Genomic DNA, 72,089 nt, shown 5'->3' with positions numbered 1-72,089 from the left:
AAAAGAGCATCCTCATTTGATATGTCCATGAGAATGAGCTTTCTCCCTAGGACATGCTTAGGAGAATGACCATTCTTTAACCACTAAAAGACGTTGTCCAAATGATGTAGGCACGTGAATAGCATGGACTAATAGCTTTTTAAATTTAATATTAGTTAATCATCCTAAAAAGACCAAATTGCCTTTAATTGTTTTGGAATTAACAAAATACATGTATGAAAAGACCAGAAAGCCCCTGGGCTAATGGCTTGTTTTTTCTTGATTCTTCCAATGGTAAATATGTGTTTTTATTGTATTAAAAAAAACAAAAACATTCTCAGTTAACAACTTTAAATTTTTTTGATTTTTTTGATTGTAGAGATAATTTAGTCATTTTACTATTTTGAGAATTTTTAAAAGATACATATATATTTGAACAATTCTTTAATGATCAATGGACCATGGAAAAAGATTGAATCACCCTCTACTCCAAGGCATCTTATTTTTTCTTTCAAAGGCAAATTTTTTTTTTTCTTTCAAGGGCAAAAAAATATATTCATTACAGAAATTAATAGTATTTTTTGTTTATAGATGTATAGTGTTTTTGCTACTCATTTCAGACAATCAAACGAAAAAGCAATTCGAGTTGCAAATTTTGTTTGTAGTGCTAATTAGTCAAGTTAAAGTAGAAGTATTCATGGATTTCATAAGCTGTTAGGGTGTGTTCGAGTAAAGAAAATGCATCTAGATTTGTATGATCCTTATTTGATAAGATGAGCATGTGGAAATATTACATGGACAATAATACGAAAAGACCACAAAGGGGGAGGAAAATTTCAAATTGAGGCGATCACAACCTCAAATTTAAGTCAACTTTGATCACATCTGATGTTTTTATTTTGTCTACATGAAAGCTTCCTAGCCAAATCGAATCCATTGCTTCTTCAACCATAAAAAGTGTCCAAGCCATTCCAAAACCACTACTTACATCACTAAATCTTGCTACCATACTAGACGCAGCTTCCATATTGGGCTTATACACATGGGAATGAGGTTGGACGCCAAGTGATCGAGCCGAAAGAGAATTGAAGGAGAATCCTATTGTTGTCATCATCATTATGTGAGATTGTAATCTCTTAGCAGCTCCTCTTTCTCTTTTATGCGTATTCTAGTGACCCCCTAAGGCTTGTGAGCTATAAAACTTTCTCATGCAAAAATTACATGAAAATACCTTATTGCTAGCATCAGGTTTTGCTTTAAAATCACTATCTCCAGTTGTGGCAGCAGGCTCATTTCTTTCGAGGCTTAGACTCAACCACTCCTTTAAATTATCATCTTGAGTATCTTTTGATCCACTATTTTGATCATTGAGCAAATTCTCAATTGCTACATCACTTTGGAAAATCATGGCAGGGTGTGGCATTCTGAGGTTAGATGGGAAGCTTACAATGGTGGAGGCTGAAAAATAATGTTGTGGCTTGTAGGAACCTGCTTTTTAAGACAGAGACCGAAGGAGGAATTTAATGGACAAGAGGAAAGGTCATGAAAAGAGAAGAAAGTGGCAAATGATATTATTAAATTTGTCCAAGTATTATCCGGTGATCCCACATGGATGATGCTTATGTCAACTAAATAGTGATGGCTTTGTCAAGCTTAGGATTCCCCAACTAATCATTTTCAACTTTTTACACAACTCTTATAGCATCAACAACATGATTCTCTTCAGGTTGATTTGAAACAAAAGCCTAATTATCGATAATGTCATCAGTTGTCAAATCATGATCTATAATTCATGTCTCTTAATTTGTTCTCTTGTTCTTTGAGCGTGTGCAACATTTTTTTATCCCTCCTAATTTACCGTTAATTGCATAATTGTTGATGAGAAGAAATAACAGCTCCTCCAGGCCAACTGTCAAAACCCATGAAGGACAAATTTTCATGTTTATAGGTTAAACCGTAAATTAATTCAAATAGCAACATCACTTAATTGGAACATGTTCCCCAGCACCATGGACTCTCTGTCATTTGCCCCATCCTGAGGCTTTCCACCTCCGATGCAGGATCCTGCAAACTATGGGCCGCTACTTTGGATGTCATACTGCTTGAAATGTTATTGATATAGAAAAATATTAGGTTTATTTAATAAAGAATCATGAGAGAGAAAGGACAAGGAAAGAAGCCTGTAGAAGGCAGACGTGTAGCTTCTTAGTCCATCAAAGACAAGATTAAGTACAGATTGAACCACAAGCGGACAACTTTGACAGACAAATAAACATGCATAAGATTCACTGCTTCTCTTCAACACCCTTTACTCTTATCCTCTATAGTTTCCAATATATTATTACATGCTGATAGTAAAGGTTTTCTCAGGTTTGGAATAGATGACAGAAGGAAAATAGCTATAGCAACCACCAAAGCGAGAGCATTTACTTCAAGAAAAGGACAATCAACCATTAAGTTAGTGAAAGTAAGGCTACCTTGGAGACACTAGACTGGGGATGCTGTCATTTTAAGGGGTTTGAAAGGGACTGGGTAACTTTCAACAATGCGACAAACAAAAAGTAGGCAGAGAGAGGTGGGGATGTCTATTTCCAATTGGATTGGAACCTAAAATCAAAGAGGATTTATGTAGGTGTCTTCAGGCAATGGGCAATGTATATGTACAGTAGAAATGAAATGAGAACCACTTGTGCTTATTCTTAGAATCTTTGTTGTACTAATAATATATTAATGAAATTACTATAACCCCAGCTTCCCCATAGCCCACACGATGTGTAATGAAAGCAACTTTAATGCTGAAGGTTCTTTGAGATAAAATAATTGTGGTATTGGAATGTTGAGTCAGATCCTGGAAACATTAGAGTTGTCTTATTAAATGGTTTCAAAATATAAGCCATATTAGCAGGAATTGCAAGTAAAAGACGATAGTGTTATTTTAAAAAAATTAGTGAGCAAAAGAAAGAATCTAGTGATAATAAAAGTTTGTTTAGTTTTATCCTGGGAAATGTTTATTGCCTTTCAAAATCTACAAACCAAAGGAATAAGAGAATTCAAAATATTGATATAAAAGATCGAAATTTAAGCTCTATATTAGAGAGAAAAAAATAGAATTAAAAGCAAAACAAGCTTGAAAACTGTAAAGAAGAAGGCTAGATAACTATTGCAAAGTGTGTAGAACATCTCCCTTTTAACTTTTATTTTACTATATAAAAAAAAACTAAAATTGATATAAAATTAGTTCTAATAATTACTAAAACTAATTCTTGCTTAAATAACCTATATGAATACAAAATTACCCTGACAGTTCTTTGGCTTTTACAGAAGAGGTGGGTGAATTAGGTACTTTACTAAAGGTTGAATATCTTAAAATTTGTTATCCATTAACACTTTAAATTGCTAAAACACAAATTCAATATGAAAGTGCACAAAATACATGAGATAAGGATTAAAAGAGACACATCAAATTTATAATGGTTAAAACAACCATCTACTCTGCTCCTTAAACAACTATTCAAGTATTCACTAACAAAATATGATCTTCTTCATAGGTAAGACCTTACCGATACACTAATTTTTTTTATAGGTTTAAGATTAGAAAACCTTTCACTCTAAGTCTTTTTCAAATATCAAGATCTTAATCTTTCAATAACTCATAACTAAGATTTTCTCTAGTGGTTCAAGTGCCACTTACACTTTAATAATAGATTATCTCTCACAATAATTAATCATACCTCACAATTAAAAAGAAGATTACAATGAATTGAACTAAAATCTTTATAACAAGTAATCTAGTTCAAGAATGTGAAAGAGAAGATGGATGCAAATAAAGTTCAACAATGTGAAAGAGGATTATAAAAGTAATAAAAGCTTTTAGATTAAAGAGTTTGCAAATATGAAGTATATTTTCACATGAAGTGAACAAGTAGTATTTTTAGGCAAAATCAAGCACTTAATCGTTACTCTCAACATATAATTTAGGAGTTCAATATTTTGAATTTTTTAGGTGGCCCATATATTAGAAACGGATAGAAAACATCTATAAAAGAAAAGGAGTTGTTTATGACAAGAGTTTTGAATGTAAAACAAGTTAAATATTGAGTTTAAGATAAGTTAACTCTTGAGTCTAAAACAAGTCATGTACAACTCATCCAAAATACTACTTAACCATTTAGTTAGAAATAGATAGAAAGCTTTTAATGTGAACAAAATACAAAAAAATCATTTGATAAAGTTTATGCTTTCCATTTAAAAAGAATTTCAATAATAATGTCAAAATATATGATAGAAGATTTCCTCATGAAGTATTTTTCAATATATATGAATTAGCAATAAAAACAAATTGTAACGGTCCTAATTTTTCTATGACAAAACACATTCATAATTATGGAGATACTTGATTTTTTTTTCCTACATGAATATTAGCATATTTCAATTAATACATGCTCTACCATAATTTCAACCGAAATTCCGGCAGAGTTTCTCCTATAACATGATGTCCCAAGTTATCGACATAAACCTGTTTCACTTCTATACACATCCTCAATTCCTTGATCCAATCATCATGGAACATAACTTACATCAATCATTTACCTATAATTTCAATTGATCCCTATATCATTAATTACAAGGCTTAAGAGTTTATATAAAATCTAGCATACATAAATAAAAGTTGACATTTAATTTCATGTATCTACAAACAAAAGTTAAGTATTAAAGTTTACATGTTTAAAACAAAATATATTACAATCCAAAATGAACGTGATATACCTAGTTTACTCCTCACGTGAGTGTGATGTCTTGAATACAACATATAAAACATCAACTAATGGAATAATTAATAAACAATTATTACATCAGAGAATATAAATAGATTCCCTTATTATTCCATCATCTTTATTATTCCAGTTATCTACATTAACATCATAATAACAATATCAATGTCGACATCAATATGTTGATACCGATATCAGATTGATATCATTAACCATTACTTCGAGTATGGTTTTATCAGGCGTATGTCGATATCAATCCACCAGATATCATTAGCTTCCATTCCATTGGATAGCTAATCAAGTTTTCAGTTACATGTTGATGTCAATATGTTCATCTTGACATCATTAGCCTTCTTATTTTTGAACAACTAATCAAGTTCATTTCCATAAATTCCCTTTATGTTCATGCTGATACTAATATTAGTCTCCCGTATCGTAAATGATTAATCAAGTCAAAGTAAATGGTGAAATCAATGCTTCTTATTGCTATCATTAGCTTTTTGAGCTCGTAATAGCTAATCAAGTTCATTTCCTTAGATTCCCTTCATGTCCATACCAATACCAATGAACCTCATTGGTATCATTAGTCTCTCATACTATGAACGATTAATCAAGTCTAAGTAAATATTGATACCAACGATCCTCGTTGATATCATTAGTCTCTCATATCAGGAACGACTAATCAAGTTCTTAACCAATATATTTTCATCCAAGTAAATATCGATATCAATGTATCATATTGATATCATTAGCTTCCAAATTATCTTGGACAACTAATCAAGTTCACATTTCTTTCTTTTATTTCCTCCTCCTTTTCTTTCATTTAATATTCATGAATTGCACATTCAAAGAACTTGTAATTACAACAATTCAAGTGATACAAATGAATTTATTAAGGTTTAAGACTCTTACTTACTGCATAAGATGCTCTTATTCCGGACTATTGTCTGGCTGAGGTAGTATACCATGTCAACACAATATAAATCATCACCATCACTTTATTATAACTTTTGGATCCATACCTAGATCCCCATAACAATGCCTTTCTATTATTTTAGTATATATACATATTTCACCCTCATAAGTTTATATATACATATTCAAGTTTAATTTAATCATTTAATTCATTAACAATGGACTTAAAATTGTTTGTATTATAGGTTCTTATAATAATTTAGGTTAAAAAAAGATCTACTTTAATTATAGAATAACAGTTCCCTAAATACAATAGTATTTGAGTTGTTATAGTATAGTAAGTTAGTGAGTTGCTATAGTGACAAAAATGTCAAACAAGAATAACTCACAAAATAATCACAAACAGGAAAATCCTAATGATGAAAATGTAGATAAGCATGTTGTCCAGCACATATCCACATTTCAGTTCAATTCAACGATTAGATCTCTTTGGTTTAGAATAAAACTAAACTTGCCTGAACATTTGGTGAGCTACTGTTCAACATGAACAAATTCATGCCAGAGTGTTTATTTTCTATCTCCATTGTTTAGAATGTTAAGAACAACCAACCTCACCACATACCCAAAAAGAAGCTTGATCTAATGGCGAAAGAGAACCAAAACGATCGACAACCTAGATTGCCTTGTAGGGTTTTTTTTCCAAAATATTTTTTATAAAAATTTCTCTCAAGTGGAAAATGATCTTGCAAGTCACTCCATTCTGATTGTAAAGGGTGAGGAGAAGAACAATATATTATAAACAAAGATCGATCTAAATATGGATTTCAAAGATACGGCTGTTAGAATGTACTGCTTCCTATAAGTTTTATATCTAGTTTCTTTGTATTTTTTCTCCAAGATTTTGGCCAGCTTTCCATGGCTCCAAGAGAAGTCAGCTATCAGCTTCTTATTCACTCATAATTGTTTTTATCATATTAATTTTCAATGTTAAAGAACATTTATTGAAGAATAATTAGTAATGTTTTAACTTTAAAAGTGAGTGAACCACACTTTTTATTACTCTCCACCTCTATAAGTTTTTATTACCTTTATTAATTGATTTTTAACTTCGTTATTATAATTTTTAAACATTTTAAAACCATTATATTTGCTTTTAAGGATATAAGTATAACAATTCATTAAGCAATCATATATAAAAGTAATGTAATATTGTTTTTCTACTTCTAGTTTGTATAAATAATAAATTACCAATATCTAAGAGAATTAAATATAAAGGTTTATTACTTCTTTCCGTTGTTTTAAAAAAAGGTTTTGCAATTTTTTCAAAAATCATACTTGATAGTAATTCAAGATTAATTAAGATTTGTTTAAAATTTTAAATCACATATCCTAACTTGTCATACCACATATCATAATACTCATGCAAATAAGGAAAAAAAGGCATTCTTATTATTATTCATCTTATTATTGGTTATAATGGTCATTACATTCAATTGAAAAGACCATTACTACGATAACCTTTTTATTATAAATATTATATTTTTAAATAGTATAAATGTACCCCTCTCAAATATCATTTTAAAATTATTTTTGCTCAATAATAAGCCAAACACCAAGTTTTTTTCTAATATCAACAACATCAAATTCATTATTGAGGGTGGAAAGCTTTTTTGGAATTCATCTTTGGTAAAACCTTTCCAATGATTAATACCTTAAACGTTGATGAATTTTTCAAGTTACAAGTATTGGCCATCTGTTTCTTTATGAGTAGAAAATACATTCTTCTCTGCATATATATGTCTTCTTATACTGGTATCAACCCACCATTGTTTATGATTGTTGATCTGGTTGATTTTAGAAAGAAAAATGAACAAATTTATTTTTAAAATTTTATTTATAAGGTGATCAACCTTGATGATATTGGCTCGAGCATTTCATTTCTTTTTAAGGTTCTCTTGATGAATTTTATTTATGAAATCCTTTGCCAGATGTCCAATCTTATTATAGATTAAGCATTTTCGATTGAATTTCTTAAAAACTCCTTTTGCCTTCACAACAGGCTTGTTCTTTTGTTTTCATTGTGGGACGTCACCACTTATTTAACAATGTTTAACTCCCATTTTCTTGCAGTTATACTAAAGGTAATTCTTGAAGTCTTTCTATGATTGTGTCAATTTTTTAGCCACTTGAAAAGATCCACTAAGAACTATACCTTCAACATGCATGCAAGATGAGTTGAAACTCTTGAACTTGACTTATTATAGTCCTTGAATCAACTGTCTTGAAATTCATAAATTTATCGACTATAAATGTAACAACCTAATATTTTAACAACCTATTAAGGCTCAAACCCATAAAAAACATGGTAAATTACAGATATATAAGAAAAGTAAAAATAACTTTTCAAAAGTTTTATAAATATACATAATTTATTACAACTCTTATTAAGAATTACATCCATATCAACTATTTATAAGGATTTCTTTTATGAAAAATACACATATTCTTTCTATATAATAATAGTAGCTTAGTGACCTTATAAAATGGATGTCCTCAAAAAATTCACCTGTGACACACATAAATTATAAAATAAATCATATTAAACATTTGCATCATCTTCCTAACGTGTAATAATTATATGATTAGAACCAATTTCATAATTGTTTTTAAGAACGTTGATCTCATATCAATTTTTGACATCTTATATTTTTCATTATTCCCTAATAAATTTTATTCCCATCATTTTATCCATTACATTATGATCCTTGAATCATGATAATTGTTTCATTTGTAATCTAGTTTAAATCGTCATTATAAGACTTATTTCTTACAACTTTAAAATTGATTGGTCTCTTTCTAATACTTTCATATATTGTCCTTTTTCACATCGAGGTTACTTCATAACTATTTACTCTTCATGAATATATTTAATTTATATTAATATTATTATTTCACAACTCATGGAATCCACTCCATAATTTGTTTCCTTAACATATGTAAATCATATGATATTTTCCTCTCTCAACCATATTTAATACATATTGTAACTCATTGTGTAAGCATGCCTAATTCACATTATTATTTAATTCACAACATATTTAATTCATGTCGTCTTTTTACTTTTCTAGAATTAATTTCATTTATGATACATCGTACTTCAGTCCATATAACACTCTTATTATATTGTGAAATTTCCTTAATTCATTATTCATTCCACTTCTTTTATATCCATTTCTATTATTTATAATTTATCACATAACCTTCCATTACTTTTATACTTGCAAGACGTGCTAAAATCATCTTCTTTTTTTTCTATTAAACTTTGTTGGTATGGCTAATTAAATCCTCAATCATTAACTTGTTAACACAGCTAAACTCATATATACACCTTGTTCCATTACATGTTATCATTAATATCAAATACATGATTTACTACCCGGTACGATGTTGCGAGATACCTGAAAATTTATTTAATATCAAACACAATCACCGTTATACATAATGATTATTTGCTACTATCTCTTATATATATATACCACAACAATTACAAAATAGTTAATTTTTTATTTTACCCCTAACCTTACAAATTAGTACAATTAGCACAAATTAAGGACCTACCATTGTCCCCTCTATCACAAACCAGGCATTTGTTCTATTACTAAATTAACCGGTCTCTCTAATTGCCAACTTATCAAGGCACTAGTCTCATTAACCAGAGTAACTAGTTTCTTTGATTGCTCATTAACCAGTACACTAGTCTCATTAATCAAGGTAACTAATTTCTTCAATAACCCATTAATTAGGGCACTAGTCCCATTAATAAGGGTAACTAGTTCCACCACCCATTAACGAGCACTAGTCTTATTATCAGGTAACTAATTCTACACATATTAATATGAAAATAAGAACATACCACTTTTAATGTATTTTTCATTTCTTGGCATAATAAATTTGTTGAATAAGATATCAAGGTGTTAAACAGTTCTTTCACAACAATATTCGTTCACCTGCTAGTTATCTTCACACATCATTTATTTTAGAATTCTTATCTCTCTCTCTCTCTCTCTCTCACACACACACACACACACACACACACAAACATTAATTTCCATTATGATGATCTAATACAAATTACACGCCATTCCTACCATTCCAATTAGTAATAGATCATACATCAAATCCTGCCAATACGGTTGATAATGATTCTTGCATAACAATTTCTCCATTGCAGTAAGAAATAATACATACAAGGTTTTTTCACCGTTGCGGTAAATCACATCTCATAATATACTACATATTATCGTCTATGCGATTAACTATAATTTACATACCAATTTCTACCCTGAAGGCATACACATTCCTTTAACAACAACAAAAACAACAACACACTATACAATTTAATTACCATAACGATTATAAAAACATGTATAAATAATTAAAAAGGAAATGGAGGGTCAATCACTTACCTTTATTCCTGCTATCCAAGCTCTTAAGAAGCAGAGTCTCACTCTAAATGCTTCTCATACAACTCCCCATCATTAATTATTATTACTCATACCATAATTTAGAAATTCATCCATAAACTTTTCCATATAACACATCTCAAAATTCAAATAGTTTTTCCTTGTAAATTTCCATATACATTCTCCCTTCTACACCACAAACCAACCTTTATATCATCAAATAAGTTCTCATTCAAGACTTTTACACCATAAAAAAATTCAATTGAATGCCCAACACATCACAACAATAATTTATATTCAACATGAAAGTCTTCCACTATTTTCATGCAAATTAGCATTATTTATAAGAATCTAACCATTCATAGATTTTGTATTCTCACTGTCAAATAAAATGATTGATTGGTTCAAATTGGTCAAACAAATCGGTCAACCTGTTCATGCAGAATTAACCATTTAGTTTTCATTCTATATAACTCAAATATAATTCACTAGATCACCATAATCATTGCTTAAAAAATTCTAACTCTCATCAACCTAAAAATTCTGAATTAAGCAAAACTAAGTTTAGTTATAAATTAACATCCTTAGCTACAACTTTCTTATAGGAACATGTTTCAAATCCCTTTATTCTATAATTCCTCTAATTCTAATTTCATCTAAATGTTAGATGATAAAACTACCAAAATTTCAGTTTATATACTTGGTAAACAACAAAATATTTTTATATATTTCTCCATCATTCTTAGCAATCAAAACATTTAACATCATTACACATAAGTCTCATAACAATCAACCTATTCACATCCATCCTTTTATTGGGATGACCCAATTCAAGGATAAAATGCAACTTCTTCAATTCCTACACATTCTCTATTCATTTCATCATTGCAAACTTAATTCAAACAAGCATTTAACAAAACTAAAGCTTTTCTAAATTTTACTCTTGGTCGAATCCCTATATCCAAAGGAGATGACATTTTTTTTTTATATGAAGTCTCTTATTATCAAATCTTCTAATAAACCACACATCATCATTTAGTATAATCCACACAACAATTTCATCAAATAATTCCATTTTCACTTTTTTCTCATTGGCTGAAACCCTTGTAAAGGAGAGAATAAGTTTTATTTTTAATTGCTTCAAATTGAATCATTACTCATTCATATTTCATGATCATAAACATCATTCAAACTTAATATCAACCATATAAACAAGCATTCATTCATACTTAAATTTCATAATGCATTTTCTAATCAAAATATATCATTACACAAAAATAAACTCAAACCAACTTGAATAAAAACTTCCCTCTTAAACACAAGAAATTTGAAAGAAAAAGATGTTGAAAACAAGTTTTTCTTCTCCCTCCAATCTTTCCTTCAAAACCATCCACTCCAAGAGCACAAATCCCTTAGTTTTTCTTTATTTTCTTAGCTTAGATCTTCATCCAACCCTTTTAATCCCTCAATCTATGTGTTTAAATGAGATTTTTGCAAAGATTTTGAAGAAAATTTGAAGAACTCTCACCCTCTCTTATTCGGGCATGTCTACTAGAAACAACCCTTTATAAATTCATTTTATGGTTATTTACAATTTTGTCCTTCATTTAATGTCCCTTATATTTTTTGTGTAAGCTACCCAAGTGCTACCCTAAATCGCGAGTCTATTATGAACTCTGATTTACCTAAAATTTTAACCCATGATATAAGAACATGTCACGAGGCTACTCGTAAAATTTTAATCTGGTCCAATAGAAAAATTAAGAGTCATGCCCGATAGCGTAAAACTGAATAGTTTGTGATTTTTCGTCGAAAATCCAAATTTTCTTATTCAATCCTTGCATAAATTGTAACAATTATTTTAATAAATACTTAGGACCATTTTCTTATCCCAAGTATATTTATTTTTCTTTTTTCATAATTATTTGATTTACAAACTTATTACTGGTTCGTAGTAACATTACCGATTTTTATTCAGGTTTACATCAATAATTTTATATGTAATTCTTTCTTAAATTTCATACTTCATGTCCAATATAATTTCTAAGAATTATTTCTCATTCTTATAACTCATTCATTTTAAACTCTCTAAATTCTTTTATCCGTCAAAACACGTTACCGATTTTGTCGACGTTATGAATCTTATACAAAAGTTCAAAACCCCTATTTTTAACCTTAACAACGCTTCTATATTTGTTTATAGAGGTCATCCCTTCCATTATACATCATATTTATTATTATTGTTATCACCATTTATCCATTCTTTTTCATCCCGGGTTTTCATTACTCGTCGAGATTTTATTACTTTTAGTCCTATATTTATGCGGGGGTTTACAATGGATTTTTTTCTTATCAACATCTTTATCCTTTTACTTTTGGTCCAAATCTTTTCATAATACCTTTATACTCTTGATTGAACTCTACATTTCATAGAATGTGTTGTCTAGTACATTCAAGACATAGTTCTTGCATATAAAATCGTTGTAATTACATGCATCTATAATTGCTAAAATGGTGGGATCAGATTCTTTATCTGAAAGCTTTGGAATTTCTTCCTTCAAGAACTTTTCTAAGTTCAAATTATTTAGATAAAATTATATTTTTTTTATCTCCTCTTAAAGTTCAATCAATTAAACTTTTTAGGTTTCTCACCATGCACCAATGAAGATGATGGTAAAATCATCCATACTAAAATATTATTTGCTAAAGAAATATTAGTTGGGACAACCACATATTATATTAATGTCATGAATATTTTCTACATAAGTAATATCCCAAAGATTTATAAATAATTCGTTTTGTTTCTCAAATGCAAGTATCTAACAAATAATGTAAATTTGTATAACTACTAAAATCAAAACGAATTAACAAACAGAAGTTCTGTAACTATACAAGTTTATATTAATCACTTTTAATTATTTTAGTTCAATATGATATCGTTTTAACATGCATCATATCAAAATAATTTTATTTAAAAATTAAACAATTTGCATAAACATACCATACTAGATTAAAAGTTAAACTTTAATTTAAAATAAAAGGTGTTAATAATCTCCTAAAAAATTAAACAAGTTTATTGAAAGCTAGATGTACAAACTAAAAAAAAAGATTAGATGAAATGTAGCTTTAAAATTGTTATTTAAAAAATTTCTAGTGAGCAAAAGATAAAATTTAGTAGCAATACAAATTAAAAGTTTGTTTAATTTAACATCAAGAAATATGCATGTAGATACTATAGAAATAAGATTAAACTAAGACCATAACTAGCATGCTTAAACAAAATTAAATAAACAAAAAGTAAACAAAGATTGTTAAAAAAAAACACTTCCTTGTTGAAGCTTGGAATCTAATTGAAATAAAAATTTATGTTATCAAGGACCAATTCATTATTCTTAGAGAAACCAAGTAAATAAGGGAACCCAAAATCTCTTTATGAAGGACTAGAACTTAAGCTCTATATAAAAAAGGAAAATGCAAAAAACAAAAAAACTTAAAAATTATAAAGAAGAAGGCTAAAGAGTTAATACAAAGTATGCAAAACATCTCTCATTTGAACCCTATTTATACTCTTTTTCCATAGCAAAACTTGATGAAGAATTATTTTTGATAATTGCCAAAATTAATTCTCATTATTTTGTCTTAATTACCCACCAGAAAAACAACTTAAACTAGTAGTTTTTTGGCTTTAAAATCCGATGTTTTATGTATAAATAAAATTATTCAAGTTAAGGAATAAAATTGTCCATTCTCTTTATTCATGAATTGTATATATAAATAGGCTAACAGGTAATTATTATTTATAACAAACCCAAATCCAAGTCCAAACTAAGTTGAAAAAAATAAACTCAAACACAAGCCCTGATCCCCAAGCCTGGTGCCCAAGCTCGAGCCTGAATCAAGCGAGCACACGCAAGTGGCTTAAGCTCAAAGCCACTTAACATCGACTCATTTATAACTCTTCAACTTTCCATTATATAAACTACAAGACAATCTTGTATTGTTTTCAATGGTGGATAAATAATTTTGATATTCACAAAAACATGTCAACTAAGGATTTTTTGAGTTTAATTTCTCATTCACATATATTTTATTTTAAGCATGTTAATATTTTATGTTAAAGAACTTTCGTTAAAAAATAATTTCCAATAAAATTTTATCTCTAAAAGTAAATAGACTCAATTTTTAATTTAATTCGGTTATAATTATACTCGTTAACCACGGTTTTAAAATAAATTTTCCAACATATAAGCCCCATGATCAATAAACTATTGGTACAATAAAAACATAATAATGGTTAAATTCGGTTCGGTGAAAGCACGAAAACAGTTGTAAGGACTCAATAGATGCCTTGTTTTGGCTTGGTAAAGCTTGATATCATGAGTTCTATATGCTGGTGTGCAGTATAGATAAACAAAAACAATAATTTTCAACATCATCTGCGTTATCTTTAAATTAAAAAAAAATAATTGTGTTTCTATTATTAAAAAAATTGGAAATTAAAAGATTGGTTTTCCTTTCCCACTTTGCAGTAAAGAAGAAAAGTTCCTGCGGGAATACAAGAAAATGAACGACACACGTAATGTAATAGTTATTTTTTTAGTTTAACGTGGGTGTCCGAGCCAGCTTGCACGTACATCGACTAATCCCACGGGTCCTGAAGTTAACGACCATGTAAGCCTCCAGTGGCCATCATATGAGCAACCACAGGGTTCGAACCTGAGACCACAGAGGGAGCAAACCTCTTGGTCCCAAACTTTTACTACTGGGCCACCACCTAGATGGTTGTAATCTAATAGCTTTTAATCAAAGAGAATGTTGTAGTATGAAACTTGATCGGCTAAAATTAGCCTACAAACTCATCATCTTATCCAAAGAAGATTGAATACAGATGCCATCCTGCTGTCGATTCCAGCCATAGGAAGGAATCCTTTAACCATCTAAGAGGCAAAAGGAACATGAAACGCTTGTCAACTTGTCACCTCGTATAGCAAACCCATCACAAACTAAAAGCTACTACAGCATCCTTCTTTAAAAGCTTGGTCTCAAAGTTGTTTCCTTTGAGTAACATGGTTATTTTAATAAAAAAAATTATTATTATTTTTCTAACATTGATTATAATATTTTTATTTATTATTAATAGAGTTATTTAGCTTGTATTTAAATTTTTTATGGGATAAACTTTGATTTCAATAATTATTATTATGTGAAAGATTTTGCTTATATTTTTTAGTTCTTCATTAAACAACTCTGACTTATTGAGAAATAAATCAAGTCTCGTGACATCTTCTATACTTTTCATTTGCATCTCTTTATAAGTGTTAGGTGAGGTTTGGTTATTTATGGTTTTGGTACATCAGTATAGGTTATTGTTGTATCAAACTCAATTCCAAATATTATCTTAGCTTTCTTGGAAAGAATTAATTTGATTATAAATTTTTAAATTTTTATATTGATTTTTCAACTGTACTTCAATGGCCATGAAATTAGAGGATCCAGTATATCCCTTGAACAATGGCTAATTTTGGAAATTCAAGGGACATTCATTTTATTCTTTTTTGTGTTTCAACAGTAACGAAATTGGAGATTATATCTTTGACTATGGCTAATTCTACAAATTTTAGTAGTGTTGCTACATTTATTTGCTTCAACTCCTTCCCATTCTTGAGATATAAGAATTGATTTGACCAGATTACCCTAATTTTCTCTTGATCTTTTCAGCAAGTGTGATTAGGTATGCTTTCTTATGTTATACTATAAATTATAATATAATTTAATATAAGAAAATAAAAAGAAATAAAAATGTTAACCAGGACGGACTCTTCACGATGAGGCACCCTAATCGATGGATATTGTCCCTAGAATTCCCTGTGGTTGAATCTAGGCAACGGATGTGCAAAATGAAGGTTACATACTTGTATTGAATAACGAGTTCTCTTCTTAGAATCATTTTATTCCAAGTTAAAATCAAGCATCAGAACGTAGACATCATCAATAAAAGAAATCTCACAGCCATTTTGTACTGTCCTTAAGGCATTAATTACATGTACCATCAAAGAGAAGTTCTTCAAGGACCAAGTTGAGTCTATATTTTAAGGGTCCCACCCAACCCCAAAGAGAAGCCAAATCCGAATTAATGAAGAAAATAAAAGAATATTTTTTTTAGAAAAAAGAAAGCGAAAATCCTTTTTGTTTTTTTATGGAAGCAGGGTAAAAGCATGCCAATCAATATAATGATACAAAATCCAAGACAGTGAAAGTTCTAAAAATACAAAAATCTACTCGAAGTTACTTCCTATTCTTACCGGTGTTTAAGGTAAGTTTTCCTTTATCTCTATTTATTGTTCTACTGTTCTTAAAAAAAAGAGGAATGAATGATTCAATACAGTTAATCTCCTTTCTCTCTATTCTTATGCTTTCTTTCTCCTCATCTACAATTTGTTTCTTCTAGGAAAAGGCTGACAATTTCTCTCTTGCTCTACCGTTACAGCTTAAAAGCTAATTAAATAAGTAACTAATAATTTTTTTCCAAGTTTTTCTACAACTCTTGCTTATAAATCTTTCCCATAACAATACATTTTTATTAGAAAGACATGCCTTTGCTTCATCTAGGTGCCTCCTGCATTTCTCTGACCCATGAGCCTAGGCTTCAAGTCTTTAAATGCCCCTAGCACTTTTAACAGCACCATTCACAAAACTCGTGCTCTAGAGCACTTCCTGTTTAAGTACCTCGACAGGGCAATCAGCAGTTCAAAGGCACCATCTGGTGCATCTTCTAAGCACGCCTCCTTGCTTATGGAAAACGAAGCAGCGGCAGATACTCATTTGAAAAGCATTAAGGTGAAAGAAAAATCCCAGCCTTTAGCAGTTTGTGAATATTGTAGTGATACAATATAACATGGAAATGTGACGCATCGCATTCTGGACAGAGTTATTCGTGACTCACATCCCTGAGAAACAGCTTGAAATTTTCTTTTCTTCCAAACATTATTTGCAAAATTAATGGTTACTTAATATATAAAAAAAAAGGTCGTGGGCAACTCTTTGAAGGAGTTTTTAAATCTGGCTAAATGGGTTGATGTTCAAACTTCCTGTGCTCCGCTATGGGTCCGAGCAAATTGTTTTTACAAAACACCAAAAAATAATGTGCTTGCATTGGTACTGCTTGCTGCAACATTTTTAAAAGCTGGGATTGTGTAATGAAAAAATAAATATTTGCTTTTACTAAAATAAACCAAGAAAAACCAATAAGCACATGCATTAAGAAAAGTTAGTTTTTTAAGAGATTTTATTCATAGATGCAACATCATCCAATTTCAGGATGATATTTTTTTTTTATATGAAGAAAGTTACAAATTGAACCATCATTGTGCAACCTGGATTAATCACAACATTCACGACTCGGATCATGGACAGGGTCACAATACGCTACCCAATAAGGCAACTGTCTCTTTCGTTTTCATTTTCATTCTTCCCTCCTAATGTCGGGCCTTCATTAGACTCGGGTTGAATGAAATCTTGGACTGAATTGAAGAGTTATTAGATAAATATGAGCTAAATTAAAAGGATAGGGCTTGGCTTCGGGTGGAATTAAAATCAGAACTCAATTGAGAAGTTCTAATAGATTCAGAGACCAAAACAAAGATAAAGAGATGGCACATGAACAACACACGCCAATATGTTGGATGTGTCGCGGACTTTGAGTAGCACATAAGGCATCATACAACCTCCAATGTTTGTCTTGTTTTAGTATCATTAGAATCTTCTCATTGTTCTTGTTTGGCGCATGTGTTAAGTGGAGGTCTTGTACAGCTCCAATGAACCTTTTTTTTCCTTTTTTTTTCTCTTTCCTTCCTTCGTTTCCTGCGCATTAAATTTCTTTTCCTCTTGTTTAATGGATGAAAAAGGCCTTATTGTTTTGCTTAGATTCAATTATAGTCCCTTTAGTTCTAATCATTTGGAAAGTGAAAAATCAAAATAATTTTTTGCAAAATCGAGTGTCAATCCAAAATCGAGTTTTTTTTTCGCAGCAAAAAACCCACACTAAGTTAAGTGAATCAAACTACCAATCTCATATCTCAAACTAACCAAATATGAAAGGACCTAATAGGAAAAAAAAAGATGAAAAAAAAAGGCAAACAGTGAGTCCACAATAGAATGAACAGTAAAAGACCGATCCAAATTAGTTTTTAGTTAATTATTAGATGACATTGAATTCATTTTCCTAATGAAATTATACTAGTAACCAAAACATTTTTATTTTTCTGTAGCAATTTTATTTTTCAATTAGACACAAATTCATTTTGGATTGCAATGTTTCTTTATCGTGCAATCTACATTGTTTCTTAGGCATAAAAATTTAATGTGATCTTTGAAGTTCTTGATTTTTATAGATTTAATCCTTGTGTTTTTAGATATTTATGTATTTGTCATAGAACTTTATTTTCTTCACTTTTCAATTTCTAATGTTGAGAAAGGAGATAAAAACATTTTAGTTAATTATAAAAAGGATCGATTTTGGTGCCCACATGTTTGCTTGGAGAGAGGAGTTTAATGAAAGTGCCTTTTCTCTTTAATCATGTTAGAAAAAATAGATCAGTTCCCATAAAGTTTTCTCTATTTGATTTGATTTTTTATTTTTAGACTACTTAAAGTTTGTTTTTTAGTTGAAAACGAGGTTATTGAAGTTCATAATATGTTTTATTAGTATTTTTAGATGAAAATAAATTGAAATTCGGATTTTAATGATCCAAAACTCGAATCAAGATTTTTCATTCATTGAAGGTGATTGAAATATGTTGACAACACATCATCTTTCCAGGAGAGTATTGTGTTGTCCATTATATATATAGATATAAAAATGACATGTATTTTGCTCTTTTGAAAAAAAAAAAAAACCATGTCTTGTCTTTTTTTAGGCCAAATGTGTGGGCTCGTCTATTAAGTCCTAGGAGTGTTGGGTCTATTTTTTATTTTTCTTTAACTGTTTTATAGAAAAACAATTCTTAATTTTTGAAAAAAATTCTTCTTAGATAATTTTTTTAAAAAAATTTATACCATAATTTTCTCAGAGTTTTTTATACAAATATTAACAATTATTTTATGAATAATTATATCTGAATCTAATATGAATAATTTTTAAAAACAAATTTGCTCATGAATATTCAATCAAAATAAAATATCTATTTTTAATATTTTATTATAAAAAGTTTTTATAATTTTTTTAAATTAATTATATTTTATTTTTTCATATAGTCGCTTAAAAATTATTGAAGTCATGATTTTTTTGGTTTTTTTATTGAAACTTTATTTTTGATTGTTGGATCGAGCTCAAATTTTTACATGAGTTTTCAAAAGCTGTTGTTCCAAAAATATCCCATCACCGCTACGCGAACCGTCAGATCTCGAGATATTAGAAATCTTGTTCAGGGGTCTTGATTTGAGCTCATTTTGTTATTTGTCTTGATTGTTTTGGATTTCATTATTATTTCATTTGTATTTGTATTTTTTATTTTTTTCCTAGTTGAGGTAAGGTTTCTGGTGTAATTAAAATTTTGTAAACCTCTTAAAAAGACAAACTTTATCAGTATTATTTTTAGAGAGAATAAAGTTGTAAATTTAGGGTTCACATCTGCAATCCCTTTTGCTCATCAAATTTGTGTGTTCTGTGTTTGTTTGTTGTCCTTAGCTTTTGTTTGCATCACATTATCCTTGTGTGATCGTTCTTTTATGGCTACACACTCACCCTTTCTACGTTTGTGAAAGATATTTTGCACAACTTCTAGTTATGTGCCAATTACTGCTTTTAAAACATTTTGTGGTTTGTTAAAAGAAGTACTCATGGTGAGACTTTTTCAAGTATATTATAAATTGGGTAAATGCTTGAAGGTATATTATAAATTGGGTAAATGCAAGGGATGTCATGTTTCTACTCCTTCATGGTTATATTTGGGGTCTCGTACATGTAAAGGAATGGAGTTTTGTTGTTGGGGGAGGTACCCACGGTGAGAATTTTTCAAGTATATTATAAATTAGGTAGATGCTCAAGGTAGGTAAGGGAAGGAAATCATGTTTCTACTCCTTCGTAGTTATGTCTAGGGTTCCTATACATGAGGTGTTGGTTAGGAAGACATACCATATAAGAGAATGGAAGGAGAGTGCTTCATAGTTTAGTTTAATGGTAGAGTCCTCCTAGGTGGTTATTTCTAGTAGGCATCTATTAGGTCTTATAACGATGTACCCTAATTAAACCCATTGAAAAGGTATTCACTAATCAGCTTATAAAGATGATTATAAGTTATAGGATCAACTTCGAAACTTAGAGGTGCAACTTGAAAGATATTCTAGTTGGTAGTGTGATTGTCATTATGACTTATTTAATTTAGATTTTGTTTTGTATTGATCTCTAAAGCATTTTCATTGTCATGTAGATATGCCTCTCTTTATGTCTCTTGTTATTCTTTGGGTTGACCCTTCTAAACCCGTAAAACCCTAGGTAATATTATTGATATGAAAAAAAGTCAAGATTACAAAAAATGAGGGAAAATGATAAATTAAATTATAAGAATGATGATATATTCGAGAACCTAAATTGAAATGTTTTGTTCGGGTGTTAAAATATATAAAAAATAAAGATAAATAAATAAATAAACATGAAAATATGAATAAAATTTTTATGAAAATGAATTTCATGAAACTGAAAGTACCAACGAGTAACTTAGTGAAATTCAAATTAACCCGGGTAAGATTTGGTATAAACAGGCGTCAGGATTAAGGAAATTTTACCCAAAAATCATAAAATTTACTATTGAGGGAAAAGGTATTTTAAAAAACTTAAGTAATTATATGTGTGTGTGTGCGCGCGCACGCACGTTTGTATATATGAGTGCAAGTGAATGTGTGCTGTAAGGAAACAAAAAAAAAAGAACAAACTTGTTTTTTCAAATAGAAGGAAGCATTCGGCCAGGAGAGGAAAAACAAATTCAAGCAAGGAAAATTTCTCAATTTAAAAGTGTTAAAGCTTTGGTTATTGTTTGGTAAGGTGGCCTTACACTTTTAAATAAGATTCTTGGAGAATTTATGCTTTAAATTGATTGAAATTTGTGAAATGAGGAATTAGGGTTCATGATAAATTTTAGGGAAAATTATAATTGATTGTGAAATTGTATTAAGATTATTGAAGTGAGTATAGAAAGTAAGAAATTATGGTAATTGAAGCAAAATTTTAGGTGTTCTTAAAGAAGGGATTTTTGGAAATAATAATAATAAGAAAAATAAAAAATTAAGAATTTTGATAAGATGATGAGATTGTGTAGGAAAGAGATGATATTAATGTTAAAGAGTGAATAGATCATGAAATTTTTTTATGTTTTCCGTTGATTTAAATTTCGGTAAAAAATAAATAAATTTAAAGAATATATATATATAAATATATGATTTGAATGATGAAATGAATTGTGTTACAATGTAGAAATTGGAAGAATAAGAAGGAAATTTACAAAAAGAAGTAAGGGAATTTTCATGTTTCTCTCTAAATTTTATTTTGGCAAATGAAAGGATAATTGGAAAGATTTTATTTATTGAGTGTGTCAATATGAAAAGTAGAATAATGATGTGATATACTTATCAATTCAGGAGAGGTTGTCGGGCCGACACCATAGTAGGGAACTTCAGCTCGAGCTCAGTCGTCAGGTAATTACATGGTGCCTGAATTTATTATTGCTCAATATGTATTTTTATCTGATTAATTGTGGTTGATAAACTAGTAATTATTATATTGTTTATTTGAGAAAATAAGATATGCGATTTGATGAATTAATTCTTGAATTAATGGGATTAATGCCCTGGTGAATGGGCGTGATAAGGAATTAAATCCCTGGTTAATGGGATTAGTATCCTTGTGAATGGGTAAATCGTTGAACAAATTCCTGATTTAATGGAATTAGTGCCCTGGCAAATGGGCGAGATGAAGAATTAATTTCCTGGTTAATGGGATTCGTATCCTAATGAATGGTTGAAATGTTAAACTAATTTTTGGATTGATGACAATAATGCTTGTTGAATGGACCGATGGAAAATTAATCATCCATTAGTGAAAGTAATGCCGGGTCAATTGGGCCATAGGAATAATTATATTTTTGGTTAACGTTAAAAAAGAAGAAAAAAAAAACTCATAGATTATTCTGAAATTTAATTGATATATATAATACTAGATGAGCAAGTTAATTTAATGATCTTTTGACTAAATTTTCAAAAACAAAAAAAAAAGGGAAGAAAGAAAGAAAGTAGAAAGAATTTTATGGATATCTTTTTAATCGAATTATTGTATTAAATCAATTTTCAGGTACATCCCCCTATCGGACTGAACAATAGATTAGTTTCCTTATATTTTGTTGGGTATCTTTTTGTAATGAATGAATTTATCATTTTGTTATGTAATATAATGCGTCAACAGTTTATCGAAAACCCTTTTGTGTAGTGTAATCTTAATTATGAATTTCTTCTTTAATTATGTACTTATTTCGATTATAATTTCGTTAATGGTCCTTATTTGTAAATCTTTGAATTGTGTAATGTACTTCAGTTATAATTTGTAGAATAATTCTATGGATTGCATCCATGTAAATGTGGGATATTGAATTGCTGAGATATGTGTGATTTTGATTATTGAGAAGTTGTGGTGTAATTACAGGAGGAAGTCCTGGATGATAAGACGAGTAAGAAATTTGATAATTGAGGATTGTGGATGAAGAGTCAATAACTTGGTACCTAAAAATATAGAGGAAAACTCTGTCGAATTTTTTATTGATTACAAAAAAAAATTCTCTAATCTTAATTGAATTATCATGTCCTTATTCTTTGTTTTGAATACAAATATTGGGGTTGTTACAAAACCTAAAAGGGTTAATACGTTTTTGTTTTATTATGAATCAGGGTACTAATAAGTGCTTCTATTACAACTCTTCTAACTTCAAGTCCATAACTTGCGAAGATGGGAGGCAAAGATAAGGGAAGCTTTTTAGGTGGAAAAGGCTTATTAGAAGAGCTAGATGACTTTGGATCCACTCGGGGATGATATGAAATCCCTCACCACCATATGAGATGATATAATATCAATATTAAAGAGCTCAAAACCTTCTTTTAAAGGCCTTAATAAAGAAATATAATTCCTTTATAGTTGTCCAAGCAAATACTCGTTCTTAAAAATTTATTGAATGGGATATGACAGAGAGAGCCTCGGAGTTAAAGGCATCACTAGTAGCAGGTTAAAGATAAAAATGGTGTTATTGAGGAAGTGGTTAGCCTAAAGGCTAGAAGGAACTTCCAATAAGAGTTGTTCGACATGTTTGGGGGGACTCCTAAGTTATGAGATATAGTGGATGACTACCTTGTGGAGCTAATAGGAGAGTTATATTTTTCCAACAAGTCTAAAGAATTGTTGTTGATCACACCCAAGTTTTTATCACTAAGAAAGCTCATGACTATAAAGAGATATACCTCTAGTGTATTAAGGTAGCTATCTGAGGAGAGTATCTTTTTTATGTTAAGAAGAAAGACTTAAAGGTTGAAGAGGTGGAAAAGAGCCCTCGAGAGAGTGTTAGAAGGTTATGAAAAAACATCATGTCCCTTAAAAAGAAACATGGGTTTTAGAGGACAATGAACCTAAAAGGGAGATATGCAAGAAGAACTCATCCAATGAATTTGATATTGTTGACTGAATTATATATTTTTATTTTGTATGTTGGTCTCAGTTTTTGTGGGGTTTTTTAGGATGTGCATGAATACTTACCTCATTTTGAATTGTCTTGTATATTTGAACTTCAAATGTATTTTTTTTATTTGTAAGTATTGTGGTTGTCACTATTATTGTATGCATTGTATTCACGATCCATTGTATTCACGGTCTAACAAACCCTTTTTTTCATAACTTTAGAATATAAAGTCCTAACACTTACGAAATTTTAAAGGTTAACATGTTGTTAAGAACCATATAGAAAATGTGATCTAAAATCTCAATATTTAGAAAAATCTTAGGGCTAACATGTTGTTAAGACTCAAATAGGAAATGGAGATCTAAGGTCTAGGGGTGATCATTTTCGGTTTGGTTCGGTTCAAATCGACATGTTTCGGTTCAGTTCAGTTTTTTAGGACAAAATCCGGTTCAAACCGGTTTGGCTCGGTTTTTTCGGTTTGGCTCGGTGTCTTTCCGATTTTGCTCGATTTTCAATTATTTTTTTCCAGTTTTCTCGGTTTTCAATTTTTTTGCTCACCCCTACCAAGGTCCAATTCTTAGAAAATTTCTCAAGACTAACATGAATCTAGGCTTTGATATAAAAAAGTGTTTCTAGAGATAACCTTCCTTTAAATTTACCTAGATAGGTATAATGCTTTGGAAGGTTTTAGCCCTATAATTTCAAGACTTAGAAAATTTTTCAAAGTGCCCATGATGACGATGCTTGTTGAGGTTGTTCGAGTAATGGGTTAAGGGTGTTTTTATACTATGAGTGTTTAAAAAAAATCGACAAATCAAAATAATTAAAAAACATTAACTGAAAAAACCAAACTAAGTGAAAAACCTAAAGAAAGAAACTGAATTAAAAATTAAAAAAAATCAATAGTCTGATTCGATCTTGATTTTAAAAAGCTAAAACTGATTGAATGAGACAAAATTAAACTAGTTCAATCAAACTTGAACCTCTCCACCCCATCTCCTCTCTCCCTCTCCTCTCCTCTCCTCTCCTCTCCTCTCCCTTGTTTATTGCTAAGTCCAACCAACCAACGTCTATAGAGGCAGTTAGCAATGTAAGATGGGGTTAGCTTCTATTTTTTGTGTAGTGAATTTTCTTGTGAGTGCAAACTCTGTGCATGTCAGCGAGGTATTTTCAGGTTTGCAAGGATTGCTTGACTGGGCCTCATTCCTGTTGGGTGGTGTCTCATCACCTGATGCTAATTGTTGTAACTTGCAAATCTCTAGCATGGTTAAGTCAACATGCTACCAAAAACGAAGACAAAGGGGAACCCTGTAAATTTTTAAAGGAAGAAGATTTGAAGCACAAGGGAGTTATTCTCGATAGAACCAATGCACTCCCTCGCCTGTGCAAAGTCCAGTCATTCTCGAAGATATCAAATTAATGATCTTGTTTGTCATGATTTGATCCGACCAGATGTTGCTTGGATGAACAATATGAAAGATTTTGTTTTCTAGAAAAAACCAACCCGGCCCAAATTGATTTGGTTTGAAATGATTTCTGATTCGGTGATCATGTTATAAAGAAATACTAATTCCCGGTTCAGTTGGATTTGGAACACCCCTACTTTATACCTAGATAAGGTAGCCCTTTGGATTTGAGAGGAATAAGGCCTCCATTCTTGGGCACGGTGGTTTTGGGGCATTTTCCTTTATATTTGGGCAGGATGGCCTTTATTTTCCTGGTATAATATTGTCTTATGCTTGGACAAGAAGGTTTCCGATGCTTGAGGCCTATTATCAGGGCAAATTATAAGTTGTAAATTGCATAAAAACAGTTAATATAATGAAAAAAAAAAAAAAGGAGATCTATGAAAAATAAATTACATAATTGTTTGTTACTGATTAGAGCACAAACCTAGCTAACTATTGGGTGGTGATTCACTTATAACTTGCAGCAATATCAGAATTACTAATTAGTAACACCTATAATTACCAAGAAAAAACCCTAGCAAATCAAACAACTTTTCACATCCCTGTAAAAGAAAAAATTCTCTTCCATGGGAATCTAAAGACCAACTAAATAGAATGCTACACCAAGCTCCAAGAAATCCTTGCTGATCCTAACACCTTACCTTTCAAGTCTTTACATTCTGAAGTCTAAAACACAAACTGTATTGTTGGCAAAACAGGCTGCAATTTTATCACCTTCCTTGTTCCAACAAACTTCAAATATTCCACCATTGCCAGTATATGTTTTCACAATCTTTCCTTCCTTCAATGACCAGATGTTGATGCATCTGTCAAGAGATCCACTTGCCAAATACTCTCCATTAGGACTAAATGCAACTGAATACACAGGCTCTCTGGAAATTCATTTAAAAGACATTTGTCAATAAAAGCTACAAATAACGCGGCAACAATTTGATTAATCATAAAATCAATTATCTCTTCAGTGACAGGATAAAAGAACATCCATTCTTCTTTAACTACAACAGCCCTGAAATTCAAAGGGATAATAATAAGATACAATTTCTGATCCATCTAGCATTAATTGGCCAAACACAATAAGGTAATGGTTTATTACTTATTGGTAATGAAGGAAAAAGGTCAAGAAAAATAATTGGGGCAGCATTCGAGAAATTATGAAAGAAAATATAAAAAAGTGATCACAGGAGGTCAAATTTTACAGAAATGAATTCAGGTAACTTTGAATTACTGGTTCATCTAATCATTAAGCAGTCAACTTATCCACAAGTTGATAATGAAACTCATCAACTTTTTCTACTGTTCCTTTGACATGAAAAACGAGAAAAAGCTATGTTCATACCTGTGTCCATTCAAACTGCTGAGAAGTTTCCCAAATTCCACATCCCATAACTTCACTGTTGAGTCAAATGATGCACTATATAGAAAGCAGAACCGCATGATATCAGAAATAAACATTGAACAATTCATCAAAGTTGACTTGAACAAGGTGCTAAAGTTATTGATGTTTCATGACCCCATGCAAAATTGGGATTAAAGATTAACAGGATTTCTTGAAACTAAGCAGGACAGAAGTATTAGTCAAAAGAAGAGAATGACAGTGTTGGAGGGTGATTCCAGAACTACTTAATTTGCAACACACGTGTTTGTGCATGAAAGTTGAAATGCACAAACAACATTTAATTCGAAGCAGCAATTTTACCTCGCCAGCACCAATTGCTGGTTGGGATTGTTTGTTCCAGGTCCAGTGGGGCTCCATCTGATAGTATAAATCTCCTGCAACAAGATTATTGAACATTCATAGTAGCAATCCACCAGGCTCTATCAAGCAAGTCCATAAACATAAACAAATCTTGATCTGTAAATTAAAAGCCATGCAGTACCTTAGAATGTTCCCTCAAATCATGAACATACTTGTCCTGCTTCATGCTCCATATCTGCAAAATGTGATTCATCAGTTGCCAACCATGAAAATAACAAGCTAACAAGTAATGAAATAGGACTTAAAAACAGCTCATAGGCAATGACAAAACAAGGATTCTGTTTAAAATAATAGCTCATATAGTATAAGGCATTCATGAGTTGCAATTTCATAAATGAACAAATATGATAGCAGACCAAAATGTAACTTCATAGATGACAAAAGAAGGTAGCACAAATAATAACCTTAGCACTGATATCATCAGAGCAAGACGCCAACAATGAACCTGTAGGATCCCACTTGACACAATTAACCTCACCCTGAAATTGCAAAAAGTACAAATAGCATCATCAAGTTTTCTATGTAACACTAAGAACCACAAAGATGCAACATGATGGTTCATCAGATTAGGAATCCAAGACAACTAGATAATAATGCCAATCAATCATCGATTTGAAGTAAAAAAATATTCTATATTTATATATTTTATAATATAGGTGGCTTCCTACTAAATTAATCTGAATGTGGTCTCACATTGCACCATTGATAATATTGTTGTAAACCCCTGGATAAAATCCACAAAATTAATAATGGAAAATATTATATTAAGTGATTAAATCGAGTATTGGAATTAAAAAGGTGACTTTGAATTTTAGAAATTTGAAATAAAATGTTCATGTGTTAACTTGAAAATAGAAGCACAAAAATTATGGGAAAACAAAAATCAAAGAAATGCAGACAAAAACCAAATGGAAGAGATAAAAAGGGAAAGCGATGTTCTAGGATATAATTTAATGAAATTCAATGCAATTTGTTTAAGCTCAACATTAAAAAGGTATCTGAATCTGGGAAATATGACCCAACAAACATAAAAGATACAATATAAATACAATGTGGACTTGTAGGCCAAAACTTGATAAATTAGTGATAAAAATGGAGAATTTTTATAAATTCAGAGTGAAAATATTTAGAAAAATATTTTAGAATTTTCAAATGAATCAATATATGGTTGACTTTGATCACTGGTGTAAGCCTGCTACAATCACACAATTTTTAACCCAGAAGGCAACGAAATTTAAGGAAAATTTATATTCTGAATAGGGATGGACGTATCTGGACGATTTAAGTAGAATAAACAATATAAAAATTCTTTTGGCGTAAAATTACTTGCTGGCCAGTTTTACACTATCGGACATAACTTTCAATCCAACCGTTGAATCGGGTTGAAGTTTTACAAGTAGTCTCCAAACATGTTTTTCTACTTAGGGTTAAAATTTTATATCGATCAGAGACTAGGAAGATCTCACGATAGTGCTGGAGTTTAGGTAAAATAACTTATGGACAATAAAGGGAAAATTGGGAATAACCAAAAATTTTCTTCCTCCTCCTATTTAAACTGATGTTCGGCTTAAAGAAAAAGGGGAGAGACCGAGTATTACCATCCTCTCTTCTTATTTTTCTTTTGTTCTTAAACTTCATGAGGAAGGGGGTTAGGAGAGATTGAAGTGAAGGATTAAAAAGGGGGAAACTTATGTATAGAGGTTAAGAAACTTGTTTGGGGAAGGGAGAGAGAGAGGGACGGCTGGAGATAGAGAAAAAGGTGGCAGGTTTGAAGAAAGAAGAGAAACAATGGGGAAAAAATTCAACTGGGAGCTATTTAGAACTTGCAAAATCATTGGATAAATGGTTTCAACCTCCTTTATTCAAGTATAAGTGATGATGTATAGAATTGTGGTGAAATTATTGGAATTTCAGCTAGTGTTCATAAATGAATTTTAGAGAAATTGAAAAATTATGTGGATATGATGTAATTGAGGTGTAGTAGAGTATGAATAGCCTAGTTTATGAATGTATGAAGGAGAAATTCAGGTGCGGGGGAGTTTAGGCCATGGGAAAAAAAGAATAAGGAGGAATAGAACTACCTTAAATTCTTTTTTATTATTTGTAATTCACATGTGTTGAAGTGTTGGAAGTGACGGATATTGAATAAGATACATTTTTAAAAAATAAATAAATGAAATGGAGTATATGATTAAATTGATAAGATAAAAAGAATAGGAGGATTGCTTAATTGTCTTGTTCTTAGACAAGTATATGAAAGATAAATGCTAAAAATGTAGATTTTGGATGAATTAAAAGAAGGTTATGAAAAAAAGGGTTAGTGTTTTGAAGTTGGTAAGAACCAGCCATAAGAAGAAAGAGGTGAAAACTTATGAAATTATATAATTGTTGTCTAATTGTAGGTGATTAATAAGACTTACATTATGTTGATGAAATGATGTATTAATTGTAATAAATTTCTTGATATGTTGTGATTTTGACATAAATAAGAGGTTTAGGTTAGGTGAAATTTATGCTTGGAAGTGTATATAATTGACACATTTTGATATGATTGTGTAATTAAAATGAAAATAAGTGTTGTGAATAAGTAGGATGAGATGAGGGATGAAAATAACATTATGATCAATATAGAATGTTAGTATGGAAAAGTTGGTTATTGAGTAGTAACACTAATAAGAAGTGGTTATTGATAAATTGTTAAGTGGTTGGTATGAAAATTTTAATGATTCGTTGTTGATTAACATTGCGAAGGAAATTGTAAATTATTTATAAAATCATAAAGTAGAGATAAAGTACTTTAAGAATCATGAAACAAAGCACTTGTTATTGAAGAGAGAAACTTAATAAATTTGTGGCCATAAGTTTCGGCCAAGTAGAGAAGAGATGGAAGAATGTACTTTTATGTTAAGATAACTACGAAATACTTTATGCATGTAAGTTATTTAGATTGTTTGGGTGAAGAAATTTAAAAGGAAAACCTATAGAATGGGGTATGCAATATTCGGCTAAAGAAAAGAATTTGAGGGAGGGTTCTTCAAGAATAAATATGTGCATGTAAATTGAAAATTGATGTTCCTCAACATGGTTACAATGATTTGAATAAAATATACTTAAAAGTTATTCTGAAATTGATTTGATTCAGATATATTTGAATACATTGTTATGAATTTGTGAGGAACAAATGGTACAATGGAGTGTTGGTTGAAAACATGTTAAGTTAAGAATGAAATGGTTACCTTGGCTTGGATTGATACGGTATTTATGTTATTTTAGAAATTGTTGTTAATTGAGTCTTAACATTTGAAACTAGAAGAATGAGTTGTGTGATTTCTTATTAGAAAAAATATATTGAGGAAATTGTTGCAGTTTATATGTGGGTGGAGAAAAAGAGAAATTTGAAATGCATAGTATGGATATGCAAGTGATTCAATTTAATTTATGGTATGAGTAATAATAGTTATTTGGTTGAGAATTGTAGAAGAAACATTCAAAAAGACACCTGAGTTCTCAAGAGCGAGCTTGGATAGCAAGACTTAAAGTAAGGGATTGACCTCCCTTTCTTTTTTAATTATTTATATATTCTTTTATAATTGCTAGAATTACAATGGTAATCAAATTGTATAGTGTATTATTTTTAATGGAAGGCGTATACCTTTGACGTAGAAATTGGTATGGAATTTATAGTTAATCGTATGGGTGATAAAGTGTAGTACATTAGGAGATGTGATTTGCCGGTGGAAAAAACCTTGTATGTATTACTTTTAATTACAACAGAATTGCTATACAAGAATTATTATCAACCGTATTGGCAGGAAATGGATGATTTGTTACCGATTGAAACAATGGAAATCCCGTGTAATTTGTGTTAGACCTCTACACAGAAATTAATGTCGGAAAAATATGTGTGGGAGCACACGCGCGCGCACGTGTATATGTGATAAGAACTCTAAGATAATTGATGTGTGAGATAGCCGGCAGGTGAACAGATAGTGTGGAACTAGTTCCCTGGTTAATAGGATTGGTGCCCTACTTAATAGGCAATTGGAAAAACTAGTTACCCTGATTAATGGACACTTAGAGAAACCAGTTAATTTGATAATAAAACAAATGTCCAGTTTGGACTAAAGGGGACATTGGTATGTCCTTAAATTGTGTTAATTGTATAAATTTGTAAGGTTAAAGGTAAAATAAAAAATTAATTGTTTAGTAATTGATGTGGTAAATATATTGAAGAGATAATAGTACATAATCATTGTGTATAAAGCTGATTGTATTTAGTATTAAAGAAATTTTAAGGTACCTCGCATTGTGCCAAGTAGTAAATCATGAATGTAGTATTAGATTGAGATATTCATGAAGATGTCGATAACTAGGTGTAGTCCAAGTATAAGGAAAAATCCGTTGAAATTTTGGTAGAGTATATTAAATTATTTTAAAATGCAGTTACGTGAAATTATATCCAAATGGTTGGGGTTGTCATATTGATGCAAGTTCGGGTATTCCAAGTGACAGCACTCTAGTCCAAAGCAAGCAGAAGGCCATAACAATTGACAGGGATCAAGCTAATTCAAGTAAAGGGATACATTCTATGGAGGCTACAATTCCAGTGGTACACGTTGGCAAGAAAAGGGAAGTTACAATCAATAATTGAAGATCATCTCATACTTCCAAGTGGCAAAAGAAGTTATTATAACTGTCATTGTTCTTATCTTAGTAGGTAGTTATCTAGTATTAACTGTAATATGTATTTCTATTTAATGAAGAATGTTTGTCTGGGTGGGCAGATTGTAATACAGTTCTTGTCTTTGGTGTGATTCCAAAATGAGAGTGATTCTCTTGAGTGGTGTGAGGCTACTTGTTTTATCTTTCTTGTAATCTTTATTTTTTGCAATAAAATATCAGATTTCTTTCCTTTGTTAATTCTTTTTTCTGTTATCTGTTCTGTTGGAACCAACATTCATGAACTTGGTTCTTCTTGATATCGTTTGGCATTACATATAAAGTGATTAATAAGTTATTTGGCTAACCAATTAATAGCAACAATAACATGTAATGGAGCGAGTTGTATATGAGTTTGACTGTGTTGACAAGTTAATTATTAGATATTAAGTTAGTCCCACCGACAAAGTTTAATGGAAAAGAAAAATGATTTGAGCACGTCTTAAAAGTATAAAAGTAATGGAAGGTCATGTGATAAATTATAAATAATAGAAATGGACATAAAATAAGTGGAATGAATAATGAATCGAGAAAATTTCTCAATATAACAAGGGTGTTATATGAACTGAAGTATGAGGTATCATAGATGTAATAAATGTTATGGAAGTAAAAAGATGACATGAATTATGTTGTGAATTAGACATAATTATACAATGAGTTACGACATGTATTAAAGGTGGTTGAGAGAGGAAAAGATCATATAATTTATGTGTTGAAGAAATAAATTGTGGGGTAAGTTCCATGAGTTGTGAAATAATAATAATAATATTAATATAAATTAAATATATTCATGGAGTGAAAATAGTTATGAAATAACCTCGATATGAAAAGAAATACAATATGAAAGTATTTGAATAAGACCATTCAATTTTCAAGTTGTAAGGAATAAATCGTATAATGACGAGTTAAACAAGATAACAAACAGTTATCATAATGCAACGATGATAATGTAATGAATAAAATAATGTGAAGAAAAATATTGGAAATTGATATAAGATCAACATTCTTAAAACAAAATTTTATGAAATTAGGTTTGATCATATAATTATTAAACGTTAGTAACTGGAATGATGCAAATGTTTAATATGATTTATTTTGTAATTTTGTGTATAACACAAATAAATTCCTATGAAGACATCCATTTATATAAAAAGAATATTTGTATTTAGGGTCACTGAGATACCCAATATTATATAAAAAGAATATTTGTATTTTCAGGGAAAAAAAAAAACTTGCAAATAGTTAATAAGGATGTAATTTTAACTAGAATTGTAATAAATTGTATATATTTATAAAACTATTGAAAGGTTGTTGGGACTTTATCTTTTTATATAAAGAAAGTCTTTGAAATTAAGTAAAAACACACGTGAAAGTGCGGGGTGTTACAATTGTACACACACCAAGTTCAGTTGCGGATTCTTAGCCCCACTAGAATATGACCCAAAAAAAACAGCCATCTGCCAGCTTACTGAGATATAAAAAGGCACGCTAACTAAATAACCTCAGACAAGTTTGAACAGAACAACAAGAGCAATAAACAGTTGTTGGATCGTAGAACAAACCTGATGTCCAGCAAAAGATTTAATAGGGCGTGTTTCTCCAACTTTGCATACATATATCATATTGTCAGTGGAGCTTGTTGCAAATGAAACATTATTGCGCCAGTCAACATCAAGTGTAGGACCTAAAACAAAAACCAACATGAAAATTCAAATGCAACAAGGGTGATTTCTATTTTCTGAAGAAAGACCGTTTATTCTACGAGATGAGTGCAATCTCAAACCTGAATGAAACTCAAACTGCTGTTTCCATTCCTCAGCCCTCACATCCCACACAATTGCTGTTTTATCACAGCTTCCAGTTAGAAGATAATCCCCCTTCTTGTTCCACTTCAGAGTAAATATGGGTCCTTTATGCTTGCTCAATGTTGTCTTTAGTTCACCTAGACCAGGGAAAAGATCCAGAGCATAAGCCAGAGTTCCAAATTGCACTGAAAAACTGAAGTAAAAGCACAATGGCAATTAATAACTTATGGGCATACGTGTTTGTGCACATATATTAAAACAATGTTGTATCAGTTTGTCTATGCAACAAGTTGATAATGGTTCTCATGTAAAACAAGAGAGCAAAACCACCAAAACAAGAGAATTGATTTAGGATAGAACAAAATCACCAACAAGAGAGATGCTCAATCTTGAAGGAACCAAACCAAGAGAGACACTCAATCTTGTAGAAACTCAAGTTTTAATTTCAATTAATAATTCAATTATCAAAATAATGCTTATTCTTTTTTCTGCACCGAACAAAACAACAACAACAACAACAACAACAACAATAATAATAATAAATCTTAATTCAATATGGAAACTAAAATACTAATTTAACTACTAAATAATAAAATCTAGAATAATCATACAATATTAAAATTTCTAAATGAATATAAACCGATTTCCATTGTTTTCCTTCATTCTCCATCATTCTCCTAGGTTGGAAAAAAAACTCGACCACGAGTTTGAAAGTGTCAAATAGCAAAAACTCAACAAACTTGCATGCACACCATAGCCCTAAGAAAAACTTTTGCACATGATACCTTTCATAAAACTTTTGCACTTGATACCTTTCATCCTTCTTCAATGATGAGAAGAATGTTGGCAAAAAGATAATCTTCTCAGATGCAATATTGAATTCAAAGGAACAAAGTCAATGTGATCAATCTCTTCTTTAATCTCTTCAATGCTTGCATCAACTTTGATAGGAACTTCTTGATTCTCCAATTTGTAGGTTGTCACTAGACTCTAAAGGTTTGGATTGTTCATAGATATCGACGACAACTTTATTACAGTGGTCAAGAGGAAAGCCTAATTGGTGCACTGGTTTATACATGTAGGGAAGGAGGAAGCTCTAAAATGCAATTGATAGGAACACTATCAACTAGCTTAAGTGTACTAAATGAGACAGCTTGATTATCCAACCTCTCATTATCCAAAAGAAGAAAGACTAATTCCAATGGAATTTCATAAATTTCCTTTAAAATCTCAATCATCATATAATCCATGTTCAAGAACATATCTTTGGAAAAGTAGTTTGTGTAACTTTGCAAAAACATTTTAGCATTATCCTCAACCAAAGAATCACATTTGAGATCGAGCATCAAAAGATAAAGTTTGACCTGAGAAATAATTTCAAAGATCCAAGTGTGCTTATAAACCAACCAAAACAAAGTGTCAAAGGTATCTTCTAATACTGCTACAATAAGCTGAAAAATATCTCTAGTCTGGTCATCACAATAAGGAGCATCAAGTGCATTTATTCTAAAAATTTCAATCAAGCAAACAACAACAAAAAGTTTAACATCCATACTTAGAAAAGTTAAAAGTTCCTTAGATACTAATGCCTTCATAGCTGGACTTAGTGCTCTTCTCATGGAACTAGATGGATTGTTCCACTCATACCAACCCATTCTCAAGTTAAAAGATGGAGACCAAAGAGGTACATTGCCAGTCACATAATCCCCCCCCCAATATCCTTGAAAGCCATTTCTGTTTAAGCCACACACTAAATTGCAATTGTTTTTGTTTTCAATTGGATGTATGACCTTAAATCCAAAGCAGAGAAATCCAATCCATTGCAATTAAATTTGACTAATTTGATGTCCCCCACTAGCAAAAGGCAAGAAGAGTGGCATGAATTGGACTTTAATGCAAGACCCAACTCAATTGGGAAACCAAATCTATTATATGTCACATTTTGGCAACCAAATATTCTGTGGTAAAAAACAAGATCACATTATTAGCTTGAAAATTGGCAGCCAATTGCTTGAACAAATCTGATACTCTAATGCAAGTATAATAATGTAGCTTTGTGGTAAAAAATTTCACCCCTTTTGCCACCAACTCTTGGTACTTCAAGTTGTTCTCTCATGTTTAACTTCTTCTCTTTGTGGAATTCTTTTTTTTTTTAGAGAACAAGAACCCTAGATGAATTTCACGGTGGGCACCAAATTGATGTAGGACAAGAAAGCAAAATCACCAAAACAAGGAATTTGATGTAAGATAAAGTAACAAATCACCAACAAGAAAGACACTCAATCTTGCAGAAACTCGGTTTCAATTTCAATTAATAATTTAATGATCAAAGTATTGAATGTCTAGGGATTTATTTATATGCACCAACCAAATAAAAAAAACCTAATAAGTCTTAAATCAATAAAGAAACTAACATCCTAATTTAACTACTAAATAATAAGTACTCATATTCCTAAATGATAAAATCTAGAACAATCATACAATATTCAAATTTCTAAACAAATAAGCTGATTTCCGTTGTTGTCCTTCATTCTCCATCAGGTTTACATGTGTGAACCCAACACTTAAAAGTGAGAAAAGCCCACCACAAAAACAGAAAAGAAAAGGAATAGATGTCAGAGCTACCCAAATTTATTGTTTATATTAACAAATTTGAGACGCTGCTCTGTTTCAAGCTTAAATAGAAGGCTACAAAACAGATCTTGCTATAATAGCTTACCATCTGTGCTCCAAATTCTTGCCTGCCCATCATAAGAGCCAGTAGCAAGTAATGTTCCCTCGCCCTGTACAAAAAAGGCAAAATAATTATCAACACATGTGAGGAAAAGGATTAATTTGACATGTAAATTAATTTTCTTGATTCACCAAGAAAAAGGATTATCATCAGACCCTTGCCTATCAGCTTCAGTTTGAGCCTATTCAAATTTGAAGTAAATTACATGCCATGTTCAGCTACCTTTCTCTATTTAAAAATTACGTAATGCGATCCACGTGTCAGAAATCCATAAAATATGATATCTAAGGAATCTTTAATGGCAAAGAGAGTTCCATTCCACCACATCGGAATCAACTGGATAGCTTGATTCTTATGATTTGGGTTCAAAAAGGAGAAAAAAAAAAAACAAAGTGAATACCTACCAATGACATGTAAAACTTTAAATGAATTCATAAGAATAAAATATGAAGAGACATTAAATTATTATTATCAATAATTAAAGCCTGTAAGAGAACTCACATTCCAATCAAGTGTGGTAACATCTTTGCTTTTCTCATTTGTCCTTCCCTTTACATGCTTCAATACCAGCACATTTAGAGGATCATTCTGCACGCCAGACCTAGAGGTCCCCTCTGTTATTGTCCAAATTCTTGCTGTGGAATCTCCAGAACTGGGAATAACAATAAAGTGAGTGACATGCAAGACTTAAGATATGAACAGAAGGACCAAAATTTTCTTTTGCTATTACAGATGATATATTACAAGTTATCTACATTTTAAGAAAAGTTACATTACAGATGCTTGCAAAATATCCAGAAAAGACAGCTACCACTGAAGGCCATTACCCTGTGTTGGCATCATCAAATTAGAGAAATGGAATGGGCAATCTATATAGAGTCCTAACCTTGCATATTGAAATGCAACTTAATAGATAACAGAACTCATAAAGACACTAGATCAAAGCAGCACAAATACTCATAGCAAACTTGCATGCAAGGCAAACCTCTACAGTAGATACGATGCACGTTTCTTTTAAGATGACATGAAACTTCAATGCTTTGGTATTTGAATATCAAATTGTCCAGCATGTGTATCATTCATTTAAATTGTATCAAAGACTTTCAATTTACTTCATCTCCTTGGAGGAATGAGTTTACCTAATATATAATATCAATACTCCATTCAGCACACTTGATACTTACAAAAGAAGAAAGACTATGCATAACCTGTCATGTTTAACAAACGTTCTGCTACTTCCTAATGCTAATAAAGTTAAAGTAATGACATACCTAATGAGTCAATATTTTTACCAAATAATAAAAAACTAAGAATCAATATACAATAAGTTTTGGCATATAAATCAGAGATGCAAGCACAGAAGCATCAACAACAGTGATGCCTCTATCCAAAATCACTGACCCCGATGCAAGAAGTTGTCCTATTGGACTCCATGCACAGGCACAAACCTAAAGGAAAAAATGAAACAAAGCACATGGTAGTAAATATATCTAGCTGAAAAGGGCAGTAAGGAGAAAACAAAAAACGAAATATTAATATAAAAAAGCAAAAAGATCAGCAAATGCTCATACCTCAGAAGTATGTCCTTCCAAAATCATCACATCAGAACTAGGAATTTCACATGTCTGAGATGTTGATGTTATAGAAATATCCATTGGCTCTGGTCCTACTAAACAATAGATTTTCACATTTTCAGAAATACATGACATAGAAGTGGAAAAAAGTGAGGCAAAGAGAGGCAGAAAGAATGTCATATCTTTCACTACTTATTCAAGAATACCACAGACAAGTGAAAGATGATAGCCTCTTATTCACCGCGTATGTCTATATAACTAACATTTCACCATATTCCAAAGGGAAGAAAAACTGGCTTTAAACTATAAAACATGCCACACCTTCCCAACACTTTGAAAGCACAGAACTCCAAACTAATGCAAAGTAGTGATGAAGTAATATTGTATATGAAAATAATAATATATTGGGGCTTAAGCTTTAATAGAACTGGGGACAGAATAAAAAACAGTAGTAAAAAATAAAGGAACAGTCTGACAATTTAACCATGGCTTGTGGTCACAAGGCACCAAAGTGCTTTACTGAGGCGAGGTGGGGCAAGGTACCTTGAAAACCCCATATAAAGTGTTAAGAATAAATTCAAGAAACTAAAACTGCCACAGAAAAAAAAAAACATACATAGAAGTCAGATTACCTTCAAAAAATTCATTTTCTTCATGCTTATCTTCTGCATCAGTGACCATTCTTCTATCAGTGTTATCCTCAAGCTGCTTGTCTCTCTCTTTTTCACTTTCTAACCTCTCTCTATCCTTTTCTTTCTCCTTTTCCCTTTCATGCCTTTCCTTCTCTCTCACTCGGGCACATTCTCTTTCATGTTCCCTTTCGAACTCTTTATCTTTATCTTTGTCTTTGTCTCTGTCCTTGTCTTTTTCCTTTTCTTTTTCTTTCTCTCTATCCTTGTGCAGATTTTTTTTCTTCTCTTTTATGATCTGCTGCAATTCATTCACATCTTTTGTGATAAGATCCAAAGGTTGCAAAAAAGAGAAATCTTCATCAACATCTGCATCACTCTGGCAAGCTTGAAAAAAACCTTGATCAACATAAATCCCAAGGCATGTAAAACAGAAATGCTTAACAAGCAATAATTTAAACATGCTAACATTACTCAAATTCGCCTCCATTTCCAAGTACTGAAGTCCCTTTTGTACAAATGTAATGAGAGCACCAGGTGGAATCATATTGCCATCTATGGTGCACTTGTTAATTCCACCTTCATATCCTAAGGCAAAAGCTGAATGTGTAAAACCTGCAGGAATACAATAACAAACACCATTACAAAAACTAGAAATTCCTCCCATGTATTTAAATTGGCAACCAATTATCAGAACACCTTGTCTTCTACCAATAACCAATCTTCGCTCCCACAAACAATAGCTACCAGAAGGCATTTACAAAAAAAAAAAAAATCTTTAGCCATGGATGGCATCAATAAAATTTAAAAATTTTCTAGCATAGTTATGGCCTATTGGGTGTGTTCAATAACAGTTTGAATCAAATCCATTAAAAAAATGAACTATATTTTCAACCAAATTCAAATGTTTTGCAGCCCCGTGCTTCATTCGAATTCCATATTGAAAAGTCAGGCAACCGATATACATTCTTATCCACTATAAGTAAATAAAATTTAACAAGTAATGAAGAACCCAGTTCACAGATCTACAAGCTCTTATAGTAGAAAAAACAGAAACAAAACCCAAAATTAACAAAACTAATTGATAACATTTAGAACAAAACTCTAAAAGCAAAATCCTAACCTAACCTTAATTACTTTATTTATAAACCATTAGAATAAGGATAACCCTAACTTGCAAGAAATTGAAAAAAAAAAGTAATTGAAAATGCAGCCGAACCTGACTCTTGAAGGTAGCGGAAAACAAGGTAATTCAATTCCACTGAGGTGATGGAAGTCATTGTAACGAAAGTTCCCGGTACTAATGACTGTGATTATGTAGGTCTTAAAATCATACGGGCTAGAGCGACTAAAGGTTGAGGGGCAGCGCCGATGAATGTGAACTGAAGCCTGAAGGAGACGGAAGAGCTCTGTAACTAAAAACCAAGTGAGGTTTTTTCTTAATTGCTGTCTTGTAGTTTTTATATATTTTATATTTCGATTCAGACGGGTAACAGCAGTTCACTTCTGAAATGTGGGCTTCAAAGAGATGGATGGACTGTTATACCCAAAACAAATGAATGACCCACGAACATGGAGTCCAGCCCACAAGAACTATGACCCGATAATCAATAGGCACATTGATTTGCGGAGCCCATTAACATTATGATGTTTCATAAGAATAGATAGATAGATAGATAGAATAAAAAGATAGATGGATAGATTATTGATTAAATTGATAATCTAGTTGACTCATGCTCATGAATCGGGTTAATTTCTTATAATACATTTTTTTATTATATAGAAAAAATTAACTATAAGTAAAAAAATCTTGAATTGTTCATTTAATAAAAAAAAATAAGAATTATATATATAAATAAATGTTAAAAAGAATTGTTGATATTAATCAAAAAGAAAGTTGGGAAGTTGAAAAATAGATGTAAATTAAGATATTTAATCTCAAGTTATGAGAACCATTTAAAAAATTATATTTAATTATATGATAATAAATTTATTTTTTTATAAGAAGAGTACTAATTTAAATTCTATTAAAAAATAATTTTCTAGTATAATTCATCTTTTCCTAGATTTTTCTACAACGACATATGACTTTTTTTACTCTATTTTACTTATTTAATAAAAATAAAAAAACCAATTAGAGCAAATACAAGAAAAAAAATTTAATAATTTGAAATAAGGGTAAGAAAGATATCTCTCAAATTAAAACCTTCTTATTTAACTAACACACTCTACTTTTTACTTAGCATTTTTGTGCTAGAATAATTAGAAGTTAGATAGATTATGATAACACAAATATAATTAAAAAAAATAGAATAATACATTGTCAACACGTTATTGTGGGAAACTTTTTTCTAGTGTCTCCACACTTGGCTCCGGTTTCAAATTGAACCTAGTAAGAGTTAACCTAATGTGTTCCAATTGACTTGGGGTCTAAATATGAATTGGTTAAAACACGACTTAATTTAAAAAAAATATTCAAGATATCATTGTTTTAACAATTTCTTTTTATATATTTAGACAACGATAGATTCAGATCAATTAGGTTAAATAGAGAAACTCGCAACCCCGACCATGTACCTAGTTGGGTTTGATTTTTTTTTTTTTAGATCTATTTTTATTTAATTATATGAAAATAAAAATTGATTGACATGCGCAAGAAAGCCACCAAGTAAAATTTAAGAAAATCATCACAAAGAATTGTACAAAAAGGAACATTTGGTCATGTTATAAAAGAATGTTGTATGCTTATTCTAAAACAAACCAAATTTCAAATGGTATTTAATCAAGTAACATACCAAAAAAAAACACTCTAATTCATTTATCATCAGGAATTGTAAAAACAAAAAAATGTCCAAAGATTAGGCCTCGGTAGGCTAGTGCACCTGCCCATTAAAAAATGGTTAGGCATATGCACTTGGTCTTTATCTTTTTATTTTCCCTGAAATAAGGTGGATAGCGTGTTATCCACTTATTTTTTTTAAAAAAATAAAAACAATAGAGCAAGTGACGCATCACTTATAACAACAGATGATGTGTTGCCTATTAGTTTAACTCTAGCCACCTCAAATGGTAGGAAAATCGAGCTCCACCCTCTTGGTCTGAAAAACTCATTTTCAACCTTTTTTTCCACGTGCAAATACCTAAGAAACACCATATAAAACCTTAATAGACTCATATTTAATCTCAAAACAATACATAATTAGTTAAAAAAACAAAAATCAACTCAAAATAAAAACCTTTCTCAAGCCTCAATCTACGTTTTCCAGTAATATAAGGGATTAAAAATATATAAATTGAACTTCTCTCATCAAATGGAACCTGTTGACACCTAGATCGACCTTCTGTATTCTTAGAATATAGACAAACGATAACTTTCTCTCTCCTCCATTGTTTTTCAATGACTCTCTCTCCTTTCTTAAACTCAAGGATTGGATATGAACAAAACAAAAAAGTGTCAAATTAAAGGGACCAAAAATGGAATTTTCAAACACTAGAGCAAAAATTGTTAAAAATACGCCCAATAAACAATGTAACAAAAAAAACTTCCATTCTTGTCTCACTATGAATTTTGGTCCCCTTGTTTATTTATTTTTTTCAAGCACTAAAACAAATTTTTTTCTTGTAAAATTAAGCATCAACTCAATATTTGGATTTTTTTTTACATCATTATAACCCAAAATAAATAATCAAACCCATTTCCCAGTCAAGGCAATGTGACAAAGAATATTATGTCTAACAAGGCTATAATGTGACAAAGAATTCACTTTAAAGCGACTATTTTTCTAGATACAAACATCTCGAAAAAAAACATATTTTTGTTATTCTATAAATATTTTTACTTGCTCCATCATTTTGTTTGACAAGGCTATAAAATGAAAGCCTAAAAGAGGAGGAGAAAAAGAAGGCCCAAACCGAACAACATGCTAAGAGAGAGGTCAATCGAACAAATATTATAACACCTTACCTTCCATGACATATTAAGTCCATTAATCATAATAATATGACTCTTTTAGGAAATTTTGCATTTTATTTTATAAAAGATTCACCTTGACACGTTATCATATTTGCATTTCCATGTGGAAGGAGTCTACCAAAATTTCAGCAGAGTTTCCTTTGTATTTAGAACATACCAAGTTATCGACTAATTCATAATTACCCAAACCACCATCATTACATAGTCCAACCATCCTGGATTTACTTCTATCATTATTACTCAACACATCACACAATTAATCCATCCATCATATATACCTTATGAACAAGAACAATATAAGAGTAGTACATATATCATCAATTGAAATCTAGAAGAAAGAAAATGGTACTCATATGTAATATGAGAATTTAAAATACCACACAAGAATTACTAAAAGTTACAAAAGGATTATTTACAAGATAACTAAGGAATTCTAATTAATACACCTAGGAATATACCAATATAAAGGATTAAAAGAAAATGGTACTCATACCAATAAATTATCCTAATAACCAATTAGCTCTGTCCTGCTGCATGTGATGGTCCAACACCTATATACAACAAAACAAAATAACAAATAGGCTATATTGAGTTTGTTTAATTTTATTTTTTTCTGAATATGAATATAGAAAGAATTCATAATCATCCGGTTAGGATCGATCTAAACCAGCTCATTATGCATACGATTCAACATGTCAACTATTAACAACTTATTAGAAACACAAGACAACCAATCGGAAATGTCACCAAATCCCCCGTTCTCGGGGGATGCCCTCAGCGCCGAGGGACATGTAGTATTCTATACTAGATATGGTTGAGTTTGTTTATTATTTTTCTTTCATGTAATTTTTATTCTCATTTTATTCTTTTTTTTATTTTCCAATATTTTTCAAGTTTCCATTTTTTTAAAATTGGTACATAATCTTTTCTGTCCAAATTTCTCGACCCAATATCATTCCTCTAAGGTAAAGATAAATTTGACATGCTCAGTGTAATATTTAATTCACTATCCTTATAGGTGTACATTTATATCATAATATTTACACCAGTGTGCACATAAAAATAAATTTCTCGAATAACATCAAAAATCCAATACAACCCCCGTTAAGGTAAATATTCAATTTACTGTATCAGACAAATATTTATTTCCCATTCCGTATAGATTTATTCAGGGGTTTCACAACTATAGCCCAATCAAATAGCAATCTCAACCAAACAACACAAGTCCAACCAAAAAGAACAAGTCTAATCAAGAATGAAACTATACAAGATGAAAGAAGAAAGGAAACAAAGGCCCAGATTGAGAAGGTGAAAAAAAGGCCCAACTAATCCTAATAAAAGATGAGAAGAAAAGGGTAATCAAAACCTAGAGTTCCAGAATACTCATCAATCCTCTTTGCCTTCTTTCAAATCCACAACTCTCCTTTTTTGATAGACATGGCAACAAAAATAACGATTAAGAATCATCACAACTACCTATCGAATTCTCCTTACAAGTTATTAGTGTTAGTGCATATGTCTTATAGCCAATCAGTTGGTTACATATGACACTGACTTTGTTCATAAAAAATATATTTATAATTAATAAAGGCTTTTCTTTCTCTTTAATATTCATTTATCTTTGATTAATAAAGCTAATATTTGTTTAATAAATCTAAAGTAAAGATAAAGTCATTGGGATAAAAATACTTTATAAAAAAAATGGTAAAGTGGTTATAATTATGAGATCCATATAATATTAAAGCATTGTTTCCTAAATGTTTCTAGTCAATGCTTTATTAAGATTGGACATTAATTTGAGCTGTTAAGACTAATACATATCATAATATTTCTTCTATATAAAGAAGCAATTGTTTTCATAACCTAAGGTATAAAGGATACCTAAAACTAATATGCAGGTGCTTGTTAGAAGACATGTGCACTAAACTGACCTGCACGAGAATTTCATATGGAGAGATCACTTGTGTCTATGAAAAGGCCTATATGACAGTTGTGTAAATGATCCTTAGACTTGAGATCACTAAGGATACATGGAATGTTATGTTTTGTCAAAGAACCATCTCAACCCAATAGCTTAAGCTGTTAGGTGAGGTCCCAGGATATGATTTATATTATTCTCTAACACATCCCCTCAAGTGAAAGCCCTTTCGGCTTGAAACTTGCACAGATCCACACTACCTTGTGCTTAATTTTTTTTTATCAAATAAATAAGGATGGTGAGATTCGAACTCATTACCGCTTGGTCATCAAGGCTCTGATACCATGTCAAAGAATCATCTCAACCCAATAGCTTAAGCTGTTAGGTGAGGTCTCATGATATGATTTATATTATTCTCTAACATGCTTTGATCCTAATTGTATGTTGTCTTAATCAATGAGTAGAAAATTGGATATAACATGAGCTATATGAAGGTATTTGAGTGATTAAGAGATGATTCATCACCTTACGTGAATTAAAAAACATGTTCCACATGTTCTCAAATAGTATTAATTGTGAAATCCTTACTCAATTTGGAATGAGATTTGAAAAGAGTTTCAGAACTTATTCAAATAACTAATGACTATATGTGTTGAGAACAAATATGATTTGACAGAGCAAACACACTTCATGCTGTAATATCAAAATCATAATATTTTCTATGAATGAATAATAATTCCACTGAGAAACTACTCAACAAAAGGTTAAGTCAAACCACTTATGATTTTTCTAATATTTGAAGGATCATGACATGTTGCTAGACTGTGCACTTAATCTTCAAATATAAATCAATCAATTATTGAATTGATGATAAATTAAATTGTTTAACTTATTTAAATCTATTTTGATTAGGATTATGATTTATATTTGGACCAACATATTAACTTAATGAGTCACACACAATAAGAACTATTGATCAGAAATTAAACTGAGATAATTAATCAAGTGTGACTTGATTGAAAATAAGTTTTAGAAATTAAGGATTAAAACTTAATTTTTAGTGATTAATATTTTAGACCTAGAAAAATCAAATAAGAACGTGATTGAATAAATTTCTAAAATTATCTTGAAATAATATATATGATATTATTCAAGGGGCAAATTAATATTTTACCATTCATATAGTTATTAGGATTTTTCTATAAATGAAATGCTATAACTTATACTTCTTTTATAGATGTAAAAATAAAAAAACTATGTAAGTTACAAAACATACGTATAGAGAAACACCAAAAATAAAAAATAGAGAGCTAACACTCAAAGGCATATCCCTATCTCCTAAAAAGGGTTTTATGAGATTTCTCACTTGTGATTTATGTGAATTACTATTAGATGTCGGACACTTGGATGATGTGTGGTTTGTGACAACCTAACTTTAAGAAATTGATTAAACCTAAAAAAAATATCTGATCTTTCGATAATCTTTGTATAAACCCTAAATAACTCTATAATGACTAATGAGATTCTTAAAACTCCCTAAAAAATTTTAAATTATATTTTTCGCTACATTTATGTGCTTTTAGGGAAGCCCAAATGTGATACCAGAGCTATCATTAGACAATTAGAGTTATTGATTGCATGTTTTTATTGTTAGTGGTGCAATTGTTAATTAACTTTATATGTAAAAATATTTTTCTCTCAATTTAAAAAAAATAATGGTTATTATTATGGTCAGATCTAACTAGATTTTCAAGATTTGGCCGGAATCCTCATGAAAATCGCATTTTGTGGTTGCACAATCGCCAATAACATGTCTAGTTGTGTAGCGTATATGGCCAACATTGCGGTAGTGATAGACACAATAGCCCATGGTCATTGCCTCGCCTTAGCAGCGTCAAACACTTTTGATATCGCTAGAAGCTTAGCACGAGGCAACATCCTCACGTTAGTTATTGCGTAGCTCAGTCAACGTGTGTTTGGGAGTGTGATTGTGGTTGCTTTTCAAAGTACTTTTCACTCAGAAATACATTAAAATAATGTTTTTTTTCATTTAAAAAAAAATTATTTTTGACATCAGCGCATCAAAACGACCAAAAAACACTAAAAAACTATTAATTTTAAGCAAAACAAAATTCAAAATTTTTGGGAACGCGGGTTAGACTGCGTTCCCAAACAGTCCCTTAGTAGGTAGTAGTAGCATGGGTTGTCATTGCTACAGTCACTAAAAGTGGGCAATGAGCTCCTTGCCGACATCAAGAAAAATAAAAAAAATAGGGAAAATTACAATTTTGCCTCTGCAACATATTTTAGGGTTTTTGGGGTCTAAATTACTATTTTATCCATATACTTTATACCCTATTATATTTTAGGTGTTTCATATAGAATCATGATTCTGCCCCTCCATATATAAAATATTAATTTTATATTTTAAAATTAAAACCCTTAATTAAATTAATTATAGAATTAATTTTTCTAATTGGATTATAATTAAATTAAAATATTTTTTTATTTTTTAATATCTTAATTGGGTTAAGATTTAATTAAACTAGTTTAGCAAAAATGTTTTTCTAAAATAAAGAGAGTTTTTGAAGCGCACAAATTTTATTTAATTGATTATAAAATAGTTTATGAGGTTAATAAGAATTTTAATATGATAAATATTTCTTATTAAATTTTGAAAATTGGTTTTTCAAAGAAAATATGTATTAAGTAAAATTTATTAAGTTTGAGAAATTATCAAATTGGATTTTATTTGATTTATTTAAGTGTTAGAAATATTATTTAAAAATTGCATATAAAGCCAACAATTAGAATCGAACCATGTAATATATTTAATTATGCATATTAATGATTTTTTGCATGATGGATGATTATAGACATTAAAAGACTAATGTGGTTGTGTTTTTTGTTGGTTGAATTGTTATAATATTAAATAGAAACTATGTATCCTGCCTTTTCTCTATTTTTTCTTTTAGATTTTAAAATTCTTTTCTTATTTAATTCCCCTCGAATGTAACTCAGGGTTTCTTATTCAATTATGTAAATGTTATGTAATTTATAAATGTAGGAATTTAGATAGGAAAAATTTATTTTGTAATTCAAGATGAAGAAAAAAAATAACGGTGAAGGCTACAACCATGGTGCTTGTAAAGGACTTATGAAGATTTATAGTTGTTACTTAGGTTTTGATCACCTAATTTTCTTCGATGGCTCGAGGAAATTAGTTTAGATATGTCCATAATCATCCAAATAGAATGACATACTAGAGATGTATGTTTACATATAATTGTTATGTATAATATATCAATCATATCATGAAATGAGACCGGATTAAAATAACAAATCTCTTGCTAATATATTAAGTACTTGTTGAGAACATGATTAATTGCCTTTCAATTTTATATACATAAAACTAGAGTTTCATCAAAGAATAACTTGTTAAGTCACTTAAAGTTACCATTAATAAAATATGTTTAATGTTATAAAATTAGGTCCTATTTAACTAAACCTATATGATTTGGATGAGCCACTTATTACCATATAAGATTAGAGACAGTAGTTCAATGAAACATATATGATATATTTAGACAAAGAGTTGTTACTTAATTAATCTAGGAGCCACATAAAGATGTGATTGATAAGATGTAACATCCTCAATTTTTAAAAGCAATTTTTGATTAATTCCTTTTTCAATAATGTAAAAAAGAAAGTAATTTTTTATATGTATTTTCTATCAAAACTTTAGTAGAGTTTCCCTATAAATTCAAGATACCAAGTTATTGATATTGTGACTTGTAATACAATACTCAAAATTCTTAGTCACAATCCAACTTTCTTCGACCTTATCATTTTTATTCAACCAAATCAACCACATATCCTTTTCATTCATATCACCGTAATAAAAAAGACAATATAATAAAATTATAGAATTTGAATTATATTAGACTATCATGCACAATCATGTAATTTAAAGAAAAGAAATGAATAAATGAAATACATATAATAACTAAAGACTTACTAATATGTTTCAACTTATATTTTAATCAAACAAAGGTGAGATTAGATAACACGTTAAATTCTTCCATTTACACAAGTATCGTCATAAATATAATTAAGATATAGTAATAAGATATATCACAAAAAGTTCACTTAAAATAGATAAAAATAAGAATAAACATATCTATTATTCCACTCGGGTATCAGAAGGACTTGACAACTTAAATCATTTATTAAATTAGAAAATTTAAACAACAACTTTAATAATTTTGAATACAATTCATTATTTAATTTCTCTTTGAGAATTTTAAAGATCATATACTAATTCTTAAAAGAATATAAAGATTCAGTGTCCCAATCATCTTTCAAACATATACCACTACCTTCAACTAGTCTAATCTACTATACCAGTCACCTAAACATAGACGCCACTAGCCTGAGCTAGTCTAATATACTATCTCAATCACCTGAACACAAACGCCACTAGCCTCAACTAGGTTGAATGAATATCTTGATTATCTAGACACAGACGCCACTAGTCTTAGCTAGTCTAATATATTATCCTAGTCGTCTGAACATAGATGCCACTAACCTCAGCTAGCCTAAAAAAATTCTTTTTCTCTTTTTGTATAATTTACATTTATAAAAAAATGATACATATTTAATGAAATTACAGTCAATAAATTTATAAATTCGTAAAAGTGTTCAAGTATGGAGCACCTACCCAATGCATGTGCTCTAGCTGCAGTCCCTTGATGCTGAACATATCTTGTAGTCTCTCATGTACCAAAATTTTACATCATAAACTAACATAAGAATTTCACTCAAATTTTAAATCATTACCAACAATTCCTTACACAACAATTTCTGCAATCATTAATAAATTCATAAAATCTCATACTTTCCATTTTCTTTCCCTTAATGGCCAGCACTACAACCTTTTATAATACCATAATCCATTTTCAATTCTTAATTAAAAAAAAACCATCTCGTATGTCATAACTCAATTCTGAATTATTCACTAAAATTTACTTTTTTAAAAAAATAAAAATAAAAAATAAAATAAAGGCTGGCAATGTGGAGAAAGCAGGTCGGGGGGGAATACAACTGTAATTTTGGAGGAAATTCAAGGCCTAATTGTATCCCATTATGCCAAAAAATGAAGAAACAATGCAAATTCAAGGTCAAATTAAATGATTATTGGACGAATTTGCATAAAAATTTAAGTCCAATGACATAATTAAAATTTCAGTAGGCCAATTTGATTTAATCATGGGTCAAATTGAATTTTAATTATGTTTAAGAATTAATTTGGGTCCAATTGAATGATTTAATTAAGTGCAATGCCTTAATTATATTTCAAATGAGTCAAATTAATTTTATTTGGGACTTAATAGGTAAAACATTAAGTTTGGGAGCCCAATTTGGGCTTAATTGAGAAGATTGAAATTTTAAGAGACTAAATATAGTTTTTACTAAGTTAATTAATTGAAATGAGGGGCAAAATCGTAAGAAAACTGAAGTTTTGGGGTCAAATTGAAATTTTTCACAGCCAAAGATTATTTTGTAAAAAGCACTGAACTATAGGGGCTTAATTGATTGAAACCGGGGGAGGAATTGAAGAAATTGAAAGTTCAATGGTCAATTAGGGGTTAAATTGCATAAATCCAAGACCAGAGATTAGAGACCAAAAGGCGCGTAAATACATGGTTAAAGTTAAAGTTTGGTAGGGGCTGAATCGCATTAAATCGAAAGTTTAGGGTCAATTAAGTGTGCAATTTCACAAAATTAAAAGCTGAAGGAATAAATTGAAGTTAGACAAAAATCCCTAATTTAACCTTAAATGGTGCCGTTTTGCATTAAAAAAAATACCAAACGACACGTCATCTTGTGACTGTTCATTATCTTCCCCGATTTTTAACCGAAAAGCTGCCTTGGTGGCTACTTTTAAGGTGCATTTAATGCCTCATATGTCCATCAACTTTGACAACTCGTGAACCAAAATGATCACTTGACAACTCTATATCCCCAGGTATGGCCCATTCAGGCTTAATGATAACACAGTGGCCCCGGCGCTAGCCTAAAGTGACCATCTCAGGTAGCCTTGAACTGTCAGATTTGATAGTTCATGGTGCCTACTTTGAACCAACAGTTGGGATCCTTTCCAATCGAATCAAGGGTTGAAAGTTTTTTCCTGTGTAGACAAGATTACACTCTTCTATCTCCTATAAATATGGGTGGATTTCATGGCCTGAGCATGAAACAAATCCGGTCCAAATATCATTAAAAAGCAGGACCCTAGTTTTTTTCTGTAACGAGTTCTCTCTCTTCTTTCTCTCTCTGTCGTGGCTTTCGACCACCACCACTATCACTACCGGCTTGATCACCATCCTCTCTACCACAAGAAACCATTCGACCACCTCACGTGGTGGTTACACCAACTCTCTTTATCCTCTACAAATTCTTCTTCTTCCTCTACCAACTACTAAGACCGGTCGCCGTCACTGGACGTCGTCCTCCACGGCCAGACCACCACTGCACCAGGTAGCTTTCTCCTCCTCCTCCTCCTCCTCCTCTTCTTCTTCATTGTCTTTATTCACAAAGTGAAAGTAGACATGAATTATAATTCACGTCCTATTGTTCACGCATGAACAGTGGGCGTGAATTATAATTCGCGTCCATTGTTCATGCAGTGGATGTTGGGTCGGGCTAGTTCTGGCCCATCCCACCTATATAGGCAGGACTCGGCCCAACCCCAAAAAAGAAGAAAAAAATATTTGTTGGCCCGAGATCGGCCCAACCATTTTGGGCCCAGATCGACCCAACCTAAAATTCCTAAGCTCGACCCCACCCATATATATTTAATATATATTATAATATTTTAAAAAACAAAAAAATCCAAAAAAATAAAAAAATCATTTAAAAAAATTGTGATTTTCTCAAATATTTTTCTACCAATTTTGCATAATATCGGGTTTTATATTTACACTGTCAAATACAAATCCGGTATTAAAATGTCTGGTTTTCTCCAAAATATTTCTAAAAAATTCAAAACATTTTAAAAACAAATCTAAAAAACTTTTAAATTAATTTCCCTTTTCAAAAGCAAAAAAAATATTTTGTTTTCATGCATATGACCAAGTCCTAAAAATTTTCCAAGCATATTTTCATAAAAAAATTGCATCTGTATCATGTTTTGAAAAAAAATGGATATCGTAACCAGTTTATGATCATCCATTAAGGTTTGACCAAAATATCAAAACCTTTTTCCAATCTTTTTTCTAGGGTCTAGATGTAGACTTTAATATTTGTGAGGTGTAAACCATCAGATATTAAAGATACAAGATGTAAATAAATGTGATGCTAAACTTCGGACTTTAGAATGGTTAGGATTTAACCCAATAAGGTAGAGACTTTCTCATGAAGAAAGATCTACCTTGAACCTTAGAAAAGAAGAACGAATAGAAACCTGACTTAGAAAAAAACAATCAAATAACAATGCTGCTTACTTTAGGTAGGGTGATGTGTCTTTCCCTTGTACAACCAGTCCTTTACTCAGACTCTCGCAGACCATAGGTTCCTAGTGATCATAATACTCGGTTGTGACTTCTAAACATTAATCATAATTTTATGATTAAATTAAAAAACCCTTCCCAATACATCACACCTTATCAAGAGGCACGATAAAACCTCGTCGTTACCCGATGACGTCGCAGCACACCCCGCAACACCTTACATGAGAAATCAAACACAATAAATGATTTTACCTTTACATTCAATAATCTTCCTCAAGAATTCTAATTTGTAACAACATAAAAATTCAATCATTTTATACAACGTAACTAAATTTATTTATAATCATCTTCCACACAAATTTATGCATTAATCTAACACAATTCATTTGAATAAACATAATTCCATCATATATTAATTTGTTCCATATTTACCCTTTAGGTTTTAGTAAACCATGTGATTTTTTTCTTCATGATTTTGTTTTTTCTAATTTCACTTCAATTATAATCTGCTTTACCCCAATATCTATTATTGCAACAAATTTTACGTTTCACCAAAATTCCTGTCACAAACCTTACGCCAAAATTCACAAACTTGGCATCAATCTTTTTCCTTTTTAATTGAGCTTGTAAAGTTAGGTTTAGAACCCCTTACCAATTAATAATATGATTTTCAAACGCTAACCACTCGAAAATTGTTTGCCTTTTCTCTTTTCTTCCCTTTTTGTCATTGCTTCTCTCTCTAGTTTCTCCTTTCTCTCTCTACATTCTCTTTTATTTTGATAGTTAATGTATTTAAGCCCCTCACTCCCTCTTTAATTCAAGCCTTCTCTTTATAAATTATGGCCGACAGTATATAGAGGAAAAATAACTAAAATTTTCAACTTTCTCCTTTTATTTTGAAAATGCCATCAATTAGTTTTTATTTTACTTTTTTGTCCAACTGCTAAAAATTTCTTATGGCTTTCCTGAACTTTGATTATCCTGAAATTTTACCCGAAGATAGAATAATATGTTAGGAGACTCCTCTTAAAAGTTCAACCTGATTTGATAGGACTTATGCTCGTTAGCATAAAACTTGCCAGTACATGATTTTACATAAAAAATTCAAATTTTCTTGTCGTCCTTACATGAACCGTATTAATTGCTCAACTAAATCCTATGGAACATTTTTTTTATTCCATAAATATCCATTTTACATTTTCATCCTTCATTTCATTTACAAGTTTGTTACCGTCTGACGATAATGTTATTAGTTTCATCTTGGTTTACACTAAAACTTTTTCATGTCTTTCTTTCTTTTATACGTTTAAGCCCATTTAATAATTTCTCTTTTATTTACCATTTATTATAAATTTTTAACTTTTGGGGGCTTACATTAGCTATGTTATCTACTTAATTTGTTTTTTATTTGTCGAGCCACTCAAGGGTACTAGAAGATCTAAATGAGATTTCTCAAATTAATAGGAAGGGCTATTAATTTGCAAGAAAATAGTGAGAGATTAAATTATGATTAATGATCGTCTCTAAATTTGTTTGCAATTCAGTCATTTTATTAGTTTTTAAGTAAAATTAATTTTTTTTTCCAAAATGCCTTTTATCTCTAATCAAAATTTCCAATTCCACCTGCTATAAACAAACTAAAAAAATAGTATTTGCAGAGATCAAAATGGGAATTTAAGAAAGAATTAACAATTAACATTGGATAACTGTGATATTTAAAAAAGAAAATTAACTTACAAAATCATCATCAACATGGACTAAACTATAATTTACTCAACCATATGGTGAAAGAAAAAAAGAAAAAGAAAAAGAAAAAACCAAAGATATGCCACGACATCGTTGTTGATAGTCCTGTTATGGTCTCTAGCATAAAGGCCATAAATTTCTACACCTTCACTCTCCCAATGAACACCATAAACATAAGCCTTGTTGCCCTTGATGTCATAGCCTATCAACCTTGTTGCCCTTTTCATTTTCAATTATGCAAATGAACATACATTTACAAACCTAAGAATGCATTTTGTTTATAATGAATTTCATAACATTGAAAGTAATCGTCTGCAACTAATAATAAATTAAATGTAACTTACTTATTATAGATGTAGAAATACCAGTAATGAGCAAGAACACCAATTAAAAACCACCACATCTAATTGCAGGTACTATAACATTCGGTTTCTACTTGGAAATTGACAATATGAAAGTGATATTGCCTTCCTATACTTACTGCTATTTATATACAAATACATAGGAATGGAACTAATATTCCAAAACAGTTACCTAACTTTTAAAAGCATGTAACCGAACATTCATAACATCACACCAACTGAAAATTTTGATTTTAACAACCTAAACCTAACATTCAAAGTTAAGTATCCAAACATTCAATTTGCAATAATACTAACTGTAATTTTTGAATGTATGAAACCTACTATTCAAGAGCAAGTAACCAAACATTCAAAGTTAAACATCCAAACATTCAAAGTGTAATAACAACAAGCATCAATCTCGGTTTCCATGTATTAAACCAACCATTCAACAACAAGTAACCCAACTACAAATTTGATTTTAATAACCTAAACCTAACATTCAAAGTTAAGTATCCAAACATTTGAATTGTAATAATAGGAACCAAAATTTTGGTTTCCATGTATGAAGCCAAAGTTTTGTAACAAGTAACCACACATTTAAAGTCTATATTTAGAAGTCATGAAATTTCAACCCAACAACAATATTCAGTGATACATAATGTCAACACATACATGGTAATGGTGTTCCAAGCACTTGGTTACAGAAATACACAAATACGTAGCCAACTTCACATATTTCCAGCAACAATTGCAGCACGGGAAGTCTGAAAAAAATAGTGGAAAAGATTTCAGACAATTGAAAATGTTATTGGAATATAGTATTCAACATAAATGAAAAGACATGAATAGGTTAATAAGTTAAAACTTGACCTTGTCCATTTAAGTTTTTCTTTGTTGTTCAAACATTATTTACAGCCATGATATTTTTCTATCAATAGAACCCATTGCAACCGACATCTCCCTCTTGCTCCTCACACAAAATAATTTAGTTGCAAAGGTATACAATGCACTACCAAAGTTAACTTCATCAATAGAATGCAGTTCTTCCATTACCTCTTCAATGCTACAACCTTTTTTTTTTTTTTTTATCTCTAGAAGGAGTTGTGCTCTCTCTAGTCATAAGAAAGACTCAATAAGTTGATCCAGACATGCGAATAATTGTGCTCCCATTCCAGTTCCTTTTTTTTTCCAGCATTGAGGTGTAGTATTATGTGAACCCTTTCTCTTTGCACTACTTGGGTTGCTGCTACTGTTTGCGACATTGCTTCCACCAACCATATTGCTAACATCATGTATGAAATCAGGGATTGCATCCTCTTCAGATTCGCCACTTCCTTCTTCTATATTAGTTTCCTTATTGTTTGTATTTCTCATTCCAGCAGCCTCATTATCTTCATCTGATAACAGTCCTTATGAGGAAGTCCAAGCATATTCTTCCATGGCCATTATGTTACTAAACATGATGTCGTACTTGGCACACAACGAGGGCTTGATGTCAACATGCCTAAACTTCTTTGCTCCTCTCATTTCCTGTGTAATGAAAGCTGGATGTACTTAACAATGATAATAGATTAATAAATAATACAACAAGACAAATAATTTTGTGAGGCTATTGATAATGAAAACTAACCTGAATTTTTTCTTTCCACCATTCATCAGTTGATGAGATGGTCCCAAGTTCAGTAGACCAACCAACTCCAGTTTCAGTTATTAATTTTTTCCATGCCCTCCAATCCTTTTTAATCCCATCCCATTTGTTTTTAAGTTGAGCTTTTATTAATGAAAGTCTTGTTTGCTCTTTGAATGACTGTATGACAAATTTTCAGCCAGCTTTGTCGAAATGGGTGTTTAGTCTCATGCCTCTCTCAATAGCTTTAATGCCAATGTCACAAACATGTGAAACATTGCCTTGGTCCAAGAAGCTTTATCATGCGTGTCAGACCCATCCATTGCTTAATGGTTGACAATGCAAGAAAAAATGAAACAAACAATTAACTATATAAAGAAAAGATTGAATGATGATAAGGGCTAAAATAAGATATTAACAGAATAGGAAATTACATTTCCAGCAAAAGGTCATCCAAAGAGCCTAACAAGAGATTGAATGTTGATAATGGATGAAAAAATAAACTAACAATTAACTATATCAACTTAATTGTTGACAATGCAAGAAAAAAATGAAACAAACAATTAACTATATAAACAAAAGATTCAATGCTAATAAGGGCTAAAATAAGATACTAACAGAACAGGAAATTACATGTCCAGCAAAAGGTCAACCAAAAAAACTAACAAGAGATTGAATGTTGACAAGGGATGAAAACATAAACTAACAATTAACTATATCAACATAATGGTTGACAATGCAAGAATAAATGAAACAAACAATTAACTATATAAACAAAAGATTGAATGCTGATAAGGGCTAAAATAAGATACTAACAGAACCTGAAATAACATTTCCAGCAAAAGGTCAACTAAAGAAACTAACAAGACATTGAATGTTGACAAGGGATGAAAAAAGAAACTATATTAGCTTTAACATCTATAGTTGACATGCAATTAACTAGTTCAACAAAAGATTGAATGATGTCAAGTGTGAACTAAGAAACTCGATCAGCTTTACCATACACAATATAAAAAGTTAAAGCTTAACGACATTTGCCTTATAATTATCAAATAACATAAATGTTGACAACAATGTAATGAAATTCTTCGACATTTTACCATTGAAGTTGGTGTATTCCATTATAAAACTAACAGGCAATTATATTTGTCAAATTAATCCACAATGATTGCTCAACTATTTCTTGACAGGGGAAACAACATCTAAAACTACCCACGGATAACTCAAACCTTTAAATGTGTTTCATCAATTATCAGGGGATTTTCTAATTAGCAAAGGAAATTAGTATTTTAATTTACGTTTATTTATTTGTTAGCAATCATCAGCAAACAACAACTACTACTAATTTCTGATGACTTGCAAACTATTAATGGTTAACAGTGCAACGAGTACTTTGCCTTCGGCCTCAATTAGTTTAACATAGCAAGAGCGAAAACATAAATAATTGAAGATACATAGAGGGATAAGATAGAGATCTGAAAACAATTAGCAATAATCACTATCCAGATTAAAAAAAACAAGTGATTTACAAAAAGGAATAAACAGATCTAGGTTTGGAGGAAGGAACAAAAATTAACTTAACAATACTATACGAGCAGACCAGTGAATTAAGCAAACTAACCCGTTGGAAATTGCAGCTTTGGTGTCTGAATGAAGACCTTATGGATTTCTATTTTGGGGTTCTTGATTACAGTAATAAGGGTTGCTCTTGTTCTTCTTTTTCTGTTGTTAAGGAGAAATCAATAACTACTGAATGGGAAGAAAGAGACGTTGTGATGGTCATTATTATGGGTTGTGCAGCAGTAATGGTTTACTGTAGAGTTGTTTTGCACAGTTAAGGTTGATAAGAGAAATGAATGCAAATTGAAAAACAGACGAGCAGAGAAAAAGAGAAGAGGATGCTTTGGTAAATTTCCAAAGCCTTTTTTGATCTAGAAAGTTCAACCTGTGGTTGAACTTGCAAAAAGCAGTATTTTACTGCTTTTCCATAATTGAGGTCCTGCCTCAGATAAATGGTGGGGCCTACAATTTGAGTCAATATATTGAATGATGGAATTGCTAAAAAAATATCAATATAAAAAATATTTAAAAAAACTTGAGTCAACCGGATTAACCTCCCAAACCCGCGACATGAGTCATAAGATCGAGATAACCTCATAGAAAGTAAACTGAAATAAATCATGAAGCCTAATTTCTAATTATTAGCTTGGTGTCGATTTGGGAGTGAATTTTTAACTGTGTTTTTTTAGTTTTTTTAATGATTTCATATATTAAAATTAAAAATATAAAAAAAATTAAAATATATTATTTTAATACATTTCCAACAAAAATATAATTTTAAAAAATATACTAGCACACAACACAAAACTTTTATAATCATTCCCTGTTCAATGTTCTAGTAATCTATCCCCCACTCGAGGCTTCACTTTTGCGCACTTAAAGACTTAATTAAAACTTGTCCCTATAAATTATCATAATCAATTGATTAGTTTATGTAGTTTGAAAAAAAAAATACCTTATTCCTAATATATATAAAATAACAACGAATATGAAGGTGGTGTTTGTCATTGTTATAATGGTTGTTTTTTAAAGTACTTTTCACTTGAAAATACATTAAATAATATTTTTAAAAAATATATTTTTGACATTAGCATGTTAAAATGATCTAAAAACACAACAAAAATTAATATGAAACAAAACAAAACAAAAATTCAATTTTTTTTAAAACGTGCAGCGTGACCGCGTAAACGAACACACTCGAAATTGACCAAACAAAACGAAGATATTAATAGATTCAAAATTGTAAGGACTACTCTTTAGATGAGGTTTATAAAGACAACTTTTTTTTTTTTAAATAAGAATACATGACTTTCATGAATGAGAAAGGAGGTTTTGTACGATCTATCTTAGTAGTTGAGAAAATAGGAGGTATCTTTATTGTTATGTCTTTCAAACGAACTAGTAAAAGACTATATTGTTGATTTACGCTATATTGCGGGTTGGATCAAGTTTTTTTTAACATAAAAAGAAACATTTAGATATTGCATGTTTTTCTAATAGAAAAAAAATAAATTGTGTGAAGATTGAATCAATGTGACCTAATCTACTTGAAGGGTCCATAAGCAACTCTGGCTTCTAGTAAAATCAAAGTTTGACTCATAAAAATTCAAGATAAAATCTTTTTTATAAAAATATTGAAACGATAACATATTAAATCAAGTTGGATTAACTTGCTAAATTTATGATGTGAATCATAAGACCATGATAATATAATGTAAAGCAAATCAAAACAAATTATGAAACTCAATTCCCAATCAACCTAATGTTAAAGAATGAAATTGAAAAATTAATTATTAAAAAAAATAAAAAACAACATGAGTTAACTTATTAAACTAAGATAACCTCATAGAAAAAAAAAATAACTTAAGTCAACCTGGCTTTTTAGAGATTAGGTTAGTTGGATCAATTAGAATTTCTAAATACCATGTTAACTGAGTCAACTAGGTTTTTTGAAAATTGTACACCCTTTCTAATACTTGTTCCTAAAGGGAGAACAAAATCTTAGGATGGAGTGCTTGAATAAGAGTGATGACCCATCAAGTTTTGAACATGTCATTTTTAATACCTAGAATTGAGCCTATGATTCGAACTAGGATTTCCCCCATCTATCTCCGGGATATTGTGGACTAATCTACCATGCATTTCCAGTACATTGAGCATCCAATCAAACTTTATTATTATTTATATTTTACAGATATGGATCCAATGGATGGACATTAGCATCCAGAAACTCATTTATCAAGCTATCTACCCTAATCTCTTTGTTGAATAGGCGCTTCCAACCCCGAGAATTACTAAGGCATTTGGTGTGATTGGCAAAGCTTCTAAATGTTCTTGCTGTTATTTAGAACTTCTTATCTACCAACATGAATTATCAATTGGTTGCTGGAGGTATTGAGAGCTCATTCCAGACCAGTGAGGATCATCTGGAATCGTTAATTCTTAATTGGGATACATTGCTGTTGTATCTGAGTAATCATCAATTGGGAACATATTAGAACTCATATTCTGCATAACTGGGAGTGCCGAATCTGATGAAACACCTGTTGTGGTGTTGTCCTCATGTGCCTCTCTATGCACTGCAGTCTGTTGAAGCTGCATTGCGTATTCTAAATCCCAGCACACATCAATCATATTAGGCCTGTCTGCTCCTTGTGGCTTCAAACACTTCTCAACTATTTCACCAAATTTTCTCAGCGAATTAGGGTTGATGCGACCTGCCAATAGAGGATCAATAATCCTTTCAAGCTGCCCTTTCTTTTGCCAAAACATCCCCCATTCAACTAGGTTTATTTCTTCCCTCTGCTGTGAGTTTACAACAGGGGGGCGAGCACAAAGCACTTCAAGAAGAACCACACCAAAAGAGTACACATCTGATTTATTGGTTAACTGAAAAGTTCTGAAATATTCAGGGTCAAGATAACCAAAAGTACCTTTAAAACCCATGCTTATATGGTCCGGATCAGGCATTCCTTGTTGAGAAAGACCGAAATCAGCTACTTTGGCCACGTAATGTTCATCAAGTAAGATGTTTGTAGACTTAACATCACGGTGAAAGATTCCTCCATCTGGACCAGTGTGGAGGTAATGAAGACCTTTTGCTGAGCCAATGCAGATTTCGAGCCTTTGTTTCCAAGTCAATTCAGTTTTTGCAGATGGATTCTTTAAGCACTCCATCCTACTATATAAATGGTCGCTCAAAGTCCCCTTTTCAATGAATTCAAAAACCAATATCATCTCCGATCCTTCATCGCAGTAGCCAACCAAGGAAACAAGATGCCGATGTTGAATCTTTGAGAGGACCATGACCTCAGTTCGGAACTCTGGAAGACCCTGGCCATGACTTGAATCGCTTCGTTTCACAGCCACCTTCATACCAGTCTCAAGAGTTCCTTTATAAACTTTGCCAAACCCACCCTCACCAATCAACAACTTTGGATTGAAATTATGAGTCGCAGCCAGTATTTCAGCTACAGACATCTTCAGTTTGAGGTTTAAATTAGTAAAGTTGGAGGAGGCATTTTCAGTTTTTTCAGTTATCCAACTGGGAGACCTCCCTTTTCCATAAAGAAACTCAGCTTTTACGGGCTTTGGTCGCTTTAATCTCAAACATAATGAGAATAATAAAATCAAAACCAAGACTAGAGCCACACCTCCAGCTGAACCAATTATGAGAGCTAGATGGTTTTTTGACTCATGTTCATCAACAGGCACTACAATTATCGTGTTCCCCACAAACTCCATGATCTCCAATCCATTCAGAAAAGCAACTTTCGGAATAGAATTATTTCCTGGGGCTATACTAAAACTCATATATCCGGAATCATCAGAAGGAACCACAAAATCGAGGAAAAATGGAGATGCCATTTCACTAAACCCACCAGAATTAGGATCGATCACTTGACTCAAATTGGTAGATAAATTGAGATCAAATTTCACAGTACCTGGTGACTCACTGATAAAGTCACAAAAGTGCAGACGAACAAGATGCCTAGCTTTCTTACTCACGTTAAAACGCCAAGCTATATTTGGAAAATTGGATGCCCCTTTATTATCTACTCTCGCTTCTTTGTAAGTTTTGTACACAGAATCAGGGGCAATTTCTTGGACAATCAACCCTTGACTGGCCTCATGAAGTTCACCACGAAAAATACGGTTTGCACCCGAACCCCCGAAAGTTAGATAATCATCATCTGGTACCCAATTCCTCCACAGGGTATCGTTAACTTCTGGACCTCCAACATTGATCCTATAAAGTGTCCTAAGAAGTCCATCTTCGGTCCGTAAAGGAGGAGTTGTTGAATTATCCAAGAAGAAATTTGGTGGGAGAAGAAAGGCTTCTATGGCATTCACGAAAGCATAAGATGTTTTTTCAGCTGGTTTAAAGTAGATTTTGAATTTTCCTGCAGCAATCGTGAGAAAGAACTCCTTGATCACTGGGAACTCAGTAGTACTGTTCGGGACTCTAAAATCTGTTAAAAGTGAAAAATTTGAAGCAGACACATCGAACAAAGCATCAGCAAGATGAGTCCCTTTGAAGCTGAATGGAAAGAAATGAAGGCGGACAAGGTAGGAACCATTTTGAGTGATATCAAGCATATACGGGGTTAATTTCGTATAGATTCTGGCTGTATGATATAGGAGTGATATGCCGGGTAAGGGGTTTTCATTTTGGATAGATTTGCTTTTTCCTACAGAGAAGGAAGAGTTAGAATTCTCATCACCAACAAAAGTCCGCGGGTAACCGTCAAGATCATCGACATCGGTGCCTGATCCGCAGTTCATGAAGTACTTAACCGATGGATTGTAAGATACTGAGGATGAAAGAAGAAGAAGAGATTGAAGAAGAAAGAGAGGATGAAGAGTGAACTCCATAGAAATTGGATGAGGATATTGGATGCTTTTTCTTTGAATGGAGGAAAGGTTGTCAGGAGCGGAAGATATGAGGGAGTACTGGCAAGTTTGAAATTTCAGAGGAAGACTTGTTGACTTGTATCTGTTACTCTCTGTGAAGAGCAGTTTTTATCGCCAACAATAAGAGATTAGCCAATTGAATGAAGGAGAAGAAAAGTCACATTCTTTGATTTTGGCCAAATACAACTACTTGCAAGCGCTTCTATTTCACTTGCAAGCACAGAGGCATTATCACAACCAAAAAGTATAGAATCTCATTGACTGTTCTCATTCCTTGCTTGACCCAGTTTGCGAGTGTCTTTCTAACTATGCTTGATCAATTAATTTGTCCCTGTCGTTATAGAATCTTTTAAAAACAAACTAACAAATACATGAAGAAACAATAATTGACCGTTCTCGTTGACTGTTCTCATTCCTTGCTTCTTACGGTTTGGCACTAATTTTCTAATTTTGTTTGTACATGTTTTAAAAGTATATTTATTTTATAAAAATATAAAATTAATATTTTTATTTTAATTATCTTGATATGTTAAATTAAAAATATAAAATATTACTTTCTGATAAAAAACACTTTGCACACCAATGTCATGGACATTGCTCTAGTAAAAGACACCAATATCTAGTACATATCCAACAAAACCATGGACATTCGTTATTCAATGTTCTAGTAATCTATCCCCCACTCCAGCCTTTTCTTTTGCGAACATATTTTCAAGACTTAATTAAAACTTGTCCTGATAAAAGAAACATTTATTGCTAATATTTTTCTAATTAAAAAAAATTAAACTGTGTGAAGATTAACTCGATATGACATGATCTACTTAATAAATTCAAAACAACTTGATTAAAGAATGAAGATGGAAAAAATTTAGGCATGATCCGTCCATGATAGATGGGCATGATCCAAGTTATTATAGGAGTTATTAAAGGAAGTAATTGTTTTCTCTAATTATATATAAATGGACACAACTCATATGAAAAAGCAAGTTTTTCATTTGTTGAATAATCATTCTCTATTTCTCTTCTCTCATCTTGGATTCTCTACATTATTTTGACAAGATTTATAAAGACGTTCGTACTGTGGAATATCACTTTAATTCTAGTAATTAAAATGGCACTGAAGTAATCGGGATACGAAAACGAATTTTCATAAGTAAGTTTTCCTTTCTAATCTATATTGGTATCAGAGCCATGATTTTAATATTTTTTTTATTCAGTACATCTGTTATTATATAAATGTTAGATGTAAATTCATGTTAAAAGAATTCTTTCATTGAGTCTTGAATTTACAAAATTTTATGAAGTAACTGAGTTATGATTTTATCTTTTCTATCATTAATTAGAAAAGGCTTTCTGTATGGTAGTTGTATAATTATTATGTAACAAAAAAAGAAAAAAAGAACAATTACCAATTAATCGTGTGAATTGGTAATGGAAACTGCCATTTGGCAGTTGAAAAAAAACCTCCAAAAGAACACATCTTTAAAAGATGTGTAACTGCCCTTTGGCAGTTAAAATAATAATAATAAGGCAATTAATATTAATTTATTGTTAATATAAATTGTTTAATTGTGGTGTTAATTTATTCATTATTAAAATAAATTCCTTAATTTTCGTGTGAATTTTTTTAACATATATGATGATACATGCCTTCATTAAATATTAAGTATAATATTTATGTGCTTTTTAAATATTTTGTTGTAGTGGATAAGCAATAATATATTGATCATTTATTGAGTTATGCTTTTAATTATGTTCATAAAATTCAAGAGCATATTGATTATATGTATCATTAAATGAGTAGACTAACATATTTGGTTGGGCTATAATTTACATTACAAAATGCTAATGCTTCAGTATATTGAGAAAATTTAAATAAAAAAGGTTTAGTTTATACCAAATAAGGAAATGTTTATCATTTTCAAGACAATATTGGACTACCTGTAATATACTAGATGAGTTTACTATTTGTATAAACTTAATTATAATGAAGTTTAAGGAAAATTGCATTGGATTTAGGCCTTTTTAACAAAAAAATAACTAGGTTAAGAAGTTGAAGAAGAAACATTGCATTGGTCATGACACCTATAAAACATGTTCTATATAGATCTTAGGGGACCTTTTGATTCTTAGATTTGTTCGGTTGTATGATGGATATAACTTTGAAGGATGTGTTTTGTATGTAACAAAGTATATTGAAGAAGATGATAAATACAAGTGCTTAGAGAATGAGAATATTTATTTATGCAAGGAATGAAAAAATTAAATTTTACCTAGTGTTTCATGTGCCTTTTTAAACCCGTGAAACACACTAATCTACATGATAAATGGGGCATGTATGGAAAAACACTATTTGACCTAGTTCAAAGGCAATTATTTGAGTTAATTAACCCTATTAGTTGATGGTTATATTGTTTATTAAAAACAATATGGTGTTAAATGGGTCATACTCTAGTATTGATATGCTTTAATATTGTTCTATAGACCTAACTATGGTAAGAAGGGTCTCATTAACATTTAGTGCTAAGTACCAACAACTTAAAGGGTAGGTAAAGAAATAAGGGTCGGCTAATTCTATCTGGGTGTGCAAACATTAGATTCAAATTTGTCCATTTTAGAGACACCATAAGCTCAAATGGTGGTTTACATGTAGTGAGTTAGTTAGTTAGACCAATTTAAAGATCGTGTCAATTGAATCAACTCAATTTCTTGAAAATTAGGTAAATCTGATTAACTAAAATTTCTAAAGTTCATGTTAACTGAGTCAACTGGTTTCTTGAAAATTATGCATCCTTTCTGATACTTGTTCCTGAAAAGAAAAGGTAATTCTTAGGATGCATTGTTTGAATAAGAGTGGTGGCCTATCAAGTTTTGAGCAGGTTATCTTGATTTGCCTGACCTCATATTTAATATCTAAAATTGAGCCCATAATTGAAACAAATTTACCATGAATTTTGAGTACATTAAGCATCCAATCAAACTTTATTATTATTTATATTTAACAGATATGCATCCAAGGGATGAACATTAGCATCTAAAATCTGTCAACCTATCCACCTCAATCACTCTTTGTTGAACAGGCACTTCCAACCCAGAGAATTACAAAGGCATTTGGTGTGATCGACAAAGCTTGTGAACGTACTTGCTGTTATTTAGAACTTCTCATCTGACAACATGAATTAACTAGAGCATATACTCAAATGACTTCAAAGTCCATTCGTTGCTGCAGAAATTTGATATAATAATAAGAGGCACTGAGAGCTCATTCCTGACCCGTGGGGATCATCTAGAATCGTTAATTCTTAATTGGGATACATTACAGTATCTGTTGTATCTGAGAAATCATCAACTGGGAACATATTAGAACTCATGTTCTGCATAAGTGGGAGTGCTGAATCTGATGAAACACCTGTTGTGGTGGTGTCCTCATGTGCCTCTCTATGCACTGCAGTCTGTTGAAGCTGCATTGCGTATTCTAAATCCCAGCACACATCAATCATATTAGGCCTGTCTGCTCCTTGTGGCTTCAAACACTTCTCAGCTATTTCACCAAATTTTCTTAGCGAATTAGGGTTGATGTGACCTGCCAGTAGAGGATCGATAATCTTTTCAAGCTGCCCTTCCTTTTGCCAAAACATCCCCCATTCAGCTAAGTTTATTTCTTCCTTCTGCTGTGAGTCTACAACAGGGAGTCGAGCACAAAGCACTTCAAGAAGAACCACACCAAAAGAATACACATCTGATTTATTGGTTAACTGAAAAGTTCTGAGATATTCAGGGTCAAGATAACCAAAAGTACCTTTAAAACCCATGCTTATATGGTCCGGATCAGGCATTCCTTGTTGAGAAAGACCGAAATCAGCTACTTTGGCCACGTAATGTTCATCAAGTAAGATGTTTGTAGACTTAACATCACGGTGAAAGATTCCTCCATCTGGACCAGTATGGAGGTAATGGAGACCTTTTGCTGAGCCAATACAGATTTCAAGCCTTTGTTTCCAATTCAATTCAGTTTTTGCAGATGGATTCTTTGAGCACTCCTTCGTGCTGTATAAGTGGTCTCTCAAAGTCCCCTTTTCCAAGAATTCAAAAACCAATATCATCTCCGATCCTTCATCGCAGTAGCCAACCAAGGAAACAAGATGCCGATGTTGAATCTTTGAAAGGACCATGACCTCAGTTCGGAACTCTGGAAGACCCTGGCCATGACTTGAATCGCTTCGTTTCACAGCCACCTTCATACCAGTCTCAAGAGTTCCTTTATAAACTTTGCCAAACCCACCCTCACCAATCAACAACTTTGGATTGAAATTATGAGTCGCAGCCAGTATTTCAGCTAAAGACATCTTCAGTTTGAGGTTTAAATTAGTAAAGTTGGAGGAGGCATTTTCAGTTTTTTCAGTTATCCAACTGGGAGACCTCCCTTTTCCATAAAGAAACTCAGCTTTTACGGGCTTTGGTCGCTTTAATCTCAAACATAATGAGAATAATAAAATCAAAACCAAGACTAGAGTCCCACCTCCAGCTGAACCAATTGTGCGAGCTAGATGCTTTTTTGGCTCATGTTCATCAACAGGCACTACAATTGTCGTGTTCCCCACAAACTCCATGATCTCCAGTCCATTCAGAAAAGCAACTTTCTTAATAGAATTATTTCCTGGGGCTATCCTAAAACTCATATATCCGGAATCATCAGAAGGAACCACAAAATCGTAGAAAAATGGAGATGCCATTTCACTAACCCCATTAGGATTAGGATCGATCTCATGACTGAAATTGGTAGATATATAGAGATCAAATTTCACAGTACCTGGTGAATCACTGAAAAAGTCACAAAAGTGCAGACGAACAAGATGCCTAGCTTTCTTGCTCACGTTAAAACGCCAAGTTATATTTGGAAAATTGGATGCCCCTTTATTATCTACACTCGCTTCTTTGTAAGTTTTGTACACAGAATCAGGGGCGATTTCTTGGACAATCAACCCTTGACTGGCCTCATGAAGTTCACCACCAAAAATACGGTTTGCACCCGAACCCCCGAAAGTTAGATAATCATCATCTGGTACCCAATTCCTCCACAGGGTATCGTTAACTTCTGGACCTCCAACATTGATCCTATAAAGTGTCCTAAGAAGTCCATCTTCGGTCCGTAAAGGAGGAGTTGCAGAGGCATTATCCAAGAAGAAATTTGGTGGGAGAAGAAAGGCTTCTATGGCATTCACGAAAGCATAAGATGTTTCTTCAGCTGGTTTAAAGTAGATTTTGAATTTTCCTGCAGCAATCGTGAGAAAGAACTCCTTGATCACTGGGAACTCAGTAGTACTGTTCGGGACTCTAAAATCTGTTAAAAGTGAAAAATTTGAAGCAGACACATCGAACAAAGCATCAGCAAGATGAGTCCTTTTGAAGCTGAATGGAAAGAAATGAAGGCGGACAAGGTAGGAACCATTTTGAGTGATATCAAGCATATACGGGGTTAATTTCGTATAGATTCTGGCTGTATGATATAGGAGTGATATGCCGGGTAAAGGGTTTTCATTTTGGATAGATTTGCTTTTTCCTACAGAGAAGGAAGAGTTAGAATTGTCATCACCAACAAAAGTCCGCGGGTAACCGTCAAGATCATCGACATCGGTGCCTGATCCGCAGTTCATGAAGTACTTAACCGGAGGATTGTAAGATACTGAGGATGAAAGAAGAGAAAGAAGAAGAAGAAGAAAGAGTGGATGAAGAGAGAACTCCATAGAAATTGGATGAGGATATTTGATGCTTTTTCTTTGAATGGAGGAAAGGGTGTCAGGAGCGGAGGATATGAGGGAGTACTGGCAAGTTTGAAATTTCAGAGGAAGACTTGTTGACTTGTATCTGTCACTCTCTGTACAGGTGTTGACAAGAGCAGTTTTTATGGCCAACGAAAAGAGATTAACCAATTGACTGAAGGAGAAGAAAAGTCACATTCTTTCACAACCAAAAAGTATAGAATCTCGATGACTGTTCTCATTCATTGCTTGACCCAGTTTGCGAGTGTCTTTCTAACTATGTTTGATCATTTAATTTGTCCCTGTCGTTGTAGAATCTTTGAAAAACAAACTGACAAATAAATGAAGAAACAATAATTGACCGTTCTCATTGACTGTTCTCATTCCTTGCTTCTTACGGTTTGGGACTCATTTTCTAATTTTGTCTGGACATGTTTTAAAAAGTACGAGATGACTTGCCCGCGTGCTGCCGCGGGCTTATAAAATAAATACACTTGATAGTGTTATAATTATGAACCAGCGCTAAATAAGTAATAGAAATTAAAGGTATGATGGAGCAAATATTTCATGACGGAAAAAAAAAAGTTGTGTTGGTGATCAAAAACTTAGAGACTGAACAAAATGATTTGTAGCAATCTACAGTGTTTTGTGAGGAAAGATACAGTGTTTTCGCCACATAATTTAGCTTTTCAGTTAACAAAAAGCAAAAAAAAATACAAAGCTAAATTCTCTACCAACTTAATATTAAAAAAAACCAACAAAGATAATTTTGGAAGGAAAAAAACCCATGAGAAAAAATGTTGCAGTAATTGACAATGTTTTGTGAGGAAAATTATAGCGTATTTCCCAATAAAATAAACTAAAAAACTATTTAGAGAAATATTGTAGCAATCCATAGTGTTTTGTGAGAAAAACTACAACGCTTTTCTCATATGATTTAGCTTTATTGTAATTATAATTCTTAACCAACTCAATATTAAAAAAAAAATCGACAAAGATAATTTTGGAAAAAATCATAAAAAAATCACATGGGAAAACACTACAACAATTCACAGTGTTTTCAAGAAAAAAAATAACAAAGCTAAATTCTTAATCGGCTCAATATTAAAAAAAAAATCAACATAGATAATTTTAGAAAAAAAAACAAACACCAAAAAAGGGGAAAAAATCATGTTGGAAACACTGTAGCAATTCACAGTGTTTTGTGATGAAAGCTACAGTGCTTCCCCACATGATTTAGCCTTATTTGTAATGACTTATAATTGTAATTCACAAACAACTCAATATTAAAAAAATAAAATTGAAAAAGATAATTTGAAAAAAATTATAACAAAAAAAACTATGTGGAGAGACACCGTAGCAATCCACAATGTTTTATGAGCAAAGCTACAATACTTTCCCCACATGATTAAGCTTTATTACAAAGTTAAATTTTAACCAACTCAATATTTTAAAAAATAAAATCGACGAAAATGATTTTGGAAAAAAATATTACAAAAAAAAAACACAAAAGAAACTGGAAAAAAACTATGTGAGAAAAAACTGTATCAATCCATAGTGTTTTTTGAGGAAAAACTTGTATTTACTTGTAATTACAATTCTTAACCAGCTTAATATTTAAAAAATAAAATTGACGAAGATAATTTTAGGGAAAAACATAACGAAAACAGAAAAAAACCATGTGAGAAAAAACACTGTAGCAACCAACAGTAATTTTCGAGGAAAGTTAAAGTGTTTTCCTCACATATTATAACTGTAATTTTTAACCAGCTCAATATTAAAAAATAAAATAAAAAAAGATAATTTCAGAGAAAATCATAAAAAAAAACCATGCGGAGAAACACTGTAGCAATAAACAATGTTTTAAAGAAAAAAAAATTACAAAAAAAAATTCTCAATCAGCTTCATATTAAAAAAATCAAAAAATATAATTTTAAAAAATAAAGAAATAAAATAGAAAAACTATGTGGAAAAACATCGCAGCAATTCACAGTATTTTCAAGAAAAAAATTACAAAGCAAAAATTTTAACCAGGTCAATATTTAAAAAGTAAAATCAACAAAAATATTTTTGGAAAAAACAAATGAAAAAATATATATATAAAAAAAAGAAAAATTAGGAAAGTTGAAAAAAAAAATTTGAAAAAAAAACAAAAAAAAAGGAAAAGTAAAAAAAAAAAGGGAAAAAAAAAAGTGGGGAAGAATCACTGTGGATTACTATTGTAATCCACAGTGAAATGTGTGTGGGGGAACAGTGATTCCCCCACACCATTTAGAGTATGTGTTAATATTTATTTTAAAAATATTAAATTAATATTTTTAATTTAATATTTTTTTAATCATCTTGATATGTTAAAATTTAAAATATAAAAAATATTATTTTGATATATTTTCGACTAATAAAAAATTATTTGCACACTAATATCTAGTACATATATCCAAAAAAAAAAAAAACTTACATGGTCTTTCGCGGTTCAATGTTCTAGTAATTTATCCCCCACTTCAACCTTTTCTTTTGCGAACATATCTTGAAGACTTAATTAAAACTTGTCCCGATAAAAAAAACATTTATTGCTAATGTTTTTCTAATATAAATTAAATCGTGCGAAGATTAACTCAATGTGACATGATTTACTTGATGAGTCCAAGAACAACTTAATTAAAGGATAAAGATGGGAAAAACTTAATTTAAAAATAAAACACAACAAAACGACCTGATTCTACTAGGATTAACCTACAAAATCATGAACTTGTCCCAATAAATTATCATAATCAATTGATTAGTTAATGTAGTTTGAAAAATAAAAGCCTCATTCCTAATATATGTGTGTGTGTGTTTGTTGGTTATTGGGTTAGGCATGATTCGCCCATGATAGATGAGTATGATCCAAGTTATTAGAGGAGTTACTAAAGAAAGTACTCAATTTCTCTAAATATATATAAATGGACATAACCCATATGGAAAAGCAAGTTTTTCATTTGTTGAATAATCATTCTCTCTTTCTCTTCTCTCATCTTGGACTCTCTGCATTATTTTGACAAGATTTATAAAGATGTTTGTACTGTGAAATATCACTTTGATTCTAGTAATTGAAATGACACTGAAGTAATCGATTCGGGGATACGAAAATGAATTCTCACAAGTAAATTTTCTTTTCTAATCTATATTGATATCAGAGTCATGATTTTATATTTTTTTATGCAGTACATCTATTATTATATAAATGTTAGATGTAAATTTCATGTTAAAAGATTTCTTCCATTGAGTCTTGAATTTACAAAATTTTATGAAATAATTGAGATATGATTTTGTCTTTTCCATCATTAATTAGAGAAGACTTTCTGCATGGTAGTTGTATAATTGTTACGTGTTAACAAAAAAAAAACAACTATCAATTAATCGTGTGAATTGGTAATGAAAACTGTTATTTCCAATTGACTACAATTCCGTAGTCAATTGGAAACTGTCATTTGAGAGTTGAAAAAAAAAACCCCTAAAGAACACATCTTTAAGATGTGTAACTGCCCTTTAGGAGTTAAAATAATAATAATAATAATAAAAATAAAAATAATAAGGCAATTAATATTAATTTATTGTTAGGTGAATAAAGGAAAATTTAAAATTAGTTAATTTAATTATTGTGATAATTGTGTTTATATGAAGTATTTAAGTGTAGAAAATATTAAAAAAAAAAGAAGAAGAAGAAAGAGGGGCCTTATGGTTCACGGTCATAATAAGAGAGATTATGGATTAGTAGGAGCCAAAGCAAATACTTGTTCATTAATGAGTGTTTAAATAAGTGTTGATGTATTAAAGATGAATTGAAATGAATTCAATTAGTTTATCTAATTATGGTTGAATTTTCAATGAACCTTGAATTTTGAAGTTTGTGAGATATCGATAAGAGAAATGAGTATAGTTATATAATTAATTTGGGAAAACATGGAACAAATGGTGAATTAATGAAATTGAGATAAAATCATAAATGTAGTATAAATATGAAGATGTAATATAAGAAAATATAGATATGGGTAAATTAATGGACAATCAAAAATGAAAACCTTGGAGAATATGGCTTAAATAATTTGGTATTTGTTATGAATGGAATGTGTATATTATGTTAGGTGAAGAAAACAAATTTAGAAGGGTAAAAACCTTGTTTGAAACTTGTATTAACGAGAGTATTGGTTTGAATTTTTGATTAAAATAGATG

General features: G+C 31.0%; 2 protein-coding genes and 1 pseudogene across 8 annotated transcripts; all 3 read right to left on the bottom strand.

Annotated features, from left to right (window-relative positions):
- Positions 1-25,683: 25,683 nt before the first annotated feature.
- Positions 25,684-39,979, bottom strand: LOC18099565 (WD40 repeat-containing protein HOS15). Of its 3 annotated transcripts, none has more exons than XM_024600305.2 (14): positions 39,744-39,979; positions 38,999-39,139; positions 38,528-38,911; positions 37,893-37,987; positions 37,723-37,769; positions 36,823-36,973; positions 36,307-36,370; positions 33,566-33,724; positions 33,345-33,466; positions 27,468-27,542; positions 27,185-27,238; positions 27,004-27,077; positions 26,644-26,718; positions 25,684-26,179 (listed from the first exon to the last, which is right to left on the bottom strand). In XM_024600305.2, exons 1-14 carry the CDS (start codon positions 39,802-39,804, stop codon positions 25,960-25,962), a joined length of 1,722 nt encoding a protein of 573 aa, XP_024456073.1. In that variant the 5' UTR covers positions 39,805-39,979; the 3' UTR covers positions 25,684-25,959. The 3 variants fall into 3 exon arrangements, with proteins under 3 accessions (XP_024456073.1, XP_006383542.2, XP_024456072.1); XM_006383480.3 differs by having other exon boundaries at positions 37,893-37,990; positions 38,528-38,903; positions 38,994-39,139; positions 39,744-39,978; XM_024600304.2 differs by having other exon boundaries at positions 37,893-37,990; positions 39,744-39,978.
- Positions 39,980-54,895: 14,916 nt separating this feature from the next.
- On the bottom strand, positions 54,896-55,966 carry LOC127905336 (L10-interacting MYB domain-containing protein-like; annotated as a pseudogene).
- Positions 55,967-59,355: 3,389 nt separating this feature from the next.
- LOC112327474 (probable receptor-like protein kinase At5g24010) lies at positions 59,356-67,861 on the bottom strand. Of its 5 annotated transcripts, none has more exons than XM_052452655.1 (2): positions 65,701-67,861; positions 59,356-59,920 (listed from the first exon to the last, which is right to left on the bottom strand). In XM_052452655.1, exons 1-2 carry the CDS (start codon positions 67,859-67,861, stop codon positions 59,646-59,648), a joined length of 2,436 nt encoding a protein of 811 aa, XP_052308615.1. In that variant the 3' UTR covers positions 59,356-59,645. The 5 variants fall into 5 exon arrangements, with proteins under 5 accessions (XP_052308615.1, XP_052308617.1, XP_052308616.1 ...); XM_052452657.1 differs by having other exon boundaries at positions 59,356-60,136; positions 65,917-67,861; XM_052452656.1 differs by having other exon boundaries at positions 59,356-61,147; positions 66,928-67,861.
- Positions 67,862-72,089: the final 4,228 nt, after the last annotated feature.

Source organism: Populus trichocarpa, chromosome 5 (assembly GCF_000002775.5).
Source record: "Populus trichocarpa isolate Nisqually-1 chromosome 5, P.trichocarpa_v4.1, whole genome shotgun sequence".
NCBI lineage: Eukaryota > Viridiplantae > Streptophyta > Magnoliopsida > Malpighiales > Salicaceae > Populus > Populus trichocarpa.
This window is presented reverse-complemented; position numbering and strand designations above follow the sequence as displayed.

Excerpts from the sequence above, each read along its gene's own strand:
- LOC18099565 (XM_024600304.2), bottom strand. The coding sequence starts at position 39,804 with ATGACTTCCATCACCTCAGTGGAATTGAATTACCTTGTTTTCCGCTAC. Across the intron at positions 36,371-36,822 it reads TTACCACACTTGATTGGAAT|GGCGAGGGAACATTACTTGC; the intron begins GTGAGTTCTCTT and ends TTTTTTGTACAG. Across the intron at positions 33,467-33,565 it reads GCAGTTTGAGTTTCATTCAG|GTCCTACACTTGATGTTGAC; the intron begins GTTTGAGATTGC and ends TTTTTGTTTTAG.
- LOC112327474 (XM_052452655.1), bottom strand. The coding sequence starts at position 67,861 with ATGGAGTTCTCTCTTCATCCACTCTTTCTTCTTCTTCTTCTTTCTCTT. Across the intron at positions 59,921-65,700 it reads TATCGATCCTCTACTGGCAG|GTCGCATCAACCCTAATTCG; the intron begins GTCACATCAACC and ends CTCTATTGGCAG.